This window comes from Nuphar pumila, chromosome 15 (assembly GCF_984573655.1).
Source record: "Nuphar pumila chromosome 15, dmNupPumi1.hap1.1, whole genome shotgun sequence".
In the NCBI taxonomy this organism is placed as follows: Eukaryota; Viridiplantae; Streptophyta; class Magnoliopsida; order Nymphaeales; family Nymphaeaceae; genus Nuphar; species Nuphar pumila.
In genome coordinates this window covers 48575109-48647197 of record NC_143263.1, presented here as the reverse complement: position 1 = coordinate 48647197, position 72089 = coordinate 48575109, and the positions used below count along the sequence as shown (strand labels likewise).

General features: G+C 39.7%; 1 protein-coding gene across 1 annotated transcript; it reads left to right on the top strand.

The window, feature by feature from the left end:
- The first annotated feature begins 40839 nt into the window (after nucleotides 1-40839).
- On the top strand, nucleotides 40840-56578 carry LOC149815369 (eukaryotic translation initiation factor 2 subunit alpha homolog). The gene is made up of 7 exons (XM_089988885.1): nucleotides 40840-41289; nucleotides 45604-45660; nucleotides 45739-45825; nucleotides 45968-46114; nucleotides 46243-46347; nucleotides 54627-54725; nucleotides 56184-56578. Exons 1-7 carry the CDS (start codon nucleotides 40906-40908, stop codon nucleotides 56334-56336), a joined length of 1032 nt encoding a protein of 343 aa, XP_089845011.1. The 5' UTR covers nucleotides 40840-40905; the 3' UTR covers nucleotides 56337-56578.
- The last annotated feature ends 15511 nt before the right edge of the window (nucleotides 56579-72089 follow it).

The following is a 72089-nucleotide window of genomic DNA, read 5'->3' as shown; positions in this document are numbered from 1 at the left end:
CAAACTTTTAAAGGAAAGCTAGGCGGATTGGATTTGGAAGAAAATTCAAGTCGGAACTCTAATTTTCTAGACCAACTCTAAAGGAAAAGAAAACTCGGGTCGGAACCCGAATCTTCGAAGGAAAACTAAATCCATTGTGGAAGGAACATCGAGTCGGAACTCGAACTCCGGATGAAAACTAGATTAACTAGAAGGAAAGAAGATTCAAGTCGAAACTCAAATCCCGAAGGAAAACTAAACCGGTTAGAAGGAAAGGAAATTTGAGTCGGGACTCGAATCCCGGAGGAAAACTAGATCAACTAGAATGAAAGAAGATTTGAGTCGGAACTCAAATCTCGAAGGAAAACTAAACCGGTTAGAAGGAAAGGAAATTCGAGTCGGAACTCGAATCCCGGAGGAAAACTAGATTAACTAGAAGGAAAGAAAATTCGAGTCGGAACTCGAATCCCAAATGAAAACTAGATCAATGTGGACACTGAATTTTAAAGTGTACCAGTGCGAACATCGGATTTTGAAAATGTACAAATACAAGCATTATGTTTTGAAAAATTACTAGTATGAATACTGGGTTTGAAAATGTACCAGTTCGAGCACTGGATTTTGAAAACATACCTTGTTTTTAAATCGAAATTTGAATTTTTGAAAGAAAATGACACTCTCAAAATACTTGGGGAATTACGACGAGAATAATCGCCGGAGTCTAAGGATTATTCCTTATCCTGAATGGGTATTGAATTTGGTGCAAATGCATACCAACGAATACTAACACAAATGAACACAGATGTATGCAGACATGAAAATGAGTGCATATGCGTGCGAAATGAAAGATTTGTTTATCCTGCCTGCATATAGATGAAAACAAAATTTTAAAAAAATGCCCCAGTGTAACTGGGAAAAGAGAATCTTGATTATTATTCGAAAAAAAAATTGGAGGAATTAAAAAGGATAAGACATGATTTAAGTATAAAATTTTTCCAAATGTCGAGCATTGATGGGATCTGGTAATTCCACTCCATCGGCATTGATGAGCCGATATAAATTGCGGGGTAATGCCTCTTTGACAACATAGGGACCTTCCCAATTTGGTGACCACTTGCCACCTGGGCGGTGCTTGAGATAAGTTGTTGATCTGAGCACTAGATTATTGACTCAAAATTTTCTTTCAATGACAGATTTTGCATATTGTTTGGCTATCCTTTGACGATACGATTGAGCGTGCTCCGCTGCTCTAAGCCTTTTCTCATCTAGCAAATCAAGTTGCACTAGCCGCTGTTGCTGATATTGATCAAGAGGTAATTCTAGAAGTGATGCAAATTTCAGAGCAGGTTTCTGAACATGTAGAGGTAGTACTACTTCAGTTTCGTAGACAAGTTCTGACGGAGTAGCATTAGTTGGAGTTCGAATGGTGGTTCTATACGCCCACAACGCATCATGAATCTTTTCATGCCAGTCACGGCCTGTTTCCAAGGTTCGCTCTAGGATTCAAATCAGAATCTTATTGGTGGCCTCTGCTTGACCATTCCCTTGAGGATAATAAGGAGCGAAAAAATGATGATGGATTCTGAACTTTGAGCAGAATGTCATCATTCTCTCATTCTTGAAATGACTGCCATTATCTGACACAATATCATGCGGTATGCCGAAACGGCATAAGATATTCTTGTGGATGAATGAGACCACATGTCAGCCTGTGCGTAGAGTGACTGCTTCTACCCATTTAGTAAAATATTCTGTTGCGGCTAGAAAGTATTTGTGACCATTTGAGGCAGACGGAGTAATGGGGCCTACGACATCAAAATCCCACATGGAAAATGGCCATGGCGAGACGACAGATTGCAAGTATGTCGCTGGCGCATGAATGGAAGGCACATGCATCTGACATTGAATGCACTTCTTCACAAAACGATAGCAATCTTGTTGCATAGTTCTCCAGTAATATCCTGCTCGGATGATTTGTTTGACAAGAGTTTGATAGCCTACATGACCACCGCAAATACCTTCATGTGCTTCTTGCACAACTTCTTTGGCTTCCTCTTCGTCCAAACATCTGAAATATTCAGAACTGAATCCACGACGATAAAGGACGTCGGCAAGAATAAAATATCGAGCAGACATGCGCTGAATTTCTCGTTGCTCTTTCTTTGAGAATTCTGGAGGAAATTCGCCAGTTTTAATGAAATTTTTGATATCATGATACCAGGGCTTCTTCTTTTGCTCAGCCTGGTTTATCTGCTCTACTAGGATGAAAGCATGTTGATCAAGTCTACCAATTTCAAAGGAACGACAAGATTCTCTGCTCTTGAAAGACATGATGGATCCCAGATTGACTAAACTGTCTGCAACTTGATTGAAGTCTCTCTTGATATGGAAAAGTTGGAATTCTTCGAATTTGTCGACGAGAGATGAGACGATCTTCTGATAAGGAAGTAATTTTTTATCCTTCACTTGCCATCCGGCTAGGACTTCATTGACGATGAGCAAAGAGTCGCCATAAGCATGCACTCTTTTGACATTGAAGTCCTGTAGAATTTTCAGACCTTGTATAAAAGCTTCATACCCGACCATATTATGAGTGCACTGAAAATCCAGTTTGAGAGAAATGGGGATCATCTCCTTCTTTGGTGTGATTAGCAGAATCCCGATTCCTATGCCTGCCATATTCTTGGAACCGTCGAAGAATAAATTCCAAATTGAGGACTGTTGAATATTGCAGATCCACTCATCGGGGAAATCATCATCAACTTTAACATCCTCTGCCAGAGGAAAATCTGTCAATTGATCTGTAATTGCTTGGCCTTTGATAGATTGTTGTGAGACATACTTCAGATCATATTGCATCAATGAGACTTGCCATTTAGCAATTCGTCCGTTGAGAAATGGTTGCTCTAGAATGTACTTGAGAGGATTTAATTTGGATAGAATCTTGACTTCAGACGCCAGCAGATAGTGTCTCAATTTCTAACACATTCAAACCAGAGCTAGACATGTCTTCTCTATTTGAGAGTATTTTTTCTCATAATCAATAAAGGTTTTGCTCACATAGTAAATGGCATGCTCTATCAGACTGCCTTCTTCGTATTGCGCCAAGAAACTGCCGCAAGCAACTTGATTAACTGAAATATATAGCAATAGGGGCTTCCCCAATTCTGGTGGCTTTAGAACAGAAGGATTGAGAAGATATTTCTTGATACGATCGAATGATTGTTGGCATTCTGGTCCCCATTCAAACCTCACTCCTTTTCTGAGCAAATGATTGAAAGGCTCACATCTCATGGCCAAATTGGATATAAATCGCCGAATTGATTGCATGCGTCCCTGAAGGCTACACAATTCTTTGAGATTAGTCGGGGGCGGCATGTCAATGATAGCCTTAGCCTTAGCGGGATCGATTTCTATCCTCTTTTTGCTGACCAGGAAGCCTAGCCACTTGCCGGATTTGACTCCAAAAACACATTTTTGTGGATTGAGACTTAGATTGTAAAGAATAAGTCGCTTGAAGACTTGATTGAGAGCTTCGATGTGATCTTCCTCTTCTTTGGATTTCACCAGAATATCATTGACATTTGCATCCATGATTTTATGCATCCGGTCATGGAAAATGACGGCCATAGCACGCTGATAAGTGGCTCCAACATTCTTAAGCCCAAAAGGCATAACCGTATAACAGAAGGTGCCCCAAGGGGTAGTGAAGGATGTTTTGGATTGGTCACGAGCGGCCAACTTGATCTGATTATATCCGGAGTATCCGTCCATGAAGGAAAACATAGCATGCCCAGTCGTGCTATCAACAAGGAGATCAATATTTGGGAGCGGATAATCATCTTTTGGAGTGGCTTTATTGAGATCACGGAAGTCGATACAGATTCAAACTTTACCATTCTTCTTGGGAACTGCTACGATGTTCGCCAACCAATTCGGATAATCTATTGCTCGAATGAATCCCGCTTTGAGTAAGTCTTCAAGTCCTTTTTTGACCTGTTGCTCAATTCGAGGATCCATTTTTCTTAACTTCTGCTTAACAGGTTTCGCATCAGGCTTCAGAACGAGACGATGTTTCACCAATTTAGGATCTAAACCTGGCATATCCTCATAAGTCCATGCGAATACTTCTTCATGCTGCTTGAGAAAATTAGTTAGCCTTTCTTTCTCTCCGAGACTCAAACCGCTGCCAATCTTGAGAATTTTAGGATCATCTTCTGGATCGATATTGGTATCCTCAATCGGACCCTGAACTAAGGATGATGACTCGTCTTGATGCAAATTCTGGTAGTTCTTGAAGAGCTGAATTGAACTCTGCAGGTTCTTCTGACTGCTTTGTATTCTGACTGTATTTTGCTCTTATTTTGACTTGATGAATTACTGCTGATTTTGAACAGGCATTTGGATTAAGGACGAGCTTCTTGATGGATCTGGAAAACATTCTGAAAATTGGAGAATAAATTGATTAAGGGAAATCGCACATCATAAAACAAATTGATTTTATTGAGAAGATAATTGGAAAAATAAGAAATCAAAGTAATGACAATTTTGCAAACATTTGATAATGAGAAGTAAAGAGACAAATGGCATCCGGATAGATAAAGAAAACTTGCAACTTTATTGAAAGATAGAATTGATCAAAATGACAATGATGAAAATGAAGTGAGATATCATCCCAAATGTGGAAATAAAAGAATGGAAATGAAAAGACAAGCAAATGCCCTTAGTGCATTCCTTCAGAGATGACCGCTGTATTATGAGAGGGAAATGGTTGTTTCATGATGTTCATATTTTCATCTTCGGCACCATCTACCAGAAGATTCTTGTCAATGAGATCTTGAACGATATTCTTCAGAACAAAGCAATTCTTGGTATTGTGTCCCACTGTTCTGTGAAATTTGCAGAATTGATCTTTGAATTTTCCAATAGGAGCAAGAGGATCGACCAGCCTAGGCAATTTGACCATCTCCTTGGTCAACATGTACTCGAGTACAGTCTCGAGTGATTGGTCTAGTGGAGTGAACTTCCTGTCATAACTCCATCCTTCATGTTTTACTTTCTCTCGGGGTTTCGGTCCATGATCTGTTTAAAGTGGCTTGCTGAATTGTGGGATTGACTTCCCTTTCTGATCGTTCTTGCTTGAATTTCCTGCCTCATTACAGAAGTCTTTATTCTGCCCCTTGCGATGATTCCATTTATCATTTCTGACAGAGTGAGCGAAATGAGTCTTCTTCTTTGACTCATTCTGATTGTTGTTCTTCGCAAAAGTGAAGCCTTCATAAAAACTGTTTTCCATGCTTAACTCGAGCCATTCGACCCGCTTTGTTAATTTAATAAAAGATCTGAACGGTGCAGTGGAGATGAGGCCTTTCAGAGGCTGCGAGAAATTACTCAATATTAGGGACAAAGCATGCACCTCTGATATGGGATCTCTCATCTTATTATAGGCTGACCTCCAACGATGGATAAAATCTCTGGCCTTCTCATTTTCTCTCTGCTTAAGGTCGTAGAGATGACTGAGGGTAGGAAGCGCCTCAACATTAAAGAGGAATCGTTCAATGAACATGTTCACCACCTTGTTAAATTCTTTCAGCTCGATTGAGTTAACATGCTCTGAATACCATTTGGCTGCTGTTTCCTCCAGACTGCGAGGGAAACAAAGGAAAAGTGCCCGGTTGTCTTGTTTGAATTTGGAACACTCGGCAAAGAACATAGCGAGGTGTGCTTTGGGATCATCAGAACCATCGAATTTAATGAATTTTCTAGGGAGATTATCCAGATTGTCATCTCCCTCCAAACCGTCACAGAAGTCTTCGTTGGTGAAGACCCTTTTACCCTTGTCACCGGCCTGCAGGTCCTTGACTATTTTCATCACATCTCGGAGTTGTGACTGAGTAGGGTCATCAACAGATTGATTCCGGGACTTATAAGCCGACCCCTGCCCCTGAGTCGACCTCTTGAATTCTTGCTTAGTTTCATATTCCTGGTCAGTGCCATCTGCTGATTCTGACCCGTCTGACATCTCCTCATGGTGATTCTGCTTTCTGATGATTTTCACATTCTTGGTTGCATGACCCTTATCCTTCTGCTTGATCTGGGTCTGCTCCGTACTGGCTTCGGCTTGCTCGGCCAGCATCTTGGTCATCATTTTCTTAAACATAACATACATTTGAGGATCAATGTCATCCTCAACTTGCTGTCCTTGACTTTTGGCTGATCGGAGCGAGTCCATTTCTTCTTCTGAAGGGATTGAGTCTGCAACACCTTCAACTGATGAGGTTTTCTTTCTGGACCTTGTGTGAACCATCAAGTACCACAAAATGCTCTCTTGAATGTCACTGATGCTCTCTCTTGAGGCAGAACTGATGATTAGGCTTTTGAAGGAAATTTGGTTGGAGAAAAATATTTGTTGTGAATTTTGGTAGACAATTGAAATAATATCCCATTACTAAAGATTGAGTCGTCGTTGGAGTTACGACAATTGCGCTGCTATTCTTTGCAAAATAAACAACTAAAAAATATGCCTTGTTACCTAGGCGAGGTCGTCAAACCAAGGTGAAATGAAGATTAAAGGAATTTGATTGAAAATATGATTTTAATAATACACTTGACAAAGGGGAGGGGGAGAGACAATTTTCCACCACTTCTGATAATCAGAGGACACTCGAGGACCAGGAAAAATAGTAAGAGTAACAAAGGAATCCCAGCCATGTCTGGCAGAATGGTATGCTCTGGACCACTGATCTGATGTGAGATCGAACTCTGGCAAGATCCCTGATAGTGGACGAATCTCTACACGCTTTTGTCTCTGAGAGAACTGCTTGACACACTGCTCTGGATGGTAGTATGCGCAGAAGAAGGGACCAAGTAGCCTAAACCGCTTGTCGTATGCATAAGTATATCTGGGAGGTGACTCCTGACGATCAAAGTAGTCCCATACGACTTCTTCCTCCTGAAGGTTATCGATCAAGAATCGGTATCAAGCAACTGGAAGAAGCTTTTCACTATTGTATCTGAATGAGCTAGCTCGGGCTGGCATATGCCAGAGGAACCAAGATTGCAATGCATAGGTGCACCCTTCGACTAGAATTGATTCTCCAAGTGTGAAGCGGGTCAACCCTCGGTATAAAAAAGTGAGTGCGGCCATGGCAATGGAGAGGTGGCTGGTCTGTCGACTTCCCCATCTCCTTAGAAGTTGAACTGTTATGATATCCATGTAATTCCGTCCGTCTGGAAAGAGAGCTAATCTCACAGTGCACATGACCATCGCATGCTGGATTCTCTCTCGAGCTATTCGAGATAACGAGCTGACTTCCACGAATGCCCCATACTGTCGATAGATCTCGATCAAGCTCACATATTCATTTCCATCCTCTTCGATCAAAGGTCAAGACTTGTGTTCTGTCATGCGAGCCAAAGCATCTTTAGGGTCCAAACCCTTGACATTGATTAAGAACTGTTTTTCCAACAGATCTCCAGGCTGACCGGCTGGCTCGGGTAATCCCATAGTTTCTGAAAATTCATCTATCAGCAATGTCATTTCTCCCCATGGGAACCAGAAAGTAGAAGCGCTCGGATTCCACCGTTCTGCTAGTGCATGGATCAAATTGCCATTGACTGTCTGTTTTCCCACTGCGGACGCCAGTTCTAACCCACAATCGTCCAAGTGGTCCGGAAACATACGAGAGAAGTTCTTGAACCATGAATAATACCAACGAGGAAAGAAGGATCCGGTGTTGAGGACTCGATGTTCTGGAAGACCTTGTCGCACCTCGTAGGAGATGTGACCCTCAAGAAAGACTGAATCAAGTTGACTGGATGCCATCAGAGTAGACTGGAAAACATGGAAAATTTGGAATAAGACTTGGAAAAATATAAGGATTTTAAAAGGATGCAGGCAAGATAAAAATAAAGCAGGAAATTTGAGATCCAAAAAAATGAAAGGATGGAAAATTACCTGGAGTTTTAAAGAAAATAAAGGAGAATTTGAAAAATCTTCCAGGGTTTGAATAAAACGAGAATTTTTAGACATTACATGGAAACATATGGAGAAATTGGGGACATTTGAAAATCGTTCAGTATTTTAGAAAACTTGTGGTAAATGTAATAAAATGGAATAAAAGAAGCTAACATTCAATCACATCCTGTACAATCAAGTATGCACATACAACATTCCCTAAAAGCTGACTCTAGATGCACAAGTTTTGAAATAGTTGTAGGACCTTAATCCTAACTCTAAGGTTCAGATCAACTGTGTTCAACCATGCTATGTCGATATACTCAAGCCAAGGCTCGATGTACGTGGCATAAAATGAATTTCTCCAGTTCTAGGTTCAAGTTTTCCAACATCTTTGAGCACCTGCTGATATACGTTGGACTATGGCCCTTGGTACGTGGCAGGGGGGTTTTCACCCAAATAGGTGGCCCAGTTGTGAGGCTCTGCCCCGAACTATGGTTCTGGAAGAGAGCCCAGCAACGTGAAGACCGGGACAATATAGGTAGGGTGGTTTTTGAAAACATGAGCACATGCAATCAAATCAAAAGGCTCTAAAACCTAAAGAGATAGAGATTTTGAAAAGATTGAAGAAGCAAACATTGTTTTCAATCAAACCTAGATTGAGGAGGGTTGTATTAGACCTAAGTCTATGTGAGCATGAATAATTCTCCTCAATATGGTCCTACCAAACCATACCTAGTCTACATGCAATCCATGTCAGCTGGGTTCAAGTCTAGGCTCCTAGGTTCACATGATATCATGAAATAAAAGCTGACATTCCATGGAACACGATTTTGACAATTTGAACTAAGCAAAGCATTAGATTGATCAGGCGAAGACAGGTCCCATCACGGTTGCCAAACCTGTTATCATCGCAAAATTTTTACTTTTTGCGAGTCAAACTGACATTTGAAAAAGATTTTGAAAATAACTCGCCTCCGTTTTAAAATGCGGGATAATTCCGCGAAATGGGACTCGCCTGTCGGTACGAGGTTCAACCGTTCTTGGCGCCTTTACCAGGGGTAATTGAACAAAGGATCAATCTACTACTTTGCTCTGTTTAACTTGTCTAAACCATATTCTAATTCCTAAATGCACAAAGAATCAGGCATGTGCTATGAATTTTTTGAAAATGCATATTTGAAAACATGATGTTTGCTTTAAATATTGGAAAATATTTGGAGAATTCTTGGAAAAGATGTCACTTGAAAAATCGTGAACCATGGTGAGAGAATATTTCTGAGGAAAGTGAAAATAGATTTCTGAGGAATTTTAAATAACTTGGAAAAACTTGATTTCTTTGAATTAGAACTTGGAAATTGAAGCTATAACTTGGAAAATCGAATTTTGAACTTTGAAAAATACTTGAAATATCATTTCAAAACTTAGAGTTTTGAGAAAATCGATTTTAGAATAAGACTTAGAAAACTTTTGAGAAAATTGATTTTCTGATTTGGAATTTGAACTTGCAAATTGAATGAAATGAATGAATATGGATTTGAAAGACTTGATTTTGAGAAATTGAGAAAATCTTTTTGTATTTTTGAGAAATGCAGTGCATTTTGAAGTTAGCCTAAGAGTGTAGGCTGAATGTGGCTAATACGAAGATTACAAATCTGGGTATCATTCGTATTCTGACTATGGCCATAAATACAAATTCCACCAAGTTTGTCAACTCCATAAGAGCTAGTGCACGTGCCATTCGTGTAGACCATAGTGAATTTGTAATATGTGCATGAATGACAAGCATAGCAGTTATATATCAAAGTTTAAACTATATGCCATGCAAATCCTAATCTATGCAGGAAATGTAAATTCTTATTCCAAAGTTTAATTACAAATTACATCACTATTGAAATCTAAATACAGAAAATAAAGGAAAATAAAGTCTTCAATGTTCCTGCAAAACTAGAAAAACTGGTTAATGAAGATATGTTGGCTTTTCTAGATTTATCCAGCAATATCTGGAAATTGCTGGATTTCGCTAGATATAAGCCTTTTTCCATGATTCCCTTAAATCAAAATGATGAAATATGAAATAAAATTGAATAAATAAGAAAGATAAGCTATGAAATTTCGAAATTGGGGTCAAAATGACCAAAATACTCCTGATAGCAAGATTATGGCCTTGAAATCAGGGTTTTCAGAAAGATATTTTGTAAAATACAAGTTTTGAAGTTCAAATGAAAATAAATCAAACTAAATATGATGTGGCATGCTTAAAATTGTGAAAACTAGGGTTTAGAATTTCGAAATTGAGGTCAAATGACCAAATTACCCCCGATAGCAAGACTATGGCCTTAAAATCAGGGTTTTCTGAAATAGATTTTGATAAAAATTGAGATTTATGATTGAAATAAACACAAAAGCAAACATGAAACACCCTAATATGATTCTAGAGATGATTAAACCCTAAAAAAACACATTTATGCCTGAAAATCAAGAAATATCATGAAATTTGTGATTTTATCAGTGTTTTTGGATCTTTCAGGTACCCTGTTTTGTAATTTTATTAATTTAGACATCAAATAAATTCTAAATTTCATAAAAATTGGCACAGACACTTATTATAACTGTAAAATCAGATGGGAATTGCAAAAATAATTTTTTGACATTATTTTAATCCGAAAATTGCATTAACAACCTAAAATATGTTGTTTTTAACCTAAGTCACATACCAGTTTCAAAGTTAGACCCGAATCAGGGGTCAATACTTCATGAAACTTCTGAATTTTTACAGAGATAAACTAGGAAGAAGAACAAAGATTTCTCAATTTACAGATCGGAAAAAGCATCCTCGGTTAGGGAGAAACCCTTCCGGCAATCTGAACTAGAATCTAACAAACCTAACAAGGGTTAAAACAACTACTTCAGATTGAAAATACAAACATAAATAGCAAACTTAATCAAAAATTTCTAAACTTTTAGCAGTGAATATTAGACAAAAAATAATAATATTCACTTTTTACAGATTATGAATTGGATCTGTGGTTTGGGATATATGAATAACACAAGTCTGATTAGGGTTTTGGTAAACCCTAACGAGTTTTAAATTTAAAATCACACTTTCTGTTAGAGGAAAAATACTGAACAGATATCAAAAAATCTCAAAATTTCACAGTAGATAAATCTAATCAAAATGAATCCATGGAATTTTACAGATTTCAAATCAGATATAGGATGAGAAAAATATTATCACAGCAAGTTACCTTTCTGATTTTAACAACGATTTTAATGCTTTAAAAACCCGATTTGATGTCTGATTTTTCTAACAGGGTTCCCGAGTCCCAAAACCTCTGATTTTTTTACCGTAGTTTCTTAACATATGCGTGTATCACATACAAAAAAATCAGGAATTAACAGTAAATATTTCAATCCGAAACAGCATGCTCTTTTCTGTTCTTAACTAAAAAACACACAGAAATCTAAGAAACTTAGGAAATCATGCATTAACTAATGAAAACAATAAAATAAACACTAAAACAGTAAAATAAAAATTATTTCTATGCTATAAAATGTGTAATAAACATAATCAAACACATAAATAAATAAAACTTAGGGAATCAATGGCTGGAATTTGATGTTACCTTTAAAAGCATGGATTTAACCCATTAAAAGGGTAAATCACATGTTTTATTGGTTAATAATGTAAAGACCCATGTTAAAATTGATTCTAATGGATTAGAATCCCTGTAAACACCATAAAACAGAGTTAAATCACTTTATTGAACCTCTCTTGAGGTTCTTGGACTTGAATCCATGGTTTAATCCATGGAATAGATGATATTAATGGCTAAATTGATATTAAAACAATGAAAACTATTAAATAAAACTAAGAAATTAATAAAATTTCTTACCTTGGTGTTGCAGCAATGGAGGAAGGGCTGGAGAGGAGAGAGAAGCTCCAAGAATTGCTCAAGAGGTGGCTCTCTAAAAATCTTCCCCCATAGGGGCCTTTTATAATATTTTTTTAGGTTTTTAAAAAAATGACAAGTTTTGAAAATTTTGGACTCTAAAAGGAGGGCGATTTTTGTAGAGGATTACCTAACTACCCCTAGCCTAAATTATCCTAATTAATACCTAATTAACCCCTAGCTAAACCTAAAAAATCCCCAAATGTGATGCCACTTGGCATTTTCCCCATTTGGGTTTTTAAAGTCCTTTAAAAACCTATAAAAACACTAGTTTTAAAATTCAAACTTCAAAATAATGAGTTTTTAAAATAGCTTTTGACTTCTCTAAACCTCTAACACTAACCAAGACACTGACTAACCCTAGTCTAGCCCTGACTTACTCGAATATGGCGCCACCGCAAGTGGGCCCTACTTGAGTTTTTTTCAAAAAAAATGATTTTAAAACTTGAAAATAAGAAAGTTTTCAAAAGTAAACTTTGAAATTAAAATTTTGAAATGGCATAGGGTTCTAACTGGGCCAGGACTCCTCTAGATATGGTTCCAACTGAGTGGGCCCACATCGATTTTTTAAAATCTTTGAAATAACACTGAAAATAGCTTTGAAAAGTGGTTAAAATCAATAGTTGAAATTCAAGATTTTTAAAAACAGAGTCTCAAGCGAACTGGAACTCCGGGTTAGAGTCCTGAATTTTCAGGACTCTATGATATTGGTTTTCAAAAGCCTAGTGAAAGACTTTTTAAAAGAATTTATCAAAAAATGGTGAAATAAATGAGAAAATACTGTCAGGGTTAGACTCCTAACTCAATCAGGACTCTGAAATAGAGTCCTGAACTAACTGGACTTTGTAAAATGACCTAATTATTTTGAAAATAAATGAAAATGAAATAAAAACAGACTTCAAAACAGACTCCTGACTGGACTAAGACTCCGGGACAGAGTCCTGATCGGACCGAAACTCTAGATTTTTTTTTTGGTATTTTCTGAAAAATAGATGAAAGAACTTGTAAAAACAATGTAAACAATAACAAGTATTGAAACAGAACAAAGTTCTGATTCAACTGAGACTCTGAAGACAGAGTCCTAATTGAACTAGAACTCTCCAATTTTTGGATTTTTTGAGAAATCAAATAAGAGGATTTTGAGAAACAAGTGAAAACAAGATGAAATTGAAGTTTTGTTTCAGAGTCCTGATCTAATTAGGACTATGAGAAAGAGTCCTGATTCAATCAGAACTCTAAGAATTTTGGTTTTTCTGGTAAGCAAATGATGAATTTTAAGCAAAGCTTTTGAAAACCAGTGAAAATAAAGTGAGAAAATCAATTTTGGATAGAGTCCTACTTCGATCAGGACTCTGGGGTAGAGTCCTGATTTGATCAGGACTCTGAGATAAAATCTCAGAATTTTAAAATTCTTTGATAAAAGTGTAATAGTTTTGGTAGATTGAAAGATTTCTGAAAGATCTCTCAAAATTGAAATCAGGATCAGAGTCCTGATCCAACTAGGACTCTCTGAACAGAGTCCTGTTTTGACTGAAACTCTGAGTTTCTGACTCATTTTGAAAGATTTGATTGAAAATGAATAAAAATAGCTGTAAAAGATTAGAGTCCTGATCTGATTAAAACTCTGAAGAAGTGTCCTGATCCGATTGGACTCTTGAAGAAGAGTCTTGATCCAACTAGGACTCTAAAATTTTGGCTAAAACAGAAGATTTTAAAAGATTTTCTCCGAAAACAGGTAAAAAGATAGTGAAAAGTAGAGTTCTGATCCGACTAGACTCTGGAAAAAGAGTTCTGATCCAACTAGGACTCTGAAATTTTTGGAGATTTTTGACAAGTAAAGGAATCCAGAAGCGACACCACCTAAATGAGTCTCATCTGAGAATTGAAATCAATTGAAATTGAGTTTGAAATGAATCCAGATTGTTTTCTAAGAAAATATTTTAAAATATAAAGTCCTGGGGTTGGAAAATGACAGAATGTTGAGTAAAAACCCAGGTTTTGAAATTGATTTTTGAAAGAAAAAGTTTTAAAACTCAAATCTGGATTAAATATTTTGAAAACATGAGTGTTGGATCTCGAAAATTGGATGCAATGACATGCAATGCTATGCAATGAAATGGTATGTCGAATTCATGCAGTGGTATGCAATGACACAAGAAATGTAGACACTGAACAAGGATGAAAATTTGGGGTGTTTACACCAGGGGGAGGGGTTAACTATTGAAACAATGCATTAGCTTGGGTTCAACGATGCTTGAATGTATGAGTAGATGAACGTTGTTGAGTCAGACCTGCATGACCTTTGTGAAGATATCATGGTCGGTATACGACTGGACCGACTGGGCGAAGACCCATGTTATATATGCACGACTAAGCGGAGCTCGAAGAGCTGTCCTTAGATGTGTGGGATACAAATGCCAAGTATAAAGACTTGAGCTAGACATCCCGTTTAGACCTAGAAGAGGTCAAAGCTAAGTCGTAGAGACTTAAGCAGTTATTCAAATCACAACTGTGAAAAGGCTCACGCTAAGTCATGAAGACTTGAGCGGATGTTCAACTCATAGCCCTGAGGAGGCTCTTGCGGTATACGCTAAGCCGCAGAGGCTTGAGTGTCATTATTACGAATTATGATCCTGAGTGGTCAACACATTGCTTGAGTTGAATGGATGTGTGATTGCTTGCTTACCAGACTATCAGTGGTTCTGACCCCGTTTAATGAGGATTTCAGATGTTGGACCTGCGTTGTGATATGTGGAGCAAGGCGGCATTGAGTTCTAGGGTTTCTCTAGACAGAGTTGTAGTGCTTCATTTTATTGAACCTATACTGTTTTTCCAAGCAGTGATGTTGTAATAAACATGTGGTTTTTGATAAAATGAAACACTTTGGTGGTCAATGAGTTGCTTGGTCATATACCTGTAATGTGCCGGGGTTTTTTAAAACTGACGACTCATTATCGTTTGATTCCGCTGCTAAAAGCTTTTCTAAATTCCACTGCAAAGAAAAAAAAAAGAAATTCATGAAAATTTTAACTTAGCTTTGTTTTAAAAGTCTTAAGCGTTACAGAATTTGTATCTGAGTAGTGTCTGAGAAACTTGATTCAAGATCCGTCATGTTTGCAGTATCGCACTGTAAGTATAAATTTAATACTTTTGTTCTGATCTGGGTGCATCTTTGTATAGATGGCAACTCACGACTCTCACGGTTATTGCTATCGATACAAATTCATGCACAATGAGTGGATATGCCCGTATGAAGTCAAAGACTATCAGTTTTGTGACGAGGATGAGCATTCCGCTAACGAATTCCAAAGAAGGTATACCGCCGATATGGGTCGGTGGGCATCAAAGGGTCTTAGGGATGAGACCTCACGTGTTAGTGGACCGCATCACTCAAGTGTTGTGAGCAACCATACCCCAACGACTTCTCATGGATCACAAAGGCTGAGAGACTTTGATTTGAACTTCCTTGCGAAAGTCAATCGCTTGCCAAGCTACCACCCGGCTTCACATACGCCAAGCTTGAATGATCCGAATGAAAGAGGAAATTCCTTTTATTCGCCAATCATAATTTCATACTCCCCGAGTCTTGATACTGCCGACTGGGAGAGTGGACCGGCATCCCTCATCTATCCCTAGGATTCGCTTGAGAGTGCGGAAGTGCCGCCCAAGCTAACTCTTGTCGTGCCTAAACCAAGACAATGTGGCAACAGATGGACTTTTATGAGTTCATCTTCATCAAAGAAATCCAGATCTTAAGCGACTAGTGATGTTTTGGAGTCAATGAACTCATGTATATAGTTTCTAGTCGCTTATGTCTGCCAGTGTGGCATGACGCTTATACGAAAGGCAATGCTTGTGTAAATGAATGTATATAAGTAAATAAAGATTTTACTTCCTAATATACATCGAGAAACTAAAAACAAGTGCTTGTGTGTGAATAGATAAATAACTCATACGACGAGGAGAACCATGCTGAGCGAGAAGTCTCATACGCAAGGATTCCTGCGGGAGACGCTCAACAACCTGGTTACAACCATTCATGAAACAAGGCCAGAACCAGTCACACATCGCAATGAGTACCTAGGATGAATAACCTATGAGAAGTTCCTCAAACTTGACCCATCAGTTTTCGTCGGTAAAGCTGATCCAGAGCTTGTATAGAGTGGATCGAATAAACTGAACATGCTTTCCTGATACTGGGAGTACTAGAAGAGAAAAAGACCAACTTTGGCATGTACAGGCTAAAAGACAATGCACGAAAGTGGTGGGATACCACTAAAATTATTCAGTTCTCACAAGTCAAAGTCATCCCTTAGACTGACTTTCGGAGAACTTTCATGGATAACTACTTCCCGTTGTATTCCAGAAACAAAAAGAAGATGGAGTTTTTGGAACTGGAGCAGAGTGGTATGAGCCTTATCGACTATACCACCAAATTTCAAAACCTTGAACGATATTGCTCTCCAAACTTTTCAAACAGTTGTGGCAGCCGCTTCAAAAATAGAAGTTGATTGGGAGCAATCGAAAATGATCATAGCAAAGAGGTCCGTAGTTGATGGTGAGAACCGCAAGAGGACGTTCCCAAGTGGCCAGAGTTCACGAAAACCCTTTCAAAAGAGGAAGTTCCAAGGTGGGAACACAACTCAACAAGTCGTAAGGTCAAGGCAGAACGTGGCTCCAAACAATCAACAATCCAACTCCAACTGCTCGAAATGCCATGTGAACCACTATGGAAAGCCAGATCCGCATGACACGGGTGGTTGCTTTTACTGTGGCAAAGTAGGCTACATTGCAAGACAGTGTAGAAAGAAGCTTGCAGATGAACAAAAGAAGAATGTCGGATCTGTCGGACCCTCTCAACAAATATAACAATGATCATAGTTCCAACGATCTCCACCTAGAGTAGAAAAAAGAACTGTTGCAGGTCGTATATACGTTGTAACGACTGAACAAGTCAAAAATGGTGACCTAATTGAAGGCACCGTACCTGTTAATGGACACGCAGCTTACGTCTTGTTTGATTATGGTGCTACTCACACCTTTATCTCTGATGATTTCACCGAACAACTCCACGCATTGGTGCAACCGGTTGATAAAATGATCAAAGTGTACAACCCGTTGGGTTTACGCACCAAATGTATCCGGTGTGTGAAGAACCTGGATATAGAGATAGCTGGGCAACACTTGCCTATTGATGTCATCTTAATCGATATGGTACAATACGATGTCATTCTGGGAATGAATTGGTTGGCCCAGAACAATGCTACGATTTTGTGCCGCGAGGGCTGGGTAATTCTATCTCGACCGGGATTACCTAAGGTGGAATACCGGTTATCCAAACCTGTGCCGCAGAAATGACTTATATCAGTTCTCATGGCACAAAAATACCTTAGGAATGGTTGTATAGCCTTCCTATTAAGCCTCTCAGTGGAAAACTCAAACATCTAGTCCATTGAGAATTTGGAAGTGGTAAGGGAGTTTTCCGATGTGTTTTCTGAGGAATTGTCAGAACTTCCGCCACTTCGTGAGGTTGAATTTGGAATTCAGTCCTTACCTAGAACAACGTCGATATCAAAGGCCCCCTATCAAATGGCACCAACTGAGCTCAGTGAGTTGAAATGTCAGCTGGAAGAACTAATAGAACAAGAGATCATCTGTCCGAGTGTATCACCGTGGGGAGCCCCGGTGCTATTTGTAAAGAAGAAGAATGGATCTCTTTGGTTATGCATCAATTATCAGATGCTTAACCAGGCAACTATCAAAAATAAGTATCCGTTGTCTCGGATTGAGGATTTATTCGATCAACTCAGAACAACGAGAGCGTTCTCTAAGATCGACCTCAGGTTTGGGTATCATCAACTCAGAGTTAAAAAAGAGGATATACCTAAGACTGCCTTCAGAACGAGATATGTCCATTAAGAGTTCGTAGTAATGCCCTTCGAACTCACTAATGTGCATGTTGCCTTTATGGATCTAATGAACCAAATATTCAGACCATATTTGGACAACTTTATCATCGTCTTTATTGCTGACATTCTCGTATATTCAGAGAACAACGAACAACACAATGAGCACTTGAAAATCATCTTAAAAACCCTTTAGAATAATCAACTCTATGCCAAGTTTTCAAAATATGAATTTTGGCTAGACAAAGTGATGTTCCTTGGCCATGTAATCTCTAAGGATGGGATCGCAGTAGATCCTGCGAAGGTGAAAGCTATAATAGACTAGAAGCAACCAGAAAATATCACTGAGGTCCGCAGCTTCCTGGGACGTGCCGGATACTACCGAAGGTTCATACAAGACTTCTCTCGAACCGTCGTACCCATGACAAAACTGTTGAAAAAGGGAGTCAAGTTCGAATGGAACGACCAGTGTATGGAGTGCTTCGAAGTTCTCAAACAGAGACTTACTACAGGTGGGTCGAGTTTGAGGAACCTTTCATATGTTATTCCTCCAAGGTTCTCATTGCGAGGTGGGGCTGGTGCTTGCCTTGATTCACGAATGGCAGACACAAGCCTGTTGAGTGTCTCCAGCAGGAAGCCCTGCGTATGGGACTCCTCGCTCGGCATGGTTCTCCTCGTCCTAGGAGCCATTTTATCTATTCACACAAATACACCCAAATTAGAAAAAGTATAAGATTTATACTTACAGTGCGATACCGCAAACATGACGGATCTTGAACCAGGTTTCTCAGACTCATGCTCTGATACCAATTCTGTAACGCCCCGGATTTCCAAAACAAAGCTAAGTTAAAATTTTCATGAATTTCTTTTTTTTTTCTTTGCAGCGGAACTTAGAAAAGCTTTTAGCAGCGGAATCAGACGATAATGAGTCGTCAGTTTTAGAAAACTCCGAGCACGTTGCAGGTATGTGGCCAAGCAACTCATTGACCACCAAAGTGTTCCATTTTATCGAAAACATATGTTTATTACAACACTACTGCTTAGGAAAGCAGTGTAGGTTCAATAAAAAAGGAAGCAGTACAACTCTGTCTAGAGAAACCCTGGAACTTGATGCCGCCTTGCTCCGCATATCGCCACGCAGGTCCAACACCTGAAATCCCCATAAAACGGGGTCAGAACCACTGATGGTCTGGTAAGCATGCAATCATGTAACCATTCAACTCAAGCACGATAATGACTACTCAGGGTCGCAATGCGCAATAACGACGCTCAAGCCTCCAAGACTTAGCGTATATCGCAGGAGCCTCCTCAGGGCTATGAGTTGAACATCCGCTCGAGTCTTCATGACTTAGAGCAAGCCTTTTCAGGGCTGTGATTTGAATAGCTGCATAAGTCTCCACGACTTAGCCATGACCTCTTCCGGGTCTCAAAGTGATGTCTAGCTCAAGTCTTCATACTTGGCACATCCGTATCCCACGCATCTAAGGACAACTCCTCGAGTTTCGCTTAGTCGTGCGGATACAACACGGGTCTTTGCCCAGTCGGTCCAGTAGTATACCGAACATGACACCTTCACAAAGGTTATGCAGGACTGACTCAACACGTCATCCACTCATACATTCAAAGCATCGCTGTACCTAGAACTAATGCATTGTTTGATAATTAACCGCTCCCGCCTTTGGTACGCAGGTAGAGCTATTGTCCGGGCATCAACGCGACGTTCTGGGGGTTGATTATTCTATGTATTTTAGATACCCCAGAGGCCTGTTGACCCTATCCATAGTAGGGCAGTGTGTTTCAACTGGGAGAATCCTACTAGGCCCATATTCGGATGCATCCTCTACTTGCAGTAGTTGGGTTCAATCCTTAGATCTTAAGGATAACCACGACCCCAAAACCCATGAGTGACTGAGGCCATCGTGGACTCTATCAGGTCCAAAGTAAAATACATGTCACTCAAGGCTGTACCATCACTGTCATTCCACAGTGAGCATAATTCCTGAAGGGGTCTGCCAGTCTTACAATTACTTGGACAGAATCTGCATGCCATTTAGGCAGCCCGTGCTTTCAGCACTACGGGAGTATGTACCCGACCCCATTCAGTCTTCCCCAACACAGTCATTACTGAGGGGGTACCCCTAACACGATCTTCAACCGCGGGGTATGTGCGACCTTAAGTCTTATTCATATGCATGCAGAACACCGCTCTTTGGCACTTCGGCCACCACGAGCATCACACCTCTTTGGGTGGAAACAACACACTCTGGCTCTTCGGCCCTTACGAGTCTGGTTGTGTAACCGTTCTCAATGAGCATGCATATGACTCGATCTAAATAGATCGGCTACTCGGCGTATTTTCACGCAACGAGTCCAAACCTAGCCAAGGCGCAACCTCTACTCCGGCTCAGCGGCCCTTACGAGCAAGGTGCCCTTGCAGGCACAAGGATACGAGCCGATCTGGCATCGTTCCATCAACGGACATCATTATGCCGTTCCATTGGTTCCGGCAGCTCTTCTGCCAACCATTTCGTCAGCACCTCCCCTGCTCTACCGGCAGTGGTGTGACGAACCCTTCTACGTTGTAGAGGGCAAACCATGAACTGGGTAGCACTCTGTTATATGTCAGAGTATCCTGCTACGTTCTTTCTGAGCTATTCATAGCTTCTTCAGAAATTTCAGCAGCACTTCCTCTCTTTTACGAAGAAAGCGTGCGTTTCTTTTATCCATTTCAGCGGCATCTCCCCTCTTTGGTAGGAAATCGCCACGCTTAATTCGGGAAATGGATGCGCACCGTTGTGCGTACTTTGCATCCACCAAGGTTGCAGGAACCCTTGGCCATAGCCAGGCCATACGAAATTGACTTAGTCATTACGTAAAGAGCATTTTGCCAAAAACCGAAGCCTTTCCAATAGGGGCTTCATTCGTCAAGCAGAATCTTGAACGAGGAGCGGTCAAGGAATCGCATGGGCGATTTGGAGTTTGATCTCCATTTGAACGCTCATTTATGCGCTATATATGTAGTATAAGCAGAAGCCTGTGCTTTATACAGCGGCGGCGTAAAGAAATGCATATACTATTGTTCAGGGTGTGTAACTGAACGAAATATTCTACATATATAACAAAGCAGAAGCCTTGGCATCGTTCGACGCAACGGCGTAAGTAAAGACATTGCAGAAAGCAGGAGCCTTGGCATCGTTCGACGCGACGGCGTAAGTAAATGCATAATCGGAAGTGCAGTAATCGGAAGTGCAGAAAACAGGGAGCCTTGGCATCATACGACGCGACGGCAAAGGTAAATTACATAGCCTGTGCGATATAAGACGCGTCGGCAGAATCAGCAGATATACACCTAGATCTGTATCCAACGATAGTTACGAGGCGAGCGAGTGAACACCGAAGTGTCCTAGAGGGCTCAACCAAGAACTAGGGTGAGATACTATTTTTGAAGAACGCATATACTGCGCATTCGAACATATATATCCGACGATAGTTACGAGGCGAGCGCGTGAACACCGAAGCGTCCTAGAGGGCTCAACCAAGAACTAAAGCAAGATACTACTTCAGAAAGTATATTCTATATACAAACAATCAAATACTTGAGAGAGATGGATCAACGAAGCGAACTTACTTCAAATCGTGGAAGAAACGGCTTCGGGTTGCTTCTTTGGCTTCGAGCCTTCCTTCGAGAGGTCAGACTAAGTCAGATGAAGCTGACTTAGTTGAGAAAGAGGGAGAGTAGGTCAAGCTACTCAACCTAAGTGGTTTGAACCAAACAGGGTTCGATCCAAGTCAACTGGGTTCAGCAGGTTCGAACTCAGCTCAAGTAGGCTAAGTCTGGGTTCAGAAATCCAAACCGGAATCTAGACCAAAACGGACTTTGACTTTGACTTTAAACCCAACTAGGTTCAAGTCAAGTCAACTAGGTTTGGACTAGGTCAAGTGGGTTCAGACCCAGGTCAGGTGAGCTAGGACCAGGTCAGGCAGGCTCAGACCAGGTCAGGTGGGTTCAGGCCAGGTCAGGTGGGCTCAGACTCACTTGGGCTCACTAGGGGAGGTTTAGGAGAGAGAGAGGAGGCAAGAGAGAGAGGGGGGGTCGAAATTATGAGAAGAGAGAGAGTGGGGAGGGCTATTTATAGCCCAAGCCCACCTCCTCTTGGGAATTTTTATCCCCCTTTTGCCCCTGAGCTTTATTTTAATTCCAGGAGGTTCCTTTTGAGGTGGGGCCCACTAGATATTTCCATAGGATATTTTGTGGGTCCCACAAGATATTTTCTGAGGAATATTTCTGTGGGTCCCACCAATATTTCCGTGGGTCCCGCAAGAATTTCGGGTTTCCGACGATTTTTTTTCGAAAAATTCTGAGTACGCCATTCTCTTCGTATTGACGTAACTAAGAAAGTTGGCTCGAGAAAATCCTTTGTTTTTGTTTAGTTAAGAGGTTATGGCTTCCAGAGTGTTTGAGCATATATTCGCAAAGCGACGAATATCTCAAGTATAACTGGTTCGTACAAATCGATCTGATTTGTATTTCGGGTTCAGATGTTATTTTTACTTGAAAATGCCTCGTGAATTTCTTCAGAAAGATACTGAAAAATTGCGGGTCTTACATCATTACCCCCTTAAAGGAATTTCGTCCGCGAAATTCAGTTAAGTGTACTAAGTGCGTAACTCGGGATATTTCTCCCATATGTTAGATTCATAATGTTATTCACTTAGTTCAACATCATATTTATTTCAATCATAACCTCATATCATGATTCTCTATCAATTGAGGTATGCTTCTCATATCTGAGTTCAAATTATGCTACAACCACGATAGTTTTGTTGAATCAATGTTCTTCCAACCGGCTATCAATATAGCCATCTTGTGTAACTATTCCATACACATAGATCATTCTTCTAGAGATTAACTATATTGGAATAAGTCCCCTGTCAGACTACCTGGTATTGGAAACGTACCTCCTCACAGGTTCGCCCTCGTCAGACTCACCTGATATTGGATCAGTACACCCTCACAGAATCATACTAGCTAAGCTACTGATTTTGGAACATATACACTCGCACGGAGCTGTATACCCTCACAGGCTCACTCTGGCTAGACGATCTGATCTTGAATATGTAAAACCTCACAGGACTCTCTTCTTGGGAACAATTTCTCGATGGTTTATTTTATTAAGTAACTTTTAACGTTCTAATTACGCAAACTTAATTTTTCAATCATGGGGTCTATAGCCATAAATTTTGGGCATAAGCACTTAAGATTTTTATTTGACAAATCCAAAATTACTTTACAGAGCAAGGATACATATCTATCCAGATGACCGTACACAAGGTCATAAGCCACTTGTCTCAAGCATTCATTGGATCTTGTCTTTCAATTGCTTCTTACCCAACACAACTCTATCTATCAAGGTATTCAGATTCCTTGATACGATCATTATCCGTGAGTTGTTCGGCTGTCACCGCATAGACACGACCTGCCACAGGTTTCTGCTCTATCCTGGGTAGTGACAGTCGTTGTTGTTGTATTTGTTGAGAGGGTCCTCCAGATCCCATATTTCTTCGTTGAAGATCTGAGGCCTTCTTGCGGCATTCTGTTACACGATGCCCTGGTTTGCCGCAATACAGGCAACCCCCTGTATCGCGAGGACAAACCCCTCCGGGGTGATCTGAGCTACACCTCGGGCATCGAAAATTAGACTGTCGGTAGGGCTGATTGGCTTCTACCATCTGTAATGGCCGCTCGGCCGGTGGAGTAAAGTTGTTCTCCTGAAAATCCCTCTTATAAAAAGTTGGTCGTGATTCTTGGCCACCGGGGAACGTCCTCTTGTTGTTCCCATTACTTGCTACCGGTCGCTTTACTACGACCCCTTTGCATCGCTCCCAGTCTGCACTAATCTTTGAAGCTGCTGCCACAGCGGCTTGAAATGTTTGGGGCATGCTAGTTATGACTCGAGATCGTAGCCCTTCCCGAAATCCATTGATATATTTATCGGCCCTCTCTTGGTCAGTATCGAATAACCGAGAGCAGTACCGCTCAAGGTTCTGAAACTTGGTAGTATAGTCGATAAGACTCATACCACCCTGCTCTAGTTCCAGAAACTCCATCTTTTTCTTATTTCTGGAGTGCAACGGGAAGTAGTTATCCAAGAAAGTTCTCCGAAAGTCAGTCCAAGGAACGACTTTGACTTGTGAGAACTGAATAAGCTTAGTGGTATCCCACCACTTTCGTGCATTATCCTTCAGCCTATATGTGCCGAAGTTAGTCTTTCTATCCTCTGGTACTCCCAATACCAGGAATGCCCGCTCTGTTTCCTCGATCCAGCTTTCTGCAAGCTCTGGATCGGCACTGCCAACGAAAACAGGTGGGTCGAGTTTGAGGAACCTTTCATATGTTATTCCTCCAAGGTTCTCATTGCGAGGTGGGGCTGGTGCTTGCCTTGATTCACGAATGGCAGACACAAGCCTGTTGAGTGTCTCCAGCAGGAAGCCCTGCGTATGGGACTCCTCGCTCGGCATGGTTCTCCTCGTCCTAGGAGCCATTTTATCTATTCACACAAATACACCCAAATTAGAAAAAGTATAAGATTTATACTTACAGTGCGATACCGCAAACATGACGGATCTTGAACCAGGTTTCTCAGACTCATGCTCTGATACCAATTCTGTAACGCCCCGGATTTCCAAAACAAAGCTAAGTTAAAATTTTCATGAATTTCTTTTTTTTTTCTTTGCAGCGGAACTTAGAAAAGCTTTTAGCAGCGGAATCAGACGATAATGAGTCGTCAGTTTTAGAAAACTCCGAGCACGTTGCAGGTATGTGGCCAAGCAACTCATTGACCACCAAAGTGTTCCATTTTATCGAAAACATATGTTTATTACAACACTACTGCTTAGGAAAGCAGTGTAGGTTCAATAAAAAAGGAAGCAGTACAACTCTGTCTAGAGAAACCCTGGAACTTGATGCCGCCTTGCTCCGCATATCGCCACGCAGGTCCAACACCTGAAATCCCCATAAAACGGGGTCAGAACCACTGATGGTCTGGTAAGCATGCAATCATGTAACCATTCAACTCAAGCACGATAATGACTACTCAGGGTCGCAATGCGCAATAACGACGCTCAAGCCTCCAAGACTTAGCGTATATCGCAGGAGCCCCCTCAGGGCTATGAGTTGAACATCCGCTCGAGTCTTCATGACTTAGAGCAAGCCTTTTCAGGGCTGTGATTTGAATAGCTGCATAAGTCTCCACGACTTAGCCATGACCTCTTCCGGGTCTCAAAGTGATGTCTAGCTCAAGTCTTCATACTTGGCACATCCGTATCCCACGCATCTAAGGACAACTCCTCGAGTTTCGCTTAGTCGTGCGGATACAACACGGGTCTTTGCCCAGTCGGTCCAGTAGTATACCGAACATGACACCTTCACAAAGGTTATGCAGGACTGACTCAACACGTCATCCACTCATACATTCAAAGCATCGCTGTACCTAGAACTAATGCATTGTTTGATAATTAACCGCTCCCGCCTTTGGTACGCAGGTAGAGCTATTGTCCGGGCATCAACGCGACGTTCTGGGGGTTGATTATTCTATGTATTTTAGATACCCCAGAGGCCTGTTGACCCTATCCATAGTAGGGCAGTGTGTTTCAACTGGGAGAATCCTACTAGGCCCATATTCGGATGCATCCTCTACTTGCAGTAGTTGGGTTCAATCCTTAGATCTTAAGGATAACCACGACCCCAAAACCCATGAGTGACTGAGGCCATCGTGGACTCTATCAGGTCCAAAGTAAAATACATGTCACTCAAGGCTGTACCATCACTGTCATTCCACAGTGAGCATAATTCCTGAAGGGGTCTGCCAGTCTTACAATTACTTGGACAGAATCTGCATGCCATTTAGGCAGCCCGTGCTTTCAGCACTACGGGAGTATGTACCCGACCCCATTCAGTCTTCCCCAACACAGTCATTACTGAGGGGGTACCCCTAACACGATCTTCAACCGCGGGGTATGTGCGACCTTAAGTCTTATTCATATGCATGCAGAACACCGCTCTTTGGCACTTCGGCCACCACGAGCATCACACCTCTTTGGGTGGAAACAACACACTCTGGCTCTTCGGCCCTTACGAGTCTGGTTGTGTAACCGTTCTCAATGAGCATGCATATGACTCGATCTAAATAGATCGGCTACTCGGCGTATTTTCACGCAACGAGTCCAAACCTAGCCAAGGCGCAACCTCTACTCCGGCTCAGCGGCCCTTACGAGCAAGGTGCCCTTGCAGGCACAAGGATACGAGCCGATCTGGCATCGTTCCATCAACGGACATCATTATGCCGTTCCATTGGTTCCGGCAGCTCTTCTGCCAACCATTTCGTCAGCACCTCCCCTGCTCTACCGGCAGTGGTGTGACGAACCCTTCTACGTTGTAGAGGGCAAACCATGAACTGGGTAGCACTCTGTTATATGTCAGAGTATCCTGCTACGTTCTTTCTGAGCTATTCATAGCTTCTTCAGAAATTTCAGCAGCACTTCCTCTCTTTTACGAAGAAAGCGTGCGTTTCTTTTATCCATTTCAGCGGCATCTCCCCTCTTTGGTAGGAAATCGCCACGCTTAATTCGGGAAATGGATGCGCACCGTTGTGCGTACTTTGCATCCACCAAGGTTGCAGGAACCCTTGGCCATAGCCAGGCCATACGAAATTGACTTAGTCATTACGTAAAGAGCATTTTGCCAAAAACCGAAGCCTTTCCAATAGGGGCTTCATTCGTCAAGCAGAATCTTGAACGAGGAGCGGTCAAGGAATCGCATGGGCGATTTGGAGTTTGATCTCCATTTGAACGCTCATTTATGCGCTATATATGTAGTATAAGCAGAAGCCTGTGCTTTATACAGCGGCGGCGTAAAGAAATGCATATACTATTGTTCAGGGTGTGTAACTGAACGAAATATTCTACATATATAACAAAGCAGAAGCCTTGGCATCGTTCGACGCAACGGCGTAAGTAAAGACATTGCAGAAAGCAGGAGCCTTGGCATCGTTCGACGCGACGGCGTAAGTAAATGCATAATCGGAAGTGCAGTAATCGGAAGTGCAGAAAACAGGGAGCCTTGGCATCATACGACGCGACGGCAAAGGTAAATTACATAGCCTGTGCGATATAAGACGCGTCGGCAGAATCAGCAGATATACACCTAGATCTGTATCCAACGATAGTTACGAGGCGAGCGAGTGAACACCGAAGTGTCCTAGAGGGCTCAACCAAGAACTAGGGTGAGATACTATTTTTGAAGAACGCATATACTGCGCATTCGAACATATATATCCGACGATAGTTACGAGGCGAGCGCGTGAACACCGAAGCGTCCTAGAGGGCTCAACCAAGAACTAAAGCAAGATACTACTTCAGAAAGTATATTCTATATACAAACAATCAAATACTTGAGAGAGATGGATCAACGAAGCGAACTTACTTCAAATCGTGGAAGAAACGGCTTCGGGTTGCTTCTTTGGCTTCGAGCCTTCCTTCGAGAGGTCAGACTAAGTCAGATGAAGCTGACTTAGTTGAGAAAGAGGGAGAGTAGGTCAAGCTACTCAACCTAAGTGGTTTGAACCAAACAGGGTTCGATCCAAGTCAACTGGGTTCAGCAGGTTCGAACTCAGCTCAAGTAGGCTAAGTCTGGGTTCAGAAATCCAAACCGGAATCTAGACCAAAACGGACTTTGACTTTGACTTTAAACCCAACTAGGTTCAAGTCAAGTCAACTAGGTTTGGACTAGGTCAAGTGGGTTCAGACCCAGGTCAGGTGAGCTAGGACCAGGTCAGGCAGGCTCAGACCAGGTCAGGTGGGTTCAGGCCAGGTCAGGTGGGCTCAGACTCACTTGGGCTCACTAGGGGAGGTTTAGGAGAGAGAGAGGAGGCAAGAGAGAGAGGGGGGGTCGAAATTATGAGAAGAGAGAGAGTGGGGAGGGCTATTTATAGCCCAAGCCCACCTCCTCTTGGGAATTTTTATCCCCCTTTTGCCCCTGAGCTTTATTTTAATTCCAGGAGGTTCCTTTTGAGGTGGGGCCCACTAGATATTTCCATAGGATATTTTGTGGGTCCCACAAGATATTTTCTGAGGAATATTTCTGTGGGTCCCACCAATATTTCCGTGGGTCCCGCAAGAATTTCGGGTTTCCGACGATTTTTTTTCGAAAAATTCTGAGTACGCCATTCTCTTCGTATTGACGTAACTAAGAAAGTTGGCTCGAGAAAATCCTTTGTTTTTGTTTAGTTAAGAGGTTATGGCTTCCAGAGTGTTTGAGCATATATTCGCAAAGCGACGAATATCTCAAGTATAACTGGTTCGTACAAATCGATCTGATTTGTATTTCGGGTTCAGATGTTATTTTTACTTGAAAATGCCTCGTGAATTTCTTCAGAAAGATACTGAAAAATTGCGGGTCTTACAACATTTGTCTCGAAGTGTTTGATATGCCAGCAAGTCCAGATCAAACATCAACGACCGGACAGAAAATGCAACAGATCAAAATTCTAGAATGGAAATCGAAGAGCATTACGATGGATTTCATCGTAGAACTACCTCGATTCAAGAGACAACATGACTCAATATGGGTGATTGTGGACAGACTCACAAAGTCTGCTCACTTTCTGTCAATCAACACTCGATACTCAACTAAAAGATTGACAGAAATCTATGTTCGAGAAATTGTCAGACTCCACGGAGTGCCGATATCAATCATATCTGATCGTGACCCAAAGTTCACCTCCCACTTCTGGGAGCAGCTGCAGAGAGTCCTGGGGATGAAACTCAAGTTCAGTACAACATTCTATCCTCAAACAGATGGGCAATCAAAACGGACCATACAGACTCTTGAAGATATGCTAAGAGTCTGTATGCTGGAATGGAAAGGTGATTGGGTTTCTCACCTAGTGTTGCCTGAATTTTCTTATAATAATAGTCATCAAGCTAGCATTGGTATGGCACCGTATGAAGCCTTATACGGACGACCCTGTCGATCACCAATCCATTGGGGTGAAGTGGGTGAGCGAACCTTGGACTTGCCCATTGTCTTGCAGCACTACACTGAGTAGGTCTACATGATCAGAAAGAAGCTACTGACTGCTCAGAGTCCACAAAAGAGCTACGCAAATCAACGACATAGGGAGCTCACCTTTGCGGTTGGAGATAAAGTTTTTATTAAGGTTTCCCCAACTAAGAGTGTGTTCCATTTTGGAAAGAAGGGGAAGCTCAACCCCAGATTCGTTGGTCCCTTCGAAGTTTTGAACCGGATCATAGAGACTGCCTACCGAGTAGCATTGCCACCGCAATACGCGCAAATACATGATGTATTTCACATATCAATGCTTAGAAAATATGTTCATGATCCTTCACACGTCATCCAACATGAAGATATTGACATTCGAGAAGACATAACAATGGAGGAAAGGTCAATAGAGATCATAGACCGACGGGAGCAAGTGCTACGAACGAAGGTCATTCCACTTGTTAAAGTGAGATGACAACATCATGAAATCGATGACTGCACTTGGGAACCCGAATATGATATGCGGGATAAGTATCCTAAACTCTTTGCCATGTACTTTTAACTGAATTTCGCAGACGAAATTCTTTTAAGGAGGTAATGATGTAAGACCCACAATTTTTCGGTTCAAACTCTGAATAAATTCTTGAGGCATTTTCAAGTGAAAAATAGCATTTTCACCGTAAAACGAATCTAATCGATTCCTGCGAGCCAGTTATACTTAGGATATTCGTCACTCTGCGAATATATGCTCAAACACTGTGGAAGTCATAACTTCCTATCTAGACAAAATCAAGAGATTTCTTTGAGCCAACTTTCTTAGTCGCGTCAATACGATGAGAGTTGCGTACTCAAAAATTTTCTGAAAAAAATCGCTGAAAACTTGAATTTTTTGCGGGACCCATGGAAATGTTGGTGGGACCCACAGAAATATTCCTCAGAAAATATCTGGTGGGACCCGCAAAAATATCCCATGGAATTCCCATGTGGGCCCCACACCAAGGAACCTCTTGAAATTAAAAAGAAGCCAAGGGCATAGTGGTAAAAGAGATTACTTGGGGGCCAAGTAATATTTTCTATAAATAGCGGTGTACCCCCCTTTAGAAAAATCGTTCCTTCCTTTTCTAGCCTTCTTTCTCTCTCCTCCTTCCTAAAACCTCCCCTACCTAGCCCACTTGGTCTGAGCCTGCCTGGTATGGACCTAGCCTGCTTGACCTGGTCTGAACTCACTTGACCTGGTCCAAACCCAGTTGACTTAACTTGAACCTGGGCTGGTTTAAAGTCAAGGTCCCTTTTTGTCCCAGATTCTGGTTTGGTTTTCTGAACCAGACCCAGCCTACTTAGGCTAAGTTCAAACCTGTTGAACCTAGTTGACTTGTACCGAACCCAGTTTGGTTCAAACCCCTTGGGTTGAGCAGCTTGACCTGCTTTACCTCTTTCTCAACTAGATCGACCTCATCTGACCTAGTCTGGCCTCTTAAAGGAAGGCTTGAAGCAGAAGACACAATTTAGAGCCGTTTTTCGCAAATCAACAAGTAAGTTCACTTCGTTCATCCATCTCTTTCAAGTATTTGCTTGTTTGTATATAGCATATACTTTCTGAAGTAGTATTTGATCTTAGTTCTTAGTTGAGCCCTTTGGGACACTTCGGTGTTCAACCGCTCGCCTCATAACTATCGTCGGATATATATGTTGAATATGTAGTATTTATGTTCTTAAAAATGGTATCTTACCCTAGTTCTTGGTTGAGCTCTTTGGGACACTTCGGTGTTCACCCGCTCGCCTCGTAACTCTCGTTGAATGTCGAACTTCGTGTATATCGTCTGGTGACTGTCGTCGCATCTTATATCACCAAGGCTTTATAATTTACCTTTGTTGTCGCGTCGTATGATGCCCAGGCTCCCTGCTTTCTGCAATTTCCAATTATACACTTCCGATTATACATTTACATTATGCCATCACATCGTATGATGCCAAGACTCCCTGCTTTATGTAATTTCCAATTATGCACTTTCGATTACGCATTTACATTACGCGTCGCGTCGTATGATGCCAAGGCTCCCTGCTTTCTGCAATTTTCGATTATGTATTTACTTACGCCGTCACGTTGAATGACGCCAAGGCTCCTACTTTTTGCAAATATATATGTAGAATATTTCGTTTGGTTAAACACCCCGAGCACTAGTATATGCATTTCTTTTACGCCGCCGCCATATAAAGCATAGACTTTTGCTTATATTACATATATGATGCATAAATGAGCGTTAAATGGAGATCAACTCCAAATCGCCAATGTGATTCCCTTACCGCTCCTCATTCAAGATTCTGCTTGACGAATGAAGCCTTTATTGGAAAGGCTTCGCTTTTTCGGCAAAATGCACTTTTCGTAAAGACTAAGTCATTTACGTATGGCCTGGCTATAGCCCAAGGTTCCAAACAACCTTGATGGATGCAAGGTACGCACAACAGTGCTCATCCATTTCTCGAGTTAAGCATAGCGATTTTCCCGTCAAAGAGGAAAGATGTCGCTGAAATTGATAAAAGAAACACATGCTTTCTCTGTCAAAGAGAGGAAGTGCTGCAGAAATTTCTGGAGAAAGCTAGAAATAGCTAAAAAAGAATGTAGCAGAATACTCTGTCATATAGCGGAGTGCTACCTAGTTCATGAAATGCTTTCTACAACGTAGAAAGGATCGTTGAACCACTGTCGATAGAGCAGGGGAGGTGCTGACGAAATGGTTGGCAAAAGAGTTGCCGAAATCGGTTAAACGACATAATGATGTCCGTTGTTGGAACGATGCCAAAATGGCTCGTCTCCCGAATACCTGTAAGGGCACCTTGCTGGTAAGGGCCGCTGAGTCAGAGTAGTGGTTGCGCCTTGACTAGGTTGTGGGCTCGTTGCGTAAAAATACGCCGAACAACCGATCCCTTGTGATCGTGTCATATGCATGCTCATTGAGAGACTGATACACAACTAGACTCGTAAGGGCCGCAGAGCCAGAGTATGTTGTCCACCTAAAAGAGGTGAGATGCTTGCGATGGTCGTAGTGCCGAGAGCAGAGTCAAGCATGCATGTGGATAAAATGAAAAGACCCCACGGTTGATGACCGTGTTAAGGGCATACTGATCGGGGTCGGGTACATACTCCTCAACGGCTTCCCTATAGGCATGCATTAAGTAGCTTGTCAGACCGGCAGACCCCTTCAGAATTTCTCACCGAGGAAAACAGTGATGGTGCAACCTTGAGTGACTTGTATTACCTTCGAACCTGTTAGAGTTCATGATGGCCTCCGTCACTCAGAGGTATGGAGGTCGTGGTTATCCTAAGGATTGAACCCAACTACTGGAGTAGAAGAATGCATTTGAATACCTAGTAAGGACTTCTTTCGGTATGATTGTATCATCCTACTAGGGGATAGGGTCAACAGGCCTCTGGGGTATCTAAAAATACATAGAATAATCATCCGCTAGATCATCGCGTTGGTGCTCAGATATACCTCCCTTAAGCGCAGCAAGAGGGGTTAACTATCGAAACAAAGCATTAGCTTAGGTTCAGTGATGCTTGAAAGTATAAGCGGATGAACGTTGTTGAGTCAGTCTTGCATAACCTTTGTGAAGGTATCATGGTCGGTATACGACTGGACTGACTGGGTGAAAACTCATATTGTATCTGCACAACTAAGCAAAGCTCGAGGAGTTGTCCTTAGATGCATGGGATACGAATGCCAAGTATAAAGACTTGAGCTAGACATCCCATTTAGACCCAGAAGAGGTCAAAGCTAAGTCGTGGAAACTTAAGCGATTATTCAAATCACAGCCGTGAAAAGGCTCGCGCTAAGTCATGAAGACTTGAGCGGATGTTCAACTCACAGCCCTGAGGAGGCTCTTGCGATATACGCTAAGTCGCGGAGGCTTGCGTGTCGTTATTACGAACTGCGACTCTGAGTTGTCAATGCATTGCTTGAGTTGAATGGATGTGTGATTGCTTGCTTACCAGACCATCAGTGGTTCTGACCCCGTTTAATGGGGATTTTAGGTGTTGGACCTGCGTTGCGATATGCGAAGCAAGACGACATTGAGTTCCAGGGTTTCTTTACACAGAGTTGTATTCCTTTCTTTTATTGAACCTATACTGCTTTTCCAAGCAGTGATGTTATAATAAACATGTGGTTTTCGATAAAATGGAACACTTTGGTGGTCAATGAGTTGCTTGGCCACATACCTGTAATGTGCTGGGGTTTTCTGAAACTGACGACTCATTATCGTTTGATTCCACTGCTCAAAGCTTTTCTAAGTTTCGCTGCAAAGAAAAAAAAAGAAATTCATTAAAATTTTAACTTAGTTTTGTTTTGGAAATTCGGGGCGTTACAACCCCTACTTAGACTTTTTTTCCAACTCTTAATTAGAGTATTTATTTTTTTCCGAAACTCTCCTTAATTAATCCAATTAAGGGGGGCGATTTTTCTAAGAAGAGTTTCAACCTAACTAAACCACTAACTACTAACCTTAATTGAGTCCTGGTTGAATTTAAACAATCTCAAATGTGGCACCACCCCCCGTGGGTCCATATTTGGTTTTTTTAAAACTTTTAATTAGAAGTTAAAAATAAGGTTTAAAACACTAAAGCAAAAATGGACTTTTAAAAATCAATTTTGACTCTTTCAAAATTCTAACCTGAGTAAAATATTGACTAAACCTAAACCAACCTAAACACTTTCAAATGTGGCACCACCTAGTGTGGGCCCCACTTGTTTTTTAGAAAATGATTTTGAAAATAAAGGTTTTCAACATAAATAAAAAATGAACAATGAGTTTGAAATTAAAAGTTTTAAATTAACTAGAGTTCTAAACGAGTTGAAACTCTCTCAGATGTGGCACCAATTGTGTGGGCCTATGTCTGAGTTTTTGAAAATGTTAGAATAAAGGTTAAAAAAGAGTTTTTAAAACAGATGAAAATAAAAGCAAAGAGTAAATTCAAGAAAATTAGAGTTCAAAACCAACTGAAACTGCTGACTAGAGTCTTTGGTTTTTGAAAGACAAACAAAGAGATTTTGAAAGATCTTCTCTAAGATTTGCGAAAATAAACAAAAAGACAAAATCAGGGTTAGAGTCCTAATAAACTAGAACTCTAGAATAGAGTCCCAAAATTTTGAAACCCTAAGGATTGAACCTATTTTCAAAAAATAAGTACAATAAAAGTAAAAAAATGAAATCAGAGTAGAGTTCTGGACCGACTAAAACTCTGGGGTAGAGTCATAAAATTTTAAAACTCAACAATAAAGTTTTAAAATTTTAAAATTTTAAAATTTGATTTTTGGAAAGATAAATTAAGAAGTTTTTAAAGATTTTCTCAAAAGTGAAGTTAGGATTAAAGTCTTAATCCAATTGAAACTCTGAAACATAGTCCTAATTCGACTAAAACTCTAAAATTTTGACTTATTTTGGAAGATTTTGAAAGATTTTCTTGAAAATGAGTAACAATAGCAATGAGAGATAGAGTCATAATCCGACTAAAACTCTATGATAGAGTTCTAGTCTGACTGAAACTCTAAGATTTTAGTTTCTTTTGAAAGATTTTCTTGAAAATAGGTAAAAATAAAAATAAAAGATAGAGTCCTAATTCGATTGAAACTCTGTGATAGAGTCCTAGTCCGACTGAAACTCTAAGATTTTGACCAAAATAAAAGAAATGGATGAGGAAAAAGGCTACCTCTTATTTAAAACCAAAATAAAATTTTGAAAAAAGTTTAAAAAGGTGAAAAGATAGAGTCCTAAATCTACTAAAACTCTGAAATTTGAGAAATTTGGATGAAAGGAAGAGATCCAGAAGCGACACCACCTATATGGGTCTTATCTGAGAATTAAGATTAGTCAAAAATTGATTTTAAAATAAATCCAAATCGCTTTCTAAAGAAAATATTTTAAAATATAAGATCTCGGGGGTTGACAAATGGCAAAATATCGATCTAAAACCCAAGTATTTGAAATTGATTTCGAAAGAAAGGTTTTAATATCGAAGATCAGACTTGTATGCCTCTGCCTGCTGGAAAACGAATGGTAGGGGGCTTGCCCCCTTCTAGAAGAGACAGTAGGCAGGGGCGAAGCCCCCGCCAGAAAAGGTAATCAGCAGGAGCAAAGCCCCTACCAGAAAAGAGTCGGCAGAGGCAAAGCCCCTGCCAGGAATATAATGGTCGGCAGGGGCTTTGCCTTTGCCTGGAAAGACCATCGGCAGGGGCCCTACCCCTGTCGAAACATAGTTGGTAGGGGCCTTGCCCTTGCCAGAAAGAACACAGTCGGCAGTGGCGAAGCCTCTGCTTATAAAAGCTCAGGTGATAGGGAGAGGGAGGGCACGACAGGGGTCGTCGGCCTTCTGTTGGCCTTTCGGCAACAAAGAGAGAGAGAGGAATGGCACAATAGGGGTTATCGGCTTCCTACAGGCCCTTCAGCAACAAGAGAGGGGGAAGGAAAACAAAGAGAAGGAGAAAACAGAGGGAGAAAGAGGGGGCTTACCTGCGGCGGCGACGCTGGTCGGGGTACATCGAATGGGAGGGGGCGATGATTGGGGCTTTTTTCGATGAATTAAAGAGGATGAGGGAGGCAAGGGAGAGAGAACGTGATCAAGAGGGAGGAGTGCAGGGGTGAGGGCCTCCCCTCACCCTTGTGTTATTTTAAGGGCGCGGATCATTTTCCTTTTCAGCAGAGGGAGGAAGGGGGGAAAGCGTCATGGGGGAGAAGGTTTTAAAATAAATCCCTCACCCTTGCGTCGGGTGTTATAACCCTAATGGGTTATCGGATACGAGTCGGGGCTGGATCTGACCTAGGTTCAAAAAGATTTTTTTTGTGGGTTTTACATCCTACCCTTCTGTAAACACCCCAGATTTTCCTCATATATTTTCAGATACCCCCCCTCTCACAGATGCCAACTCCAGCAGGTCAGTGTAGGAGTCTAGTTCAGTTTAAGTGTCATTTCACTTTTTTTTCAGTAAAATTCTTATTTTATCCCTAGGTCATCTTAGACATTTTATCAGTTAGACCCAACCAAGCTCATTTTAAGCTTAGAACCGTTAGAATGCCTATCATCTCTAATCCACCTAAGCTCACGATGAGCGAATCCTATTCATTTCTGGCCATTTCAGCTAAAATTAGTTCATTTCCTCAGAATTGAGCTCATTTCTAGCTTGAATTCTAGACAATTGTCTCTGAGTCAGTTAATCTCAGTTGACCCTATCCTTCTGAGTCTAACCTGAGCTTACCAGAAGTTCAAGTGGCTCAAATCCAGTTTAATTCCATTTTCCAAAGTCCAGGAGGCCATTTTGACCCATTTCAGCTCATTTGAGCTAAAATTGAGCTAAATCCAGTCAATTGAGTTAATGTTTGAGCTTTAGATTTAGTTCATCTCAGTATTATTGATCTTCGTTCTGGCTCAAACCCAATGCATTGCTATGGTCTATTTCACCCCAGTGTATATTTCTCACCATTTCTCTGAGAATTGCATTATTTCTCAATCATTTAGCTTAGGAATTTGTTTGAGTTAGTGTCATTTTAGTTCACCTGAGTTCAAAAACCTTAGGATTCAGTTTAAACTAGTCAAAGCCAGTTTAAACCTCGTCTCCAGTGTCAATCTATGCCCTATAGGGGCAAAATCATTTCTCAAATCATTTTGTCAAAAATAAAATTTTTTCATTCCCCCAGCTGGTACAACCACCAATCGAAGCTCAAATCAGTTCCTTTCCTAAAAACTTAGTTATATCAGAGATTCAATTGATATTTGGATCGGATCCAGTGTCTGATCTGAATCCAATTCTCAATTTTCATCCTTGAACAAAAATGTTTAATTCTTTGTTTCTGCCAGGGGTCCAGGACTTCAAATCTTTCGCTCAGGGTTTATATTTCGTAATCATTTCATATCATTTTATATTATTTCACATTATTTCATATCATTCCTTGTCATTTCGTGACATTTCATTGCATTTTATATCATTGCATGTCATCCTCGAGATCCAACACTCTGGTTTTTCAAAATCTTCCAATCTAGTTTTTCAAAATCTCATTATATGATCTCAGGCAGGGGTTTCACACCTACCGATTGTCGCTCCAACAGGGGTTAGCCTGTCGATCCATTTGATCGGTAGGGGCACACCCCTATCCTTTTCGTCTGGCTGGGGCTGCGCCCCTGCCCTCTTTTTCTGCTTTCGAGCAAGCAGACGGACAAGGGCTGCATCGTGCCCCCTCGCACTGCTGTCAAGGATCGCAGACAGGGGTTGCACCCCTATCTCCTTTTTTTTGGGTCAGGGGTCGCACCCTTGCCTCCCCACTTCCACTTCATAGGGTCAACCCCAATGCAGTCAATGCTTCTTGCATTTTATTAAACGTATTTGTTTATTTGCACTTCATATGACAAATTTTGCTTGTGCCCCGTGACCCGAGTCCTACATCACCTACACTCGTAGGCACACACAACGACACAACCTTCAGAGGTAGAAGAAAGTTGCATGAAGACTTTGGATGGATTAAATAAAGTAGTTGAATCCTGGGATAAGAACAACTGATATATTTTTATGCATGCGTAAATATGGATGAATATGACTTATAATGGTCTACTCTTTACTGGACTTTATTTATCAGAAATTATGTATTTCCTGTAGCCGCCACATCTTGTATGCATAGTATGAGTTCTGCAGTTAGTTTACTGCCCGTAAACTTCTCTACTTGCTTCTTGTTATCGTCATATTGCATATGTTTAGATTTGCTTTCACATTTTGTTCTTGCTATCGCCCTCAAGCAAGCCTCGCAGGGTGTGCATACCATATTTTTGCGCCTTTTGCAAAAGGTGCAAAATTATGTACATGCACTAAAAGCTCAAGAGGAGGTGCTTCATTGTGAAAGGTCGACTTCTCGAGAACAAGATTCTGCTTATAAAGCTTGTGTTCCATTTATGTGTTGCTAGCTGCAACTAATTGTATCCCGAGTCAGTTACTCGAAAGGAATGATTGAATCCACAATAATCCCAAGACTTGTTTGAGATTTCCTGTTTTGTAGTGTTTGAGAACGCCAAGTATATTACTGCTTTTAAGTCATACGAAACACTGTGTGAGGTTATCCTTCGAGAAATCCATGACCTACTATCATGATTGGACCTTTAGATAGGTACGATATATATATTACGATAAGTAGTATGAGAGGTCATTGAGTACCTCGAAGTGTGCAATAAGCACTCTATTGAAATAAATGAAAATAATGATGTTCGCCTCAATAGGATCAAAGAGCAATGCATATCATGTATGAGCTAAATGAATTGTAACATATTAAATGTTCCTCTCTTATCATAGTCGTACCTTTAGACATATACGATCGTACTTTTGTACAAGTACGTCATATTGGTGTTACGATGTTTGTATGATGAGGTTGTGGTAACCTCGAAGCGTGCATATAGCACAATGTTGAAATCACATAAATGGTGACATTTCGTCTTCACAGGCAAGATGCTCGAGTGGGTCTAGTAGACCAGAGCATGTAGAATGGGGCGACAGTTAAAAAACCCCCATCATGTTCATTCGACCTTCACAGTTCATTAAGGGAGAGGATGGACGATACAAAAACTTCGATGGACAGGTTGTTAACAACCACTCTACGGGCAAAAAACTTGGCTTCTTCAGTCATCAGAGTTAGAAGAATTCAGATTACGATAAATTATCCTAAGTGGTAACTCTCAGGTACTTCTGCAGAAGTTGGATGCATCCATGGGCCATGGATGCCTCTGAGGATTTACTTCCTTAGTCACTGACCGTTTCTTTAGGAGAGGACTCAATAAACCATCAAGGTTAATGAAATATACTTGACATAATAAACCCCTGGATCGGTCTTGACTGTTTCTATGTTTCATGTCTGTGTGTACCCATATACCAGTTAATATCAGAACTTAAAGAATATCCTGTTTACAATAGTTATAGATTAATGAGATTCATACTGCTTACGATGTTGCTTATGTCTTGTGATGAATATCTCTTTCGGTACAGTAGTTGTTTGCATATGTGGCACATGCTAAAATAGATTTACTTTCTCGTATTTCAATTTTGCATTTTAATTAGTACTGTCAATGAAATAAATTGCTTATCTTATGATGCCCTATTTTATTTGTTCTACATAGTTTATTCGTGCACCTACTAGTTTGTTATGAAACTAACCCATTTCATGGGCATGTGACGAATAAGACTTTACAGATGGCCGATGGCGCGATGCAACATGACTCGAGATTTTTTTTTTGCTAGCGTCTTGGTTCTATTTTTGTGTTTTCTTAGATTTTTGAATTGTGGGAAGAATGTTCATTTTTGTAATAAATTGAAAATTTCATTAATAATTTATGATTTGTTCCTCACTTCTCTTGAGTAGTTGTTTCATGAGTAATTATGATTTTAAGGCTAACGTGCCCTGAATTTGTTAACTTGTGATCATTTCTAAATTGCTTCCGGTGTCGATTTTAAAAGTAAAAACTCTAATCTTTGAAAAGGTTTTTCATTAATGTTTTTGAAATCCACAAGTCAAAATTTTGGGCCGTTACACATGATCTTTAGGGATAATGTAAGTTTGGTTTCTTTCTTTCTTTCTCTTTTCTCTATTTTAGTGCATTATATTTTATTTCTTTTTTTTTTTCTAGTGAATTCCTTTTAGTGTGCAAGTGAATCCTCCTTATGCATGGCTTTGATCTCAGTTCTCACATTCATTGTTCTACTTTGTCTAAGGAATAATTGTATTTAAAAAAAAACAAGAAAAAAAGTTTTATAAAAGAATAATCGTATTTCACCATTTATAATTGAGCTTGAGCTAGCTCGGTCCGTTGAGCTTAGGATGAGCTTATCGAACAGAGTCTTACCTTGGCCATCTCAATCCATTGCGCTAAGGATGAGATAAATGAACCGAGCCAAGCGAGCATGAATACCAGTGGTGGTTCAGACTCAAGCCGAGCTATCGCCAATCCTGAATACTAATGGTTTAGGTTAATCAGGCCGAGCTTGAGGAGAGCCTGCACACCACTTTACTTGGGTAAGCCAAACTTGTACATGGCAAGCTCGTCTCGAGCTCAGCACGTGTTCATCACAACATTGTGTGGGCCGGTGCCAAGCTGACCATTTGTTGGTTGGTAGGTGGCTTAAAAATGGCCCATGTATTGTATTTTTAATGCTTAAACATTTTATGACTATCTACCAACCAGAAATGGCCGAGATGGAAGTATTTGACATAATGGTTGTGGCTGGTGTCATCCCAACCTTTTTTTTCCAACTGGTAGATTTTAGAAAAATAGCCTAGGTATTTTTTTTTTCTTGTTTTAATATTTTTAGATTTTATTTTTCTGATCATTTTCAACTAACCCCAAACCTATATATCTAAAGAGTAATGCGTTGATTTCACCTACTTTTTTAAAATCGTAGTTTTTTGATATTTTTTTTCACATCTAACACCATAGATGTGATTTATAGGTTTTGTTTAATGAAAACCAACTTTTGGATCACCAAAATCTGATGAGGCTTAATATGTTCAGTTTTCTCTCTCTATATATATACATAGAGAACTGAACACATCTTTTCTAGTTCTTACCTGTTAGGCCTCATAGTTTTATATGATAGATATGAACTGTTAGATGTGTTTAAGATGATCTATTTAGTGAGAATCAACCCTTGGATCATTTTTTTTTATGAAAAATGTATTTATATTAATGAAGAAAAATTGATGTCTTTATAGCCGTTGATTTTGAATCATCTAAGGTGATCCAAAAGCTGATTCTCACTACAAAACCCATAGATCACATGTTGGCTGAGAGAAAAATTTACCAAAACATTACTCATATATATATATATATATATAGTTATTTTCCTAGTCAACCCTGTGCCCGGGAATGGCTGACACTGGTGAGTCCTGACATTAACACGGAGTCACGACGAAAGTCTAAATTCTAAACCCCTACTAAAAGGAGCCCTGACTCTGTTGAATTTCGCCCTAGAGATCGACCCCTTCACCTCGTCCTCTCCCTAATCGGCAAAACCCAAGCTTTGAAGGAGCATGACGACCGGTACTCCCAATTTGGAGTGCAGAATGTACGAGGCGAAGTATCCGGAGGTAGACCAGGCGGTGATGATCCAGGTGAAGAACATAGCGGACATGGGCGCCTACGTCTCCCTCCTCGAGTACAACAACATCGAGGGCATGATCCTCTTCTCCGAGCTGTCGCGGCGCCGGATCCGTAGCATCGGCAGCCTCATCAGGGTGGGCCGCCAGGAGCCCGTCATGGTCCTCAGGGTCGATAGGGAGAAGGGCTACATCGATCTCAGCAAGCGTAGGGTCTCCGAGGAGGACATCCAGTCCTGCGAGGAGAGGTACAACAAGAGCAAGCTGGTGCACTCGATCGTGCGCCACGTCGCCGAGACGATGCAGATGGATTTGGAGGTAACTTTCCGTGTGTAGTTGTGTGCGTCCTTGTGCGTGTCTGGTTAAGTCGGGAAGATTCGATCGATACGATGTTGCTGGACTTTGTTTTTTCTGTTTTCGCGGCCGCATTGGGTGTTTTCATCTCATTCTCCGAGTGATTGTTTCTGTTTCCGACTTTATTTTGGGGCTGAGATTGATGAGTTTGGTTTGGTTTGGTGTCCGACGTATTGTTGTGCTATTTTGCATGAGATGCGTTTTGATTCACTGGCTTGTTTTTTTTTGGCTTACTCTTTCATTCGCGCACTTCACTTTTTTAGTATTCTGAAGATCCTAAAATTGATTTTAATTTGCATATCAGATGGCTGTGGCTTTGTGGCATAGTTTGAGGAGTTCTTTTTAATAGGATGTCACTATCTGGTGCTACACACATTTCAGGACGAAGAAAATCTTTACTTTTGGGTTTGTATCATCAAACAAATAAGCTGTAATTTAACTGATGATAAGAATTGCTTTATGGAACCTGTCAATATTGTTTAAGATAGTTTCTTTCCCAAAGATTATTCATTTTTATATTCTTTTCTTTGGAGTGTATTTCCACTGTTTAAGTAGTAATGGATTTATTCCAAATTCAGTAGTTTTTTATCTTGGCATAATTGTGATTTTGTATGAGATTTGAGAACCAATTCTGGAAACCTGTCGGAAATGTTATATGCATTGTCCCATGGATTAATGGTTGCTTTGATGGTTAAACTTGGTCTAAATTGAAGTTGTAATTTAGTTTGGTGCTTTAGATGATGACTACCATCAATATAGCTGTTGTTTGTCTTTGTGAAACTAGAGTTGGTTGGATTTAGACAGATACCTTTGTAAACATGCCTATTTCTGCTCTTCAAGGTACTTAATGCAATTAATTCATTTTCTTTTCTCCAGAAAAATCTCTTGTGTTGATGATGCTTCCTTTAATTTAAATTCTTCATTCATGCTATTAATATGTGATTGCGTGCAAATCTGATATCTATTAAACTTATTCATTGGGAAATTGATCTCTTAGAGCATGTTTGCTTTAGTCACAGGTGGGATGATCAATCACAACTGAGAAAGTAGAAGGTGTGATTGTTGATAAAAAAGGTCAATCTTGTGACCAACTTTCACAAGATTCAAGGCAAGAACAGTCACAGCTGGAAATCACAATCACAACTTATACTTTTCTTATGTTTCACTATCCTTGAGAAAGTGTTGTGGTTGTGATTTACAATCACAAGATCTTGAGAAAATCCAAGAATCACAGGGCATTGCAAACATGCCTTTAGTCTGCACTTGCAATCTTGTTATAATTCCATGGAAAAATCTGCTGTATTTACCTGATCCTGAGTTTATCCATGTCAACTATCAGCTCCCAAACATCTTTGAGAGGTCTTTTACATATTTTAGTAGTCTTAGTGAGTTAATAATTACATTGTATCGTCCATGATATTCCTTGACCAAGGAAACTAATGCTGAAAAATTTTAATGCACTCTATAGAATTTAGCCTCCACGTCCCCTTAATTATATACAGAAGCAAATTATGTGCAGCTGAAAGATACACCCAAAAAGAATGTGCTGAGAAAAGCAGATCCAATATCCAGCCTGTGCTCTCGATCCCTCTCTCCTCATCCACCAGCACACATACACCAATACTATACGAAAACAAGAAGAAGAATATATATAAGAAAAATACAAGAGCAAGATGTATAATATATATAACAAAAATACAGAAAGCTCTAGAAAAATGCTTGTATAAGAAGTTATTCATACATTCAAGAACAAATCCCAATACCAGTTCTTCTTCAGGACTGTGAATAGAAACTTACTGAAAAGGTTCACACTGGACACCCATTAATTGAAAAGAGTAAAGGAGTGTCCTCAACTAGTCTATTTCAGAAATTAAAACAAAAAATCCAAATCTAAACTGATAAGCACTAGGGGAAAAACCAATATCAAAGCTCTAACTAACACCCTCAATGCCCATTTGAAAATAACAAGATGAAGAAATGTGAAACCCCATCAATTGGAAAAAAAGGTTGAGCTTAAACCGCTTGAACATGCAATCAAGCTAGACGTAAACAAAATCCCCATATTCCATTTACTTGCATAATTGAGTCCCAAAGTCTAGGAAATAAAAAGGGAAAGCAGACGACCATCAAAACCACCAGAACCAGCAGGTGAGGTAGGCCACCGACTCAACCACTTTCAGTTGTCTACAATGGCGAAGCTGAAGATGTCCACCCACTGGAATGCACCTAGAGGTGCCTGACTCCATGAAGGCTACTGTGGATGGGTGCTATGTAGGTAGGGCGGGTGGAGCATCGAGAAGGGTGTTGAGGAAGGTGATGACGAGGGTTTTTCCAACAACATTCTCGAGTGGATGTTGTTTGAATTAGGAGATGGGAGGGGATGTGGAGGAGCTGGGTCCCGCATAGAGGTGGGCATTAGGGATTCCATGAATCCCTTCTGACACTTTCCCAAATAGACCCTTATCTGTATGCAACATGATGGATCTATAACGTGTTACTGTACCATTCTTTATTTGGGGTTGATTCATATGATATCCAGTATTGTTCAGTTATTCTTCTGTAATTGGATCTTTTTGGCTAATGATGTGCTGACAGGACCATCAAGGCTGGTTGACACTATAGCGGTCCGCCATGGTAATGGTGTGGCATATTCTCATTCACTAATTGTGCAATGAGAAGTTACTTGCTATTCTTTGATGAAGCAGCATTATGTTGTTCTGCATCTTAGCATTTAGTGTTCTTGATATTTCTGTTGTGTATTTTCTTGTTATTTCCATCATTATTGGAAGTAACATATCACACACTCAATGACTAGAAGCTATGAAAACAAAAGTTTAGAAAGCCAACCAGCATTTAGTAGCATGGTTGTTTTGAGTATCAAAAGGAAGGGTCATCAGAAGGTTGGTGATGCAATCTACTATTTAGTTCTATGGATTCCTAGTTAGTTCTTCACAACAAATAGCTATCTTTTCGTGTCAATTCTTTACTGGACAATATTTGGTATAATTGATTGGGATTTGTTAAAGAATGTATCTGTTTGATGCATTGCCATGATATGAACCCGTAAAAATCTACCATTCTTGAAGATCTGTTGCACTTTCCGATTAGTTTCTTTCATATCATCTACAACTCAAGTTCGATATTTTGATTGCTATGCTCTTCTCTAACCCTCATGCAAATCTGTAATCTATTTTAATGAGATAAACACCATGCTTAACATATCACAACCAGTGTAATTAGCTACCTGTCTTGCCTCCTTGGAAGCATTCAACACTATTTGGCAACCATCAAAGCGCTATTCCTGAAAACACACTCTGCTTGCAGATAATAAGCTGATTCACTACTTGTGTTTTTCAGAAAAATTTGAGCACAAATAGAAAGTGTGCATTGACATGTATATATTGATTATGTGGAGTTATAACTGTGTGTAGAAGTCCAAATGCACTCCTTGGTATGGTTCTTTCCACGGTGCATAGTTTTGAATTTTAAGTTGCTATTGTCTTTAGTGAATGCTTGTTGAGGGGACAAAAGTGGGTTGAATGTGGGTATTACCAAAGCTGATGTAAATTGAACCTATGTTGGTTAGAGTTGGAGCCTGAGCCAGTATTCGATTGGATGTGAACAAACAGACCCATAATATATCCATTTCAAATTTATTCATGCATTTTACTCATATTATACAGTAACCGCTCATTTACCACCCCACCCTTGCATATCAAGTTCAAACTATAAAACATCTATTTTTTCTATTGAGAATTCCTACTGTAAGGATCTGGTCGGAGTCTTAGCTAAAATCAAATCCAGATCTAATGTAATCTGATTTTATTACTCTCCAAGCCTAACCTGGACAACCTGGTTGAATAACTGGATCTGGTATCGCTTTCCAAAACCGATTAAACCGGTTCATGCCAATTGGACATCTGAAGATTATGAACCAAACCTTTCTTTCACTAATTTATCAAGGCTTTGCCTGATTCTTGAAATTGTGTGGTGGTGCATTTAACTAGTGTCACATGTCAAAGGCAAAGATATTGTAATAGTTTCTTTGGGTCAGTGGTGTGTTCTTTGCAATTTAGAAATATAAGGAATCCTGTTAAGAAGTGCTATATGCTTTCTCTAAGTTTTCTAAAACCCCCAAGATGTTTTAGATCAAGATGTCCAATGGTAATGTCAAGATTGTGAAGGCCATCAAAATTTAATGAAAGTTGTTAGCCACTAGCAAAACAAAGGTTGTTTGATAGCTAAACTTGAGGGTTAATTACTTTTTTCTTTTGGCAGGATCTTTACATTCATGTTGGTTGGCCGTTGTACCGAAAATATGGACATGCTTTTGAGGTATGCTTCACAGTGTGAAATGACTAACTCCTAATTTTGTGGATTTAACTTCACTTGTTTTTGTTTTTCCAATGGCAGGCATTCAAGTTGATTGTATCAGATCCTGATTCAGTTTTAGATTCCCTTACTAGGGAAGTTAAAGAAATAGGTCCTGATGGACAGGAAGTATGTTGTCCTATGATTTCTCTTTTCCCGTCCTTTGGTGTCCTTTTAACATTTTTGTGATCCCTGTTGTGCTATTTTTTAAAGGTGACAAAATTGGTATCTTTTAGAGCTTCTGTGATTCCTGTTGTTCTACTGATTAAAGGTCACAAAGGTCGTTCCTGCATTATCAGAAGATGTCAAAGATGCTTTGGTTAAGAATATTAGAAGGCGAATGACCCCACAACCTCTAAAGATCTCTGCTGATATTGATATGAAGTGTTTTCAGTTTGATGGCGTTCTTCATATTAAGGTTAATTCTTTTTATCCATCATCTTTCCTTCTATAGATTGTCTGGTTATTATTTGTGAGTGATTGACAAGGAGATGTATATCTTCTGTCACATCTTTCTTCATTTTGTCTTTTTCTTTTTTCCTCCAGGAAGCTATGAGAAAAGCTGAAGCTGCTGGACATAGTGACTGCCCAGTCAAAATCAAACTGGTTGCACCTCCTCTTTATGTTCTCACTACTCAGACGCTTAACAAGGTAGATAAGAAACTTCACATCATCCATTTCCCATCCAGTTTCCTGGAAATTCTTGCTGTATTTGTGAATCATCATTTCATACTTGGATTGAATGATATAAACAAACTTTTTCTTTTTAAATTTAACTTGAACTTTATTATCTATGTGCAACCATAGAATGAATCTAATATATATTCAGTGTTTGTGTAGACATCCCACTTCTTCCTTTTAAATCACGACTTTATTATATTATAGTACATGGAAATATGACATTTCATTAAGAAATGTTCATCTCTCTGATTCCAATGATTCATTTTGTGATAAAGGATAGCATGTGAACCCACATGAAAATTGAATCAAGATAACAGGAAAACCTTGATGTAGTATTTTTCATGTCAATCGGTCAAGTGGAAGAATGTTGGAATATGGATTAGATCCAACCTGATGTGACCCAGTTTGACATGGGTACATCATGGGGTGAAACATGACTCATGGGAGTTACAAGGCAGTTATTGTAACTGCCCATGCAGAGTAACCACTAATAATGGTATCCACCCACTATTCCCACTATAGGCCTCTCTTAGAAGCCTATAAGAAGGGGCCTGGTTGCATGATGAGAACAACCAAGGGGTGTCCTCTTCTTCAAACATTGGGTTATGGGCTCACTCCACGCATTCTGCAGCGTGTGTGGGTGTGCTGACGTTCGTGCGACACTTGCTGGTATCCTGTTGCCGTGGTTTTGGTTTTAGGTGGTAGGGTGTAAACCCCTTCCAAACCCACTTTACACCGGAACCGATGTTAGGATCTCGTTGCTAGCAACATTTGGAGCTCGTCGTGACAACAACAGGTGAACCCCCTATGCAAATAAATAGATTAGTTAGCAGAAAGAGGGGATCATGACATCACCGATAGTGAAATGCCGATAGGTTCCTGTTTCTGCATATAGATGCTGACATTAAGCATTTGTCGACGACGACATACAAGATAGGCGGTCGTGCGACAACAGCTGTGCACCCCCATTTATGCGTGTCATTGCGGGATCGTGACAATCACGCACACTGTGTTGACGACAGTGGGGTCACGGGTGGTGAATGCGAGCCTGTTGGGATATGCGAGTGAAACAACACGGGGCATGGCGACCCACACCCTGATCTTCCCAGCATCGGTGAGCGGTGGATCCTACGGTCGGGCGGCGTTCGGCAACATGCAGTCGACGATGGTTGCCTGCAAATAAAAAAAATAGAGCCCTATCTTTCCTCGGTGGCGTCGCCGGGGTGGGGTGGGTTGATCTTCGTAGGGGTGCCATCGTCAGTTCGGTGACATGCGGCATCCGGGGCGACTTGCCTCCTTTCTTTTCCTCCCTGTGGAGTAGCCTCGACGGGGGCGTCGTCGGGAGGGGTGGGGGGGGTGGGTGGGTGACCTTCGCTGCTTGGCCACTGATGTCGATGACCGCAGGTCGCCATGGGGCGAGGTGGGTTGTCTGTGCCTTGCTGTTTTTTGAGAAACCGAAAGCAGGGTTATCGAATGTATGTTTCGGACAGGTCGGGTCCAGATATAAACTTGAATTGGAGAGTGGCCGATCTAAACCCGATATGTGTGGATCATGTATTGGATCTAAGCCTGGGCGGCTTGATCCGAACCCAAACAAGTTATGGATCGGGTCTCTGCCCGTCTAGGGACGAACCATATCCAAATCCAGATCCGTTAGTGGATCGGGTCTCCACCCGTCCCAGGGCGGACCGACCTGAACCGTTTCTGTTATGGACCCGAGTCCTAGATCAGTCCCATTGCTCTGTGGATCGGGTCTGTACCCATTGCTCGGATCAGACCCGAGTCCTAGATCAGTCCCATACCCATTTGGTTTCTAGTTCTGGGTTTGATCTGGTTTACCGAATCCAAGATCCATATCAAAATAGGATCCATTAATTTGTTACGAATCTGGATTCAGATTGAGTTTTGGATCATGGGATCCAACCCAGGAGTCAATCATCATGGGTCTCGATCTAGATTGGATCTGGATCAGACAAATCCAATCTGGGATCCATTGGAACTGGATCTAGATCCGGATTGGTTCGAGTCAGATCCGAAAAGGGGTTTGTTTACTATTTACACCTGAACCGATTTTGTGATCGATATGGCACATTTTGGGACCGGTTCAGAGTCATTTTTAACTGGTTCCTATCAATTTTTCATCGGTTCCAGGATGTAGAGACCCTGTTTTCATGAATCACTGAACAAACACGGATTTTCTCATTCGGTTATAGGGTTTTATGAGTTTTTATTCATGTTTTGGACCAGTTCATAAGTTTTGGGATCAGTTCAGATCCTTAGATTATCGGTTCGGGGTCGTTTTAGACCGGTTCAAAGTATTTTGTGGCCGGTTCCAACATGTGGACCCCGGGTTTTACTAAAAAAATATGTTTTTGTTATTTTTCATGCTTTATAAGTTTTTATCATTATCGAAGCATGACTTTTTACATGTATTTGATGTTATTTAAGTTATGCATGATATTTAAGCATGAATTATGACTAAATTCGGTTATAGGGTTTTATGAGCTTTTGTTCATGTTTTGGACCAGTTCATAAGTTTTGGGATCAGTTCAGATCCTTAGATGATCGGTTCGGGGTCGTTTTAGACCGGTTCAAAGCATTTTGTGGCCGGTTCCAACATGTGGACCCCGGGTTTTACTAAAAAAATATGTTTTTGTTATTTTTCATGCTTTATAAGTTTTTATCATTATCGAAGCATGACTTTTTACATGTATTTGATGTTATTTAAGTTATGCATGATATTTAAGCATGAATTATGACTAAATTCGGTTATAGGGTTTTATGAGCTTTTGTTCATGTTTTGGACCAGTTCATAAGTTTTGGGATCAGTTCAGATCCTTAGATGATCGGTTCGGGGTCGTTTTAGACCGGTTCAAAGCATTTTGTGGCCGGTTCCAACATGTGGACCCCGGGTTTTACTAAAAAAATATGTTTTTGTTATTTTTCATGCTTTATAAGTTTTTATCATTATCGAAGCATGACTTTTTACATGTATTTGATGTTATTTAAGTTATGCATGATATTTAAGCATGAATTATGACTAAATTCATGACATTTGTGATATGTTTTTATCAAAGTTTATTTGTACATATAAGTTAAAGCATGAATTGATATTTCATCATGAATATACATGCATTATCCTGTGTGCATGGACATGCTCTATAATACGAATATGTTTGCTGTAAAATATCTCGATCAATTGACTCATGCAATCACCAAAGTGATCCGAGTTGTTTTTATTGAGGATTCTTTGGACCGTGTTAAGTTCGGTATATTATGATTGTGTGTGACTTTATAAAATAGTGATTTTACCCAAAGATAGGTCATTGTGTTCCAAATTCACACAGGTTGCAATAGTAGATGTGTATACCAGCCCATAAAGCATGTTCGTACTCAAAGGTACACTGCTGAATTGCCTCTGGTTATATGATCTGCTAGTTTCAACAATTAAAGTCAATTCCTTGTGAATTAAGGAGACAAAACAACTATGAGTATTATTGTTTTCACCAAAGTGGAATGATAATGACCCAATTATGCTTGTCTCAGAAAGAGTGAATAATAATGGGTCTCATATTTACCTTTTCAATATAAATCTCGTATAGATCTATTAATCTTCCACTCATACGGAGAATAAAACAGCTGATTTGAAAGCTGTCTATGAGAAGTGAGTGCACTTAAAAGAATGTCTAGGAGAAGTGAGAGTGTTCGAATATTCTTAGCCTGTTGCTTTTGCAATTGCGAGTGGTTCAGAATATTCGAGGTGCCATTTCTTACTACGGGATAGTGAAGGAATTTCTGAAATCTATTGGGACACAAATTATTAATTTTATACGAGATTTTATTTTAGGCCATATAGATTAAAAACTTCATTATGGATCTTGGTATAGTGGACTCTATTGGGAGGCCACTAAAGATCTTACGTGATAATGAAGCTGCCATGTCTTTGAATACCAACAAGAGCACAACCTTATGTCCACATATAGAGTTAAAGTACTTTATTGTTAAAGAAATGGTTGAGAATTATTTAGTATATATTGATACAATCGGGATGAGTTTCCCTTACTAAAAGACTATGATCGAGATTATATTCCCAACATGTAAAGGGGATGGGTTTGTTTGATTCCATTTGATATATGACAATCCATTATGGTTACATGTGATCACATTTGTGAAGCTAAATTGATTTTCTATGATTTTGTGTATTATTGATTCTGTATAAAGGATCTCTTGTTTGGTTAGAGAAAATAGCAGAATAACAATATTAAAGGACCAATAGAATTGATTAGAGACCAACCTATTCATAAAGGTAATTCTAAGCATGCTAAAGCACTAAAAATGAATTATATTGTAGTACATTGAAATATGACATTTCATAAAGAAGTGTTCATCTTCATGATTCATATGATTCATTCTTGTGATAAAGGATAGCATGTGAACCCACATGAAAATTGAATTAAGATAAAAACCTTGATGTAGTATTTTTTCATGTCAATGGGTCAAGTGGGAGAATGGATGGATCCAACCTGATGTGACCCGACTTGACATGTGTACATCATGGGGTGAAGCTTGACTCATGGGAGTTACAAGGCATGCCCATGCAGAGTAACCACTAGTAGTGGTATTGAGCCACTACTCCCACTATAGGCCTCTCTTAGAAGCCTATAAGAAGGGGCCAGGTTGCATGACGAGAACAACTAAGAGTTGTCCTCATCTTCCTACATTGGATTCAGGGTCCTACTCACCATCGACATAACAACCTGGGTTTATCATAGGCATTGATAAGCTGAGGAGAACGTCGAGTACCCGTACATCATATCATTCATGGCGGCTACCGGTATGTATTCATGTTTCACATAACGGTTCTGTTTTGAAGAACACGCCTGGGCTCATTGTGGGCAATGATCAACGCAACCCGGAGACTCATGATCCCCTCTTTTTGCTAACTAATTTATTTATTTGTAGAGGGGTTCACCTGTTGTCGTCGCGACGGGCTCCGGATGTCGCTGGCAACGGGATCCCAACACCGGTTCCGGTGTAAGGTGGGTTCAGATGGGGTTTACCCCCTACCACCTAAAACCAAAACCGCAACAACAGGATACCAGCGTGTGTCGCACGAACGCCAGCACACCCACACGCACAGCAGAATGCGTGGAGTGGACCCATAACTTAATGTTGTCGTTTTTCAAAATAGAATCGGTATGTGAAACAGAAATACATATCAGTAGACGCCATGGATGATATGATGTACGGGTGCTGGGCGTTTTCCTCAATCTATCGACGCCCACGATAAGCCTAGGCCGTTATGTCGATGGTAAGCAGGACCCTAAACCCAATGTAGGAAGAAGAGGACACCCCTTGGACTACTAGTGATTACTATACATCGGCAGTTGCAATAACTGCCCTGTAACTCCCATGTACCCATTTCATGAAAATATGATAATAAAGTTGAAGAGCACATAGATCAGTGCAGTCGATTATGTTAGCTACCTCCATGTTATTCTATTTCTAAAAGACTGGTTATGAGACAATATTCAGAAAAATATTCAGAAAAAAACCCTATTTTCCTTCATGCTGAAACCTTGGCATATATCTAAGCTATGATTCCATCATAAGGATCTAAAAAAAGAAGCAACAAAATTTCTGTTTTTTAATGGTCTGGGGTATGGAAATAGCACTGCCTTTTGGCTCTTCACAAGCAGTATGCAAGCTCTAAGTTTTGCAACCTTAGTCACGACTTAGATAGTTGAATCCATGGATGCCCATCATTGAGCAGCACTTTGTCCAAATAATAAAATAATGCTTTGGATTTCAAAGAGTCACTGTGAAAATGAGTAATCCAATAAGATATAAGAACTGGTTTTCACCTGGCTAACAATCACAATGTAGCCTAATGAAAGAGCCCATTCCTATGTCACATGGGTGCGGTGCGGGGGCAGGGGCGCGGCAAATAAATAAATAAATAAATAAATATATATATATATATATATATATATATATATATATATATATATATATATATATATATATAGTCCAAAAGTTGGACATAAATGACCCTGGGTGCATTGACTGCACCCAAGGTTAGGTTGACCGCATCGGGTGCCGGTGCGGGTGCGGCACCTAGTTGGCGAGTCCCTGTGACATAGGCCCATTCAGATTTACAAATGTTGCTAACTGAAGTGGAGAGCCGGAAGATAAGCAATACTTTTTGGAACTGCTGACCAAACATGTTGAGCAATCCTTGGAGCATCAGCCATGAGAACTGAAGTGAGGCTTTCTTTGAAATTGAATTATGTAACATGGATACTTCACAATTCCTAGCATACCTCGGTTGATGCTGGTATTCCAAGTGTGGCCACTTATATCAAACAGAATATAAGGATACATTGTATGTTTCTACAAATTTTTGGTGCTCTTTGCATTATTCATAATATTTTAGTGGAGTTCTCATTTGCTGTATATAAATTTATTTATTCAATGTACACAACCCAGCTGTACCCTCACACCTTTTGGTTGAAAAAACAAAAGTGATGTACCAGGCACACTCGTGCATGTAGGTACCTTTTACCACCATCCACACCTATATGCAATAGAAATTACCAGGAGAGTTAACTGTTTATATCTGGATGGTCATTACGAGGTATCTTAGAGAACGTGGGGCATAGAAGGACCACAGCAAGCATGACACACTAAGTTTCAGGATTGTGGATTGAAGGGCCTTTCAATTAGTGTTCATCAACATTCTTCATTCATTCCCATCCAATAAAAAAAGGACTCTTTTTGCTTTGTCTGGATTTCTTGATGAATTCTGATATAAAGATCTTTCTTATTGGTCCCAGTCTTAGTAGTTTTATTTTGATTAGTGAAAGTACGGATATAGTAGCCGCAGGATTTTTTCTTGTAGTTCGGCTTCTTCCTCTTTTCATAAGCATACCTTACATAATGAATATCATTTCTTTGATAGGTGTAATAACGGTACTATTAGGAGCTACCTTGGCTCATGCTCAAAGAGATATTAAGAGAAGTTTAGCTTATGCCACGATGTCTCAAGATCTATCATTTTTTTTGGAATGTAAGGAAGAATCCGTTTTGTTTAGACCAGGAGAAGGAAAAAGAATGCCTGAAAGAAAAGAAATGGAAATCAATTAGTTATTCATGAAATTTTATTAATCAAAGTTTCATTTTAAACTATGACAAGAGTTATGTGGATATATTGGGGGATTCCACCACCCCACATTCATGCCCAACCTATACCGATGTTGGCTCCATATGGGGGAACAGGGGTCTTAGGGTAAGGGTTAATGCCTATGTCACAGGGATTCGGCTAGGAGGGTGCCGCACCCGCGTCGACGCGACTCGACGCGGGTGCGGGTGCCGCACCGGGTGCGGTCAACTCGATCCTGGGTGCGTTGACCGCACCCAGGATCATTAATGTCCATTTTTAAAAAAAAAATTTGCCCAAATGGGCTTCGAAATTTTTTTAAAAAAACTTTATGCTAGTCTGTCAAGCATAAAGTAAGTTTTTCACGCACAGCTGCTGACAGCAGCTGTCAGCACAGATGCTGACAGCAGCTGTCAGCACAGCTGCTGACAGCTGCAGCAGCTGACAGACAGCTGCTGACAGCTGCAGCAGCTGTCTGTCAGCTGCTGACAGCAGCTGCCTGTCAGCTGCTGACAGCTGCAAAGTTTAAAAAAAAACCCCGCCTATTCCCCAACCCCCTTTATATATATATATATATATATATATATATATATATTACTTATTACATTTTTGCCCCTGCCGCACCCCTGCACCCGGGTTTTTTGGAAGTGCCGAATCCCCGCACCCGCACCCGCACCCGCACCCGCACCCGCGCCCGCACCCGCACCCATGTGACATAGGTTAATGCATTAACATAAATATGGCAGTAAGAAGAGGTAATACAAAACTGTGTAACCTATAAAAACGGGTCAAAGTGGATTGACCCATGCATCCTTGTGGAACCTGGATCATAGGATTTCTGATCCTAAAGTACCCAAACTAGCCATTCTTGATGGCACATACAGTAGTTTGTTGGAATGTATGGTGAATGATTGCCACTTCACACAAATTGAAGGCACAGAAAAGCCAGATTACTTGTTTGTATTGGTTGCAGGCTCCAAAAGACTAGAACCTGTTTTTCGGTGAAGTGCTGATTGCAATCTTATGTAAGTTTGTGGGATATGATACTCTTAATTTATGAATCTTTTTGTCGTTTTGTGTCTTTGAGCAGGAGCAAGGTATATCTGTCCTAAATGCAGCAATCAAAGCTTGCACAGAAGCCATTGAAAGCAAGAAGGGAAAGCTTGTTCTGAAGGAAGCCCCTAGAGCTGTGAGTTTCCATCTTTTTTTTTTTGATAATTATGTAAACATAGAAAAAGAGTGTCATAGGTTTTCAGAGATGGGTAACAGTCAACTGTATTGTCTATAACTGGTAGCAGAGAGTCAGTTTGTCCATAGATGGCATTTATTTCATTTGCCGTCTTGGCCCAGATGTCAAACAAGGCTCTTTCAGACAGATTTCCTATAGAAAGCCTTTGAAAACCAGTTTTCTCCTCCTTTTTGCTATGGTGGCTAAAGTACATGACCAAATTAGTTCTTTCTGGGCATAACAAATTAGTTCCAAGTAAAGCACAAAATGGCTCCACCATATGATTTTATGTCATTGACCGATAATCTTGAATATTGAGACGTGTCCTTGGTCCGGACCTGGACAATCCATATTGGATCCAGATCCGGATAGCCCTGTTGCTATGTATTAATTTTTTCTATTCCTGTTTTACCCCTCTTGTATGTTTTGGTATATGTTATTGATCTGGGTTATTTTTGTAAATCAATTGTATTTGTAAGTTAATCTCTCTCTCTCTCTCTCACACACACACACAGATATATATATATATATATATATATATATATATATATATATATATATATATATATATATATATATATATATATATATACAAGAGTCTCACGATATTCCCATATTGGGAAGACGTGAATTGAATAAACCCCTCTACCTGGCTCCTTTATTCTTCTCTTTTCTTATATTGGGCATACTGAAATTGAAGATACCTCAAATCTGATATTGAATTCAGCAAGATGAGCTTTTTCATTACGATACTAATTTATGCATAGATAGCCTGATCTTGGAATTTTAAATAAAGAAACTTGTTTTTTAGGAAATATTGTTGAAATTGGGCTCCCATTGGAGTTGGGGGCAATGGAAGGTGTTTACCTTTTTATGTAAATTTACTACTTGTGGATGCTTTAGGTTGCTGTTAGCAATGGAGCATGACTTATTTTCTTCCCCTTTTTCAGTCCTCCCTCACCCATCTCCAACTTTCTGGTTTGACGTTTTCTTTTAGCTTCACTCTCTCTTTCTAAGGTTACAAAGTCAAAGTTTTCCCATGGCATTTTCCCTGCTTGGCAATGCAAAAACACATGCAATTGTTTTGAATTTTCTGTTCTACTATGCTGCTACATGTGCCATTTGCTTGCCCATTTTCACAATGCATAGGGTGCTCATGCCCTGGAAGTTGCTTTCATTAATAAAAGTTACTTGACCTGTCTTTTACTGTACCTGAACTGAGATTTTGATGGATCAAGGCTTCACTGATGTAAAAACCATCGGGTCATGAACAATGACAAGTCAGTTTTAGTTGGTTGAGTTGAGCAGTCAAACTGCTAATAAACTTGGACCTAGCTGCTCCACTCATGACTCCCTAAGTGCGCTGCAAGTCCCCTAGTTCTTGAAGTGTTCTAATTAAAATGATGTTCTCCTAAACAGGTGAGTGAACATGATGATAAGCGGCATCAAGAACACATGGCAAAGTTGGCTTTGGAGAATGAAGAGGTTGATGGTGATGGAGAGGAAGAGGAAGAGGATACAGGAATGGGGGAGATGGATGTTGAGAATTCAAGCGTGGGGATAACAGAATGAATACCAACAATGCGTGCAACTACAATTTTGTTCTTTTAATTTATGAGTTTCTGTGGGAAATCATTTTTTGAGTTTTGCATTCCAGAATTTTCCGGCTTCCATTTGTCATTTGCTGCAATTTTTCCTCTTGAAACTCTGTGAGCTTGTGTGTGCATCTTGATGGGCATCTAGTTCGTTTGTCTTTATTAACATTTACAGCCTTGCGGCCGCCTGTGCTCCCAATTCATGAAAGAACTTGTTGAACGAATTTGAAAGATGTGGCTGTCGCATGTATTTGTATCATTATCACAAAAATTGTCAATATTTTGAAAAAAACTGCAAAAAACTGGAAACATTCTTAAAAATCATGATATTTTCATAACATCACGACATTAGCATTTTTTTGTTCTGCCCTCACCTGGAACGGAATGAAGATGAACTTTTTCTCTACTCACCAAAGGCCCGATTTGCCTCAAAATCTTTCACGATGTCCGTAAACTTACTAACCAACTGATTCTCATCTTTGAGAAAAGACAAAGCATCGTCTGCATAGAAAAGACAAAAATATGAGGATTTTTTTCAGGAAATCCCAGCAATCTCTTCCGTTTTAAATAACAAAATCGGCACTTTACTGCTGGCCATCGTATCCACCATCTTATAAGCCAAAAGAACGTTCTTGAATGTTTCTTCCCTATTGGAAAGCTCTTTAATTATGATAAATCAGGTGCTGCAATATCGGCATCATCTTGTTCACTGTAACCTTAGAAATGATTTTATAAATAAAATTACACCAACTAATTGACTGAAATTCAATCAGTCTTGATGCTTTGGAGGTTTTATTAATCAAGACAATATTAGTAGAATTAATCTTCCTCAACAATCTTCCCCGAATCAAAGAAACTAATCATATCCATACCTACATCCTGTCCAATGGTGTCCCAAAAAGAGTGAAAGAACATACCCGGAAAACCATTCGGACCCAGGGGCACTATCTTTCTTAAGCTCTAAAACTGCCTGCTTGATTTCATCCAGCGTGACTTTTTGACAAGAGTTTTTTGTTGTCCAAACCACTGACTTGTGGGTAAGCGAGCGCGCCATATAAAATGATCTTTGTTGATCGGTTTCCTCAGAAAGAGATCCTGATAAAATCTAGTGTCCTCCTCTATGATAGACTTGAGTAAAAAAAAATTATATTTTCTTCAGGTTTTCTTATACACTTGATGTTTTTCTTCATGAGGTTATTATTGAATCTAGCATGAAAGAAGGAAGTATTTTGGTCTCTCTCTCACGGATCCACTTCTTGATTTTTGCCTCCAAAATACTTCTCCATAGCATCATAACTCCCGCAACTTATCTTGATATAAGCACACCTCCTATATTATTTTTTATCATGAACCAGACCTGGGTCATACCCAGTAAAATAATATTTTTTTTATCATTTTTACATTGAAAAATTGTGGGTCTTAATCGGAACTCGGGTCGAGTATGAGTCTGGTATAAAATTTCACAAACTATACCTGGCTCCATGTATTAACAGGACCTTCAAATCCAGACTCGGGTCTTAATCAGGTCTTCTTCTTTATCACCATAGCCAAACCCTATAGGGGTTTGGTACCTGCCGGTTCCTGGTAAACCCGATCCGTTGACACCCCTACAGACTAGATTAATTCCAATCACCGACAACAACCCAAAAATAAACATAGAAACAACAGAGTCTATCACAAATCTCGATGATCAGTATAATAATTAGCTCCATAGACTCCAAAAATAAGCATAGAACCAATAGAGTCTGTCACATGCACCATAATTATCGGTTCTTTAATCGAAACTTTACATGGATTCCATAAGCACATAATCCGGCTAAATAGGGCAAACTACAAAATTGCCAACATATTGGAAACACGAAAAACTTTTCAAAGATTTTATTGCAGCACCTACGGATAGTTTAACTTCCATAACAAAATGCCACATCAATGTTGTTTTTCTTCATCACACAAGATTTCTTGTCTTGCCCAAGCCCTACCTATTCCTCTCACATTCCAAAACAAAATAATCATGAGGAACAATTTAGTATAATAGCCAAGGGCATAAAATTGTCCTCTACGTTCAAGTCCGAAATAATAGAATTAACATTCCTTATATTGTCCTTATCAAGAATCAAAACAGATTGCGACCATTATCTCTCTTCTGACCCTTGGCGGTTGGCATACTTTAAAGGATTTAGCCAAATTCATAACTTTGGATCTGGAAACCAAATTTTCTTTATTCCTCTCTGGTACCAGATGACTATCTTTTTGAATGTTGTTTATCTGGATCCTATCTTCTGAAACATGTACCATCAACGTGATATGATGATGCAATCGTGGATCTTGAGCCCGATCCAACTCCAGCCAAAGGAAAGAAAAAAGAAAAAGAATGAAGGTGATGAATCCAGTGAGAGGGGATCTAGTGGGATTCGTAATTGCATGTAAAGATTGATTTTTTTTGTTAGTTTGAATATTTGGATTATCTAAGGATACTACTTTTTTTAGTTTTTTTTTTTATAATTACCTGTTTTCCTTGGTTTTCGTGCATAAAAGTAAGGTAACGTAACATTTTATCATAAATTGCGCTCTTTCAGTTTACATCAACTTGTATCATAGCAATATTTCGATCGTGTGATGATATCGTAAGGCGATCAAGAAGAAACTATTCAAGAAATAGTAGTTGAAGCCAAAGGTCCTGTGATGATCTTCCCACCGAGTGACCAATCTAAAAGTTAACATGCAAAGATTGAGAACGACGATGACCAATACAAACCGGAGGCCTGCGATGTTTGATCAACCATTCTCTAGGAACAAATGTTCGAGGCGTTCATGCGATCAGACGTGGGAAGGCGCCCGTTAATGAGCAAGAAACAGAGGTTGCGACCCTCTGCAACGTCTCACAACAGCCACCACCGATGAGCAGCGGCGACGCCCGACAAATTGCCCCGATGACAGGTTCGGATGTCCTCTCGTCAGTGGAGAGTGATGAGAGAGGATGGTCTCAACCCTCTTTCTCGACTCCTCCTTGCTAGATAACGGGAGCTGGCAAGAGCCTGTCGACCCAGCCCTTGGACCCGACGGTGGGTTGTGGCTCACCGTTCTATCCTCCATGGGAATGACACCCATCATGCCTGGGTTTCCCATCGTCGGACTACTGTCGTCCGGTGGGTTGCCACTGGACGGGGCAGGCTGGCGAGGAGCAGTCCTCGATGGCCGGCCCTGGGCCACCCCCTCCCCGGCGATGGACCCAGGTTGCGCATGGGAACCACCTGATGCGCCTAGGTTTCCCAGCGCCGGACTGCCGCCGTCCGGGACAAAAGGGCGAGGGGTGACCTTCGACAACCGCCGTTGGGGAACCACCTCCCTGGCGGCAGCCAGCTGCACACAGGAACCCCTCCCGCGGGTTCCTGTTGTAGTTAGGGCGTCGGGTGAGGTGAACTGGTTCTACCCAGGAACCGGTTCATAGAACCGGTCCAGTGCAGAAATGGGTTACCTAACCGGTTTCCACGTTCAGAACCTGGTTTTGGGTGTTTGGGGCCGTGGGTCCAAGCAGGTTCCCATCAGTTCCGACTGCGGACACCCTGTTCTTGGGTACTATGAATCCAGTCCATGGTGTCCTACCTTTCGATTGGGTCCAAAACCAGACCTAACATAATTTTGGATATGGATTGGGTTTTAACCAGACCTTTTACCCTCAAAACTAGATTCATTATCCGACCTATACCAATCTGGGTCTGATGATCCAATATCCTCCTTATCCGGTTGCAATCCAACCAGATCCTTACCAAACCTATTATCTTGGCCACCCAAACCCAATTTTAACTCATAAACCAAACCAAACCTTAGCTGAAACCCATCCACATGAGTCTGTAACCCACCCACAGCCACCCATTTGGTACTATGAATCTTGCACCTAGGCCTCCCCAAAGCAACCTAAACCTCATTTTTGGGTCCAACTCGACAGGGTCCATTTCACGGTGTTCATCTGTGACTCATTGTACACGGGGTCATTTGGACCAACGTGTTCATGCGCCAGTAGGTGCACGTCGAGCGAAGCAGGTTATATGTCCCCCCCCCGAATAGGGCAAGTTAGCTACATCTCATATTCGGGGGGTCCCAAAGAGCACCACATATGTAAGCATGTGCGTCTCGTATCCTCATGTTTGTCAGCATTAATTAGCGTTGGAGTTTGATGCGATTGCAAAGACTTAAGTACCCTCTTCTTCATTGGTGCAAAAAAAAATGACTATTCTAGAAAAGGAATGGTTGTAAAAACTTAAGTGCCCCGAAGATGATTATTTAAGACTCAGTCTCTGCACTGCAGGATTATTCGAGAAAGAAATCTCCCATGGAGGAGGCCATGAACATCAACCCTCTCACACACACTCCCTTTTCTTTCTGCTTCTGTGCACATCCAACAGAAGATCCTACATTGCTCCATCAAACACCGACTGACCTGCACATTGACTGTTGTGGAGCCTGATTTAGAGTTTTTACCCTTACAGGAGGAGGGTTTGAGGGCTCCTCTCAGCGTGGGTAGCATCATTCAACTAAATGAGTTGCAGATCCTGATTCAGAGTTTTTACCCCTTACAGGAGAGGGGTCTGGGGGCTTCTCCCAGCGTGGGTAGCATTATTCAACTTGAAGAGTTATGGAGCCTGATTCAGAGTTTTTACCCTTACAGAAGGGGGGTCTGAGGGCTCATCCCAGCGTGGGTAGCATCATTCAACCTGCACATTGACTGTTGTGGAGCCTGATTTAGAGTTTTTACCCTTACATAATGAGGGTTTGGGGGCTCCTCCCAGCGTGGGTAGCATCATTCAACTAAATGAGTTGTAGATACCGATTCAGAGTTTTTACCCTTACAGGAGAGGGGTCTGGGGGCTCCTCCCAGCGTGGGTAGCATCATTCAACTTGAAGAGTTGTGGAGTCTGATTCAGAGTTTTTACCCTTACAGAAGGGGGGTCTGAGGGCTCCTCCCAGCGTGGGTAGCATCATTCAACTTGATGAGTTGTGAAGCCTGATTAAGAGTTTTTATCCTTATAGAAGGGGGTCTGAGGGCTCCTCCCAGCGTGGGTAGCATCATTCAACTTGATGAGTTGTGGAGCCTGATTCAGAGTTTTTACCCTTACAGAAGGGGGTCTGAGGGCTCCTCCTAGCGTAGGTAGCATCATTCAACTTGATGAGTTGTGTAGCCTGATTTAGAGTTTTTGCCCTTACAAGAGGTGAATGAAATGACAATAGAAGTCGCTGAAAATTTAGTTAAAATGGGGAATGAAATGACAATAGAAGTCGCTAAAAATTTACAGGAATAAACTAGACTCAATAACAAAGACACCACTTTTTACAGATTTGAAATATAACATCCGGTTAGGGAGATATGACCATGACAAGTTGATCATAATTCGGGTAGCGATTTACAGTGATTTGCTTATTGAATAACACTATAAATCGCTATAGTGACTTGTGGAAGACACTACAAATTGCTATAGTGAGATCCAACAACACTATAAATCGCTGTGGGGCTCGTTGGAGATTAAAAAACACTATAAATCACTATAGTGATTTGCGAAAGACACTACAAATCGCTGTTGAAAGACCGGATAACACTATAAATCGTTGTGAGACTCGTTGAAGACCCAAAAACACTATAAATCGCTATAGGAAGGCTTGACAATACTACAAATCATTGTTGAAAGACCGGACAATACTATAAATCGTTGTGAGGCTCGTTGGAGATCCCACAACACTAAAAAACACTATAGGGGAGTCACTGAAAAAATTGTAGGAAAAAAATAGAAAAAGAAAATAAAAAAATCGTGCGAAGGGGTGTTACGAAAACCTCGAGCAAGAAAAAACCGAAGGAAACATGAGCCACACGATTTAACAAAACGTTTTATTGCTCTTTTTCGATAGTTAAAAGAGGGAAAGAAAATAAAAAAATTATACAAAGCCCCAAAAAGATTTGGTCCTGGGGGCACTGCCCCCCTAGACCCCCCGCCCGCTGACCGCACAACAGGACCCGCGCCGGGGGGGAGCCCCCGGACCCCCCTCCTGTAAGGGCAAAAACTCTAAATCAGGCTCCACAACGAATCAAGTTGAACGATGCTACAGTCAGTGTGCAGGTCAGTCGGTGTTTGGTGGAGCAATGTAGGATCATTTGCTGGATGTGCATAGAATTAGAAAGAGAAGGGAGAGAGAGTGAGAGGGTTGATGTTCATGGCCTTCTCTTGGGGGAACTCTTTGCCTCCCTTCATTTCCTCTCTAGAGAGAGAGAGAGAGAGAGAGAAAGTTTTACAGTGTTTTACGGAGAAGGAAGAAGAAGATGACGATGAAAAGTTCAAACATACATTTTTTATGGCTCAGGTTCGTTTCGTCGGATGACCATCGGATCGCCGGCTCACCATTGTTTCGCCGGATCACCATCGGATCGTCGGCTAAGGTTAGTTTCACTGTGTAGACTTTGAAGAGTCAATATCATCCTCGACTTTCTAGGTGACAGACATGTTTCTCCCTTTTTTGAATTGTTAGTTTTCCTTTTTTGAATGAAGGATATTTTTGTCATTTTCTCAAACCATCGTTTTATGACAAGAATAGCAAGAAAGGGCACTTAAGTCTTTGTAACCACACCAGACTCCAATGCTAAGTGATGTCAACATACATGAGAATATGAGCCTCATGTGCTTGTATACGTGGTGCTCATTCTGACCCCCGAACACAGACATGGGATTCAGTGAATCATCGGGGGAGAACATACACCACCCTCCCCACGTCGAGGTTAGAGACAGACAAATATCTCTTGTGGCCATAGACTTGAGAGACTGCCCCCCTGTGACACGTGATTCGAGAAGATCTGGCAGATTAGTTTGTGGATTTTGATGATGATGACGATTTTTAGTATGAGCCCCTCCAGAACTAATTGTACATTATCATGGGTGACAAACAGAGCGCATGGACACCTATGGTATTAAGCTAGACCCCCCAGAATTATTGGGACAACTTGATGCTGCCATTTTCTTGGATTGGAGGTTGGCGATGGACATGTACTTCACTTCCAAGTAGGTCTCATAACACCGTTGTGTGGAGTTGGCAGCAACCTGTCTACGAGATTATACACTGTTGTGGTAGAATGACTTACATTATATTCATAAAGGTCAAGGGATGGGACCTGTAGAGGTGTGGGTCGAGATGCAACAAGTCATGGAAGCCAAGTTCGTTCCCATCAGTTATGCTTAACAAGCTTATCGACAATGCCTTTTACTTTGGTAAAGCGCAAAGTCAATAGCCGGGTACACTACAAGAAATTTGTGGATTAGCGACGACCTCAATCTGTCTACAATCCATCGCTAAACAGTTTAGCGATGGATAACTTTCATTGCAAAATTCTAGTCGCTAATTAACGACGAAAACTATCTGTCGCAAGTTTCGTCGTTAATTTGCGATGAAGTAGCAAATGACATGATTCATCGCAAGGCTGTTGTTAATATTTGGAGATTTGGTTTGGCGACAGATTTTAATCCGTCACTAATTTTGTCGCTATTGTAGCGACGGAATTATCGACATATTAAAATTCAGCGCAAAAACATTACCTGATTCACTTTTGCGATGGATAAATATTTGTCCCTAATCCGTCGCTAAATTAGATGCCGATACTAAATAGCGACGGATAATATCCGTCACTAATCTATCGCAAACAATAAAAAAATTTTAAAAAAATTATTTAAAACATAAATATCGAAAAAAAATTCTCGTGATACAATTTATATTTCCTGTGTATAAAAAATAAAGTATACATAAAAGTACATATAAAAAATAACTAAAATAATTTATCGATCCATTATAATCCTCACCAAGTTCTAATTATTTACAAGTGAACATTTATAAAGATTTTCTTTTGCAACAGCAAGAAGGTACAACAAATTCAACACATGAATCTAATCATCGCCAAGATTCTGTGAGTCATCTTCTTCATTGTCTCAATCTGCCCCTTCAACTCTTCTACGTTGATTATCTCAAGCATCCTACAAGAGAAAAGAAAGGTTAGTATTGATAAACAAAATATAATAAAATAAATTATATGCAATGCATTTAAGTTAAGATAATCAAAGTAACATGAGTGAATTACACATAATCTAGCTAGGAATAAAGTGAAAGATATTAACAGAATTCAGATGTATTCTAAGGCTGACATAAAAAAATCATAATGATTCAATCATGCAAATATGTGTTCTAATCATGCATATGCTAGCTTGAAATCTAACGACTTGAAACAAATCACATGAAACTTTCATACCTGAGAGGCACCTGCAGCCGGAGTTCTCCTGTCCCGAAAAAAGTTGCACAACTTATTACGGACAATGTCGGAAATTGCTTCATGTAAATAGTCACGCATTGTGTCCTTAACAAGCTGGTAGACATCATCCCAAGAATTAGGCGGGTCAGTCGGATGCTTGGAGCTGATGCTGACGGAAAAAGTCTGAGAGTCATGACTGGAGAAGGCAACGACTGGTGATGTGTTCATTGTTGAGAAACTCTGTTTTGATGTCACATAATATGATACACTGTCGTATTTGATTTCATATAATATGATAATATGTCCTCTTAAAACATGTTATATTATGACTGAATATGTTTTGCCATAAAACTAACGAGTATTTGATGCAAGGATATCTCACCCAAAAAGGATGGAGACTTCCTGTTCAAGTACAACTAGTGCAATCATACTCCTTGAAGAAAAATCTTGATGAGCCATGCATTCCTAAAGTTCAAATGAAGAGATCGGCTACCTCAAGATGAAGACTTTTTTTCTTCTTTAGAGTCATATGTAACAGAACCTTCAGGAACATGTATATTGCATATTACATACTCATTCATAAAAACTATATCATAAAAGTATACGATAGTTTCAAAAAGCTCTTTTTTGAAAACTAATAATTGTACCTTCTTACAACCCTTTATGAAAAAGATATTTTGTCATGTAATAATTATACCTTACACTATATACAAGACAACATGAAAAAGAAATATAAGAAGAAGACAAAAACATAAAATCGGCTACACAAAGAAAAACAAATATAATATGTTTTTGAAAAGACTTTAGTTACCTTCTTTAAAGAAATGTTTTTTAATATAAGAAGAAGACAAAAACATAAAATCGGCTACACAAAGAAAAACAAATATAATATATTTTTGAAAAGACTCTAGTTACCTTCTTTAAAAGAAATGTTTTTAATATAAGAAGAAGACAAAAAAAAACATAAAATCGGCTACACAAAGAAATACAAATATAATATGTTTTTGAAAGGACTCTAGTTACCTTTTTACAAAACCATAGAATGTCGACTTACTTGAAGTCATCATTCTCTTTGTACAAAGCATTAAATATCTCCTGAAACAAATCCTTGTTAATATCCTTCTCAAAGAATGTCGACTTTCTTTTTGTCCTCATTCTCTCTGAAGACTTTGAAAAACACAACATAAAGAAAACACTTGACATGACTATGCACAAATATATATCTCAAAGCACTCAGTGTAATTACACTAATTTAAAGTAAAGAAGTACTTATGTACCTCAAATCATTAATTAGAATAAAGACAAAACTACAATCCAACGTTCAATGCACTATTGTAAGAAATAGACTTTTTACATAAAATATGTATTACCTAAAATATTACAACGACTAGTGTACCCTATATTTTTCTTTTATAGAAAAAAAGCATTCTCGAATTTCTCTAAAGATATTTTTGAAATGACATAACATTTCACATTTAAAAAAGGCTACGATTTCAAAAAGTAACAACTACTTTTTTAAAGCTTTATAAACACACTCAAATAAACTATTCAACATGGAATGGAATAGACGTGTGAGCTTACAACGAGAAAAATTCCTATTCAATATTTGAAAAGAGAGCCTTGAAAAAGAAAGAGAAAAAGAAAAGAAAGAAAAGAGAAAAAGTCAAGTCCAGCTCTTTGACAAAGAGCATCCTCTCAGTGACAAACAGAACATTCTGAGAATCCTTCATTCGTGCATTCATATCTTTCTGAAGGTTCTATAGGAAGTATTGTAACTTTCTGTTATTCACTGTATTCCTTCTTTGTTGAAAGAAGTAGACCTCTGTGAAAGAGGGTGTTGTCCTTCTCTGTTGAGAGAAGAAGACCTCTGAGGAAGAGGGTGTGCACCTTCTCTGTTGAGAGAAGAAGACCTCTGAGGAAGAGGATGTTGTACTATTTATCCGGTGACTCGGATGTTATAGTGGAAAGCTCAAGTGGTTTGCTTGGGGATTGGATGTAGGTCTGGGTACTGACCGAACCAGTATAAATTCTGTGTTTTATGTGTTGTGCCTTATTGCCTGATTATTTTATTTTATCGATCTTTATCATATTTCACTATTCACCCCCCCTCTAGTGGAATTTCATTTGGTATCAGAGCAGGTTTGCTGGTTTCGACGTAACAAGTCTTCCAGCATAAATGACATCTACCTCTTATGCTCGTGATATTGAAGGTCAACACGCATCTCGTCCTCCTTTCTTCAATGACTCCAACTATGGATACTGGAAGTGCAGAATGACTATCTTTCTCAAATCCATAGACTTTGCTGTATGGAAAATTGTTGAGCATCCATACACATCTCCATCCGCAGACTATAACTTATGGTCTGATGAAGAAAAGAAAATGGCAAACCTAAATGCAAAGGCTATGAATGCCTTATATTGTGCCATTGATCAGAATGAATTCAACAGAATATCTATATGTGAATCTGCATATGACATTTGTCATTCTTTGGAGGTTATTCATGAAGGAACCAACAAAGTAAAAGAAGCCAAAATCTCATCTCTTGTTAGAAAATATGAGTTGTTCAAAATGAACAAAGATGAACCTATCACAGAGATGTTCACCAGATTCACCAACATCACCAACGATCTGAAATCTCTGGGTGTAACATATTCCCAGACAGAAAAGGTGAAGAAAATCTTGAGATCTCTCACAACTGATTGGGAGAAGAAGACTACAGCTATTGAAGAAGCTCAAGATTTATCTAAGCTTACTTTGGATGACTTAATAAGCAATCTTATGGCCTATGAAGTCCACATGAAAGAAAGAAGGGAAGAAGAGCAACCAATAAAGAAAACTTTGGCTTTCCCAGCTCTATCTGAGAATGAAGACTCAGATAAAGAATCCGAAATTGCGCTACTAACCAGAAAATTCCAGCGCTTCATGAGAAGGAACCGGCTTCCAAACAAGCACAAGGAAAGAAAAGATCCTAAGGAAGATCCCATGTGCTATCAGTGTAACAAGCCAGGTCACTTGAGACGTGACTGTCCCCTTCTCAAAAGAAAGTCCAAGACTGAGGAACCTAAGAAGAGGTTCTTCAAGAAAAAGGCTCTGCATGCTCAATGGGATGATTCAGAACCATCCAGCAGTGAAGAGTCAAGTGATGATGAAGCCGAAACTGCAAATATGTGCTTCATGGCAAACGAAAGTTCTGTAAGTGAAATCTTTAATTTTTCCTTTGAAGAACTTCTAGATGCTTTTCAAGAACTATTTGAAGAATCTAGAAAATTGAGTTTCAAAAATAAAGATTTAAAATCTGAAAATCTAAAGCTTTCCCAAAAGAATGAAAACTCAACAGTGAAAATTCTGAGTTGAAAAAGAAAAACCTTATGCTTATGTCTGAAATTTCTTCTACTAGCTCCAAAACTAAAAATCTGCAAGTAGAAATTTCAGAGCTAAAAAGTAAAACTGAGAACCTCATGAAAACGGTTTTCAAGTTTACTAAAGGTAAAGAGAACTTGGATAAACTCTTATCCTCTCAGAAAGTCTCTTTCTACAAGAATGGTATTGGCCACTCTCATTTCAACAAGCCTTCTTGTATGAATCAAAAGACCACGTTTGTGAAAAATTCGTCTGAACCAAATAAGGAGTATTATAATGTTAATTTTTTTAACTCCTCTAAGGTTGTAGACAAACCCAAATCCAAATGGATATGGGTTCCAAAGTCTAACAAAAAGGGACCCGATTGGGTACCAAAAAGAAATTTTACTTAATGATTTGCAGGCTCCAAACAAGAAGAACAGATGGATACTAGATAGTGGATGTTCAAAGCACATGACAGGACATCCAGACCTTTTTACTGTTCTTCATCATAAAGAAGGATGAACCGTCACCTTTGGAGATAACAACAAAGGTTTGATAATTAGAATTGGTAATATTGGTAACATAGATAAACCTCTTATCAAAGACGTTCTCCTTGTTAAAGGCTTAAAACATAACCTACTAAGTATTAGTCAAATGTGTGACACAGGTTATAATGTTAGCTTTAATCATGATGCATGCCTCATAGCAGACACCAACGAAAACATCATCTTAAAAGGTATAAGAAAGAATAATATATATGAACTATACCTAGAAAACATCACAGAACATTGCCTTATAGCTAATAATGACTCTCAACATTTATGGCACATGAGAATGGGTCATGTAAATTCTAAGTACATGTCTAAATTAGCTAAAAATAAGTTAGTACGTGGGTTACCCAAAATATCTTTTAAAAAGGATTACTTTTGTGATGCATGTCAATTAGGAAAATTGTCAAAATCATCTTTCAAATCAAAAAATATCATTTCAAGTAAAAGACCTTTAGAGCTTCTCCACCTGGATCTTTTTGGTCCTTCTAGAGTAGCTAGTCATAATCACAATAAATACGTTTTTGTTATTGTAGATGACTACTCAAGATTTACTTGGGTAATATTTTTGAAAAACAAAAGTGACACGTTTTGTCAATTTGAAATCCTATGTAAAAAATTACAAAATGAAAAATCTTGTTCTATTGTTAAAATCCGTAGTGACCATGGAGGAGAATTTGAAAATGAACTTTTTGAAAATTTTTGTAACTTGCATGGTATTTCTCATAACTTTGCCTTTCCTAGAGCTGCACCTCAAAATGGTGTAGTAGAAAGAAAGAATAGAACCCTTCAGGAATCTGCCAGGACTATGCTCCAACACAATAATTTTGCTAAATCTTTTTGGGCAGAAGCTGTTAATACTGCATGCTACATAACAAATAGAGTTCTCATTAGACCCTTATTAAATAAAACTCCCTATAAACTATTCTATGACAGAACTCCAAGAAATGACTATTTCAAAGTCTTTGGATGTAAATGCTTTATCCTAAACACAAAAGATAGCCTGGATAAATTTGATGCAAAATCCGTTGAAGGCATATTCTTAGGATATTCAAGTCATAGTAAAGCATACAGAGTTTTCAATAAGAGTTATAATACTATTGAAGAATCTATGCATGTTAGTTTTTGTGAATCTATTGATCAATCTGTTCATAAGCAAACTAACGATGATGATATTGAAAGTACAGATTTATTTTTAGATAACACAGCTAAGTCTAATGAAGATGATCATCAAAGAACATTTGTCGATATCAAAGATCATCCTCAAAAGCAGATTTTGGGAGAACTGACAAAGGGGGTTCAAACTAGAGCTCAGCTAGAACGGATTGCAAACATGGCTTTCATTTCTCAACTTGAACCAAAGAAGATTGATGAAGCCATCATTGATGAGTTCTGGATGCTAGCCATGACTGAAGAATTGAATCAATTCCAAAGAAATGATGTTTGGGATCTTGTGCCTAGACCAAAGGACCTTCAGATCATTGGAACAAGATGGATCTTTAGAAACAAGCTAGATGAAACAGGTAATGCTATTAGAAACAAAGCTAGACTAGTAGCTCAAGGATACAACCAGGAAGAAGGTATTGATTTTGATGAAACATTTGCTCCTGTTGCTAGACTTGAATCTATTAGAATGTTTTTAGCATATGCAAGCTATATGGATTTTAAACTGTATCAAATGGATGTTAAAAGTGCTTTTTTAAATGGTTTTATAAATGAAGAAGTTTATGTAAAACAACCTCCAGGATTTGAAAATGAACAATATCCAGATCATGTTTTCAAACTCAAACGTGCTTTGTATGGTTTAAAACAAGCACCTCGTGCCTGGTATGATAGACTTAAAACCTTTTTGTTAAAAATTGGTTTTTCTGTTGGCAAAGCAGACTCTACATTATTTGTTAAATTAGTGAATAATCATACCCTAATTGTTCAAATATATGTAGACGATATCATCTTTGGATCTTCTAACAACACTCTTTGTGAAGAATTTTCTAAGTCCATGCAGAAAGAATTTGAAATGAGTATGATGGGAGAACTCACCTACTTTCTTGGACTGCATATTAAGCAAACCAAGGATGGAGTTTTCATCAATCAATCTAAGTATGCTCGTGAACTTCTGAAGAGGTTCAACATGAACTCAACTGCTTCAAAATCTACTCCTATGAGCACTACTACTGTTTTGGACAAAGATGAAGATGGTAAGTCTGTTGATACAAAGGTATACCGAGGTATGATAGGATCACTTCTTTATTTAACTATTAGCCGTCCAGATATTATGTTCAGTGTTTGCTTGTGTGCTAGATTTCAGTCAAATCCAAAAGAATCACATCTTAAAGCTGTAAAAAGAATAATGAGATATTTAAAAGACACAGTTGATTTTGGATTATTCTATTCAAAATCCTCTACATTTGATCTAATTTCATACAACGATGCTGACTTTGCTAGAAGTAAATCTGACAGAAAAAGCACAAGTGGAACATGTCATATGCTAGAGCACTCACTAGTATCATGGTTCAGTAAGAAACAAAACTGTGTATCCTTATCAACTACTGAAGCCGAATACATTGCTGCTAGCCTAGCCTGTACACAAGTTATCTGGATGAAACAAACCTTAAAAGATTTTGGTCTAAATTTTTAAAATACAACTATTTTCTGTGATAATACTAGTACTATAAACTTATCTAAGAATCCTATTTTACACTCACGAACTAAGCACATTCAAATATGACACCACTTCTTGAGAGAACAAGTCTTAAACAACATAATTAAACTCGAATTCATACCCACTAATCAACAGTTAGCAGACATATTCACTAAACCATTAAAACATGAAGACTTTACACGTATTAGAAGAGAACTAGGAATATGCAAACTAAGTGACTTGTAAATTAATCACACTTATTAAGAGTATTGCTTTTGATAAAATCTTATTTTAAAAGTTTCTTATTATCGATTTTTTTTTGTGTTTGTTTTACTATTCAAAGTCAAACTATGTTTTCATATTTTCGTATACTCACAATACTCATAGAAATTCATTCATCATAACACATTCTTTATGTCTTTCAACATGTCATCTTTCAAGTACACTCTCATAATGTCTTCTTGTCCTATCTCCTTTTACATATATCCATAAGAACCATTTACTTTAAGTAAAAAGTTATCATGACTTGGATCACATCACTCATTTCATTACACCTTCTATATCTTTTGTCTTTTTGTGACAACCTCTCATACAAAAAGCTAGCCGACCTCCAAACATGACTCCTCATTATTATTCTTAATAAATTATATTCATGTGATATATTTTCTTTTTTTTATGACCTCTTATCAATGTACGTATCTAAAATCTTAAGACCTCTTATGAAAAATTCAAAGTGATTATTATTTTTGTATCACCTCTTAAGTGGTTATATTTCACGTAAACTTTTACTATATCATCGGTTATTTCATAGCTTAAGTATAATCTATTATCATCCGGTCATCCTTCACATCTTTTATGAAATCATATTCTAAACAACTTGTCCTCTATTGTTTTTAATACTACTAGTACCACCTTTTTATTTC

Excerpts from the sequence above, each read along its gene's own strand:
- LOC149815369 (XM_089988885.1), top strand. The coding sequence starts at position 40,906 with ATGACGACCGGTACTCCCAATTTGGAGTGCAGAATGTACGAGGCGAAG. Across the intron at positions 46,115-46,242 it reads ATGGCGTTCTTCATATTAAG|GAAGCTATGAGAAAAGCTGA; the intron begins GTTAATTCTTTT and ends TTTTTCCTCCAG. Across the intron at positions 46,348-54,626 it reads CTACTCAGACGCTTAACAAG|GAGCAAGGTATATCTGTCCT; the intron begins GTAGATAAGAAA and ends GTCTTTGAGCAG.